At 36.3% G+C, this 72,089-nt stretch overlaps 1 protein-coding gene across 1 annotated transcript; it reads left to right on the forward strand.

The window, feature by feature from the left end:
- The first annotated feature begins 5,253 nt into the window (after positions 1 to 5,253).
- smad6b (SMAD family member 6b) lies at positions 5,254 to 56,635 on the forward strand. Its single transcript, NM_001045051.2, is given in 4 exon segments — positions 5,254 to 6,743; positions 10,879 to 10,935; positions 12,574 to 12,651; positions 55,706 to 56,635. Coding segments are annotated over 4 exon segments (1,461 nt in total). The 5' UTR covers positions 5,254 to 5,959; the 3' UTR covers positions 56,248 to 56,635.
- The last annotated feature ends 15,454 nt before the right edge of the window (positions 56,636 to 72,089 follow it).

Raw genomic sequence — 72,089 nt, forward strand, 5'->3', positions numbered from 1 at the left:
AAAAGTGTTTTACGGTGATCATTACAGTATCGTGCAAGTAACTGTGCAAAAGTTAATCATAATTTCCATGAAAATGACTAAAAAGTTGTTTTTCTGCTAGACATTTCTGCTGAAAACTACAGTTATTTTTGCGCCAATTGTGCATGGTACGTTTTTGGGGTTGGGGGGAATGTTTTAACAACAAATAATTGTATGTTTCTGATATTTTATCTAAACTACTATACTTTGTATATGGATGAATGGATAAGAATATTGTACCATGAGTAAGGCTTTCAAAGATTTTGTGTGAGAAGTGTGAGAATGATTGAACATGGAGTGCAGTGCTGCAATAACAGTTTTCTTTGCCCTGTCGAACGTGTGATTAAGTTACAAAAGAAAATGTATTTGCAACAGGTGCCTCAAATATGGAGCGGCCATGAGGGACTCCATGCTCTCTCTCTTTCTCTCTCTCTCTTTCTATCTCTCTCTCTCTCTCTCTCTCTCTTTCTATCTCTCTAACCTCCATGAACCTGTCAGGGAAATCCGATTCCTGCTTACACACAGGCAAATACTACACTTACTCGCAGAGCAGTGGAAGGAGGAGTGGACAGGTGTATGTGTTTTTGTGTGTGTGTTCTTACACATTAAAATGTCATGATTAATTTTATTTATTTTAGGAGCAAAAAATGTTATCGTACCATTTTTGTGATTTGCATTAAATGCCCAATAAAATGTCATTAAATGGGAGAACAAGAATGATTTAATGACTTATTAAAAACATCCACATTTAAGATCACATTGCATTGCATTGTCATTTTTATTATTTGTATATTTAGCTACTATCCCTCATAGTGGATGTTTTACTTACTTTCAGAAATACGTTTTTAAAATAAAAAAAAGAAATAAATTTGTGTTGTAATCAATCATTATTTCATTATTAGGCTGATTGAATAAACACTGAATGACAGAATGCCGGCAGCTAACACACAGTGCAGCCATAATTTGATGATTGTCATTTTTAATATTTATATATTTAGCTACTATCCTTCAAACTACTAGATTTTACTTCATTTCAGAGATAAGTTTTAAAAAATAAAAAAATAATAAACACTGAATGATAGAATGCCGGCAGCTAGCTCTCTGCAACTCTCATATGGTCGCTCACTAAAGCTAAGCATGGATGGGAGACCAAATGGTAGAGCTAGGTTGCTGAGGCCAGCAGGGGATGCTCAACCTGTGGTCTGTGTGGGATCTAACGCCCCAGTATATTGATGGGGACTCTATACTGTCAGTGACTGCCGTCTTTTGGATGAGACGTTAAAAATCCCAGGATGTCCTTTAAAAAAAAAGAGTAGGGGTTTAACCAAATTTGCCCACTGGGCTCTGTCCATGATGGCCTCCTAACCATGATACTTTGCTTCATCACTCTGTTCCTTCTTCACCAATTAGCTGATATGCAGTCTGGCCCAATAGGGCTGCCGTGGTGTTGTCCCGGTGGATGCTGCACACTGGTGGTGGATGAGGACACACCCCCACAAAAAATGTAAAGCACTTTGATCATCAAGAAAAGCACTATATAAATGTAAGGAATTATTAATTAATTATTATAATATCACACATATTTTGTTCATAGAACAAATATTTAAAGCATTAAACATTTTAATTGCGTTTAATATAATATAACTACATTTAATAAAAAAATATTACTAAAAAAAAAATTCTCATAAATGTAAAAATATTAAAAGTTTTATATTGTGGAATGTTTTTATAATACATTTTAAACTTATTTTTATCAGAAAAGCTGTAGTTTCATAAATGTTGTTTTTAATTGTTAATCAGAAATTTCCTCATTGCTTGAAACATTTTTTTTTTCATTTTATTAATGTTTATTGCATTTAGCAAGTCTAAACTGGTAAATAAATAAGGCAAAGCAGGGTGAGTTTATTTATATAGCTCATTTCATACACAATGGTGATTCAAAGTGCTTTACATTAACAAGAATAAAAGAAACAAGAAAATAAATGATAAAATGATTATAAAATAATTTAAAATTATTAAAACAGGTAAAAACAGATTAAAATGTGTTAAAACGGGTTATAAAAGAATGAAAAAGAAAAGAAAGACATAATTGTGCTGTCGGATGTAGCACAGTGCTCATTCACCAAAGGCACAGCTAAATGTAGATGTGTTTTAAGTCTTGATTTGAGTGTACCTAATGTTGGAGCACATCTGATTATTTTTGGTAGCTGATTCCAGAAGTGGGGGGCATTTAGCTGAAGGTGGATTTACCCTGCTTTGAGTAGAGTCATGGAATTTGTAATTTACTTGATCCTAATTATCTGAGTGATCTGTTAGGTTTGTATTCAGTGAGCATATTTGAAATAAATAATAATTAAATTCAAAAATACAGAAAAAAAGAATACAGAAAAAATACAAAAATGCCCCCATTTAATGTCATAACTGCATTTTACAGTTCTTTTTAAAATTTTAGTCATAAATTTGGAAAATTTTCAGAAATAAAAACAAAATGGATAGTATAGCTTGTTTCAAAAACCATTTCATTTTGAACATAACCAAAACACTTTTTTTTCTCTTCGTCTGCTTAAACCCCTCACTTGAAATGGTTTTGATGTAGGCAAATATTTTGCTGTTTGGGATGCATGGATTCCTTATTGGGTGGTTTGTGTTGGACCTCCTCCCACTCCATTTCATTTCACATCCTCTTGATCGCTTGATAAATAAGGCTGTCAGCGCAAGTCCATTGTTAAGACTGTATTTACATAGCTTCTTGCCGAATAAGCGTGTCAAATACTGTGCTCTGCTTTCTGGCAAGCTGCCGGGAAATTTATTTCATTCACTGTCAATTGTAACAACAGTGGGCACGTCTATTTGCGTTTTGCTTCCTCTTCCAACCAATCCCTGTCTCCGAGGGCAGGTCAGAAATGTTGGGGAACCAATCGGCAGTGTTTATTGCTGAACTTTTGCTACTTTGAGCAAGTTAATACACTGAGAGACATCGCCCCGCCTGCTCTACTCCACAGCCAAAGTCTTTAACCCTTTATGTGCATGAATGAACAAAATGACACTGAAAAGTTTTTCTGATATTTGTAGCCTACATAATATAGGTCATGCATTGTATTATATATATTTGAATATATTTATAAAAAAAAAAAAAATATATATATATATATATATATATATATATATATATATATATATATATATATATGTATATATATATATATATATATATATATATATATATATATATATATATATATATATATATATATATATATTTCTTTCTTTTAAAAATTATATTTGTTTTTACAGTCTTTTTATGTATTTTAATAGAAACATGATTTTCAAAACAATGAAGTCGCCTACATTGAATCTGAAATTGAATTGAACATAAAGGTCAAAGAAAAGGTGCATTGTGTTTGCATGAATGTATTCCATCCCAGGCTACTCAGGACAGGATATTACTATATTTAAGGTCTTTTTGAGGGGGGTTGCATCTCACAGCGTGACCCACTGCTGGAATTCACACCCCAATGAGAGCAGCTCACACCTCATGAGGTCATTCTATGGAATTTCCAACTTCCCATATACTGAAAATTCCTCATGTGCAGGTAACGCATTCTCTGCATCATGCAATAACAAAAACTATTTCAGAATCGGATCCACATGTTTTTGTCAGGTATCTAAATAGATTGCAGTTACAGATGCACATGTAGAAAATAAGTAAAACCGTTTATAAGTATGTTCACAAGCATGAGAAGTAAAGGTAATGCATAGTTTATTAGCGGGAGCTCTATATGTGATATATGATGCACTGTAAAAAAGGCAGGGTTCAATACAATTAATTCATGTTGTCCCAACACAAATTGATTAAGACAACTTAACACTTAGCAAATTTATGTGGATTGAACAAAAAAATTAAGTTGTCCTAATAAAATCTCAATAATTGTGTTATTTCAGCTCATTTTAATTAAGTAGTCTGAACAAGTAAAAAAATGCAATTAATTAATATTACAAATAATATATATATATATATATATATATATATATATATATATATATATATATATATATATATATATATATATATATATATATATATATAAATATATATATATATATATATATATATATATATATATATATATATATATATATATATATATATATATATATATATAAAAAATATATATATAGACAATGTGTGTATAGACAATGAATAGTCAGGAAGAAACAGATTTATTGAAAATTTAAAATTTTTAAACTAAAGTAAAATTGAATATTCTTAGAAAGCTGTTTTTTTCTACAGCAAGTTGCCATTTCATGTTGAGACTATTTTGTCCTAGTGATTTTGTTCTGAGACCATTCTGTAGACCATTTCAATGTGGTCATGCCATTGGCCCATGAACATTTTTGCTTGTTATCAAACTATTTCATGACTGCAATAAGAAGCAATTTAATCATAACTTATTGTTGAAACAGTCATAACATAAAATCATAACATTATTGATTAAAATGTGGCTCTTTTTGGATTCTCGGAAGCTAAATGAAAATTTTAAAACAAGAAACACATTGGGACCGTTGTTTTTGTTTACATCCTTCAAAATGGTCTATATTAACAGTCAATATACTGCAAAGTTTCTCTTTTCAAATTCATATTTTTTCCAGAACATTTCATTGACCATAAAATATACACATAATCGTCATGCATCCGGACCTATAGGTGTCAGTATAAAGCTGAAAACTACTTGAAATAAGATGCCACAAAATAAAAATTAAAACTTTCTGGAGGAATCTATAAAGGGGTTTTTACTATGTAGTATAACTTATTTTTTTGCTCATGCATATTACGTATTATTGTTATTTTGCATTTTTAAGAATAAAAATAAATTGCACAACACTTAACATAAAGTTATGACCGCAGTAAAGTTGCATTAACATCATCATCTTGAAAATGTTTGTTAAATAGCATCAGATTTTTACATTGGTTGTAATTTACGCGAAGTTTTTTTTTCTTTGCTTGGAATAAACAATTATCTTAGTTAGGATATATGAAGAAAAAAGAAATAGATGGATGTTATGCCTTTAAGAGTTAAGAAACTTGAAACCTTGTTTGCGCAACAATCAGTGCAGCTCAGAGCCGCCAAAGTGTCTAGACTAGCACATGATGGTAGTCAGCCAATGGCTCCATCGCTCTCCTCGGGGGCCCTGTGTGTGTGCGTATGTGTGTGTGTATGTGTGTGACAGGGGGAGAAAAAAAGGAAAAAGGGAGAGAAACGGAGAAAGAGAGAGATATCTGGGTTGCAGTTTGACCAGGTCTGAACACGGAACCAGGAGCACATTATAAGTCTACGGATTGTTCCTTTTCTGGCCCCGGCGCGCGCACAAGGATATTTTTGGATCGCAAAAAAGAGAGCGCGCTGGAATTGTGGAAAAACAACCGGAATAGTGAATTCTGCAAGGAATTGTCTGTGGATTTAATTCGCCGAGGAGCAGCTTCATTCATGTCTCCAGACCCGCTGTTGAAGAGTGGATTTGAACGTGTTTCAAAGTCCGAAAACATTTAAGAGCGCGCGACTAGAGTAGATTTTCGCCTGGGGTTTTTTGACATCACATTTATTTGATGTAGTTAAAACCCGTAGTGCATTTTAAATCTGGAAAAAAACATCATCGGACTCTTGGTCCACTTTCCAAACATGGTTCACATGTAGGCTTCTTGACAGCGTTCTTGTAAAATGAATGCGTTTCGCTATGCGGTAGTTTGACGATTTCTGTTTTTAATGCAATATAGCATTGTGCCTTCCAAACTAATGTTGTGGCTTTGCCACCGATATACGGTGCTCGGCTGTGCACGCGCTGCACGGCATTCGGCCAACATTAATGTTGCACGAGCTCAGAAATAGTTTCAAATCGCTGAGATCTGAACGTAAATAACTCATCTAGAGTTTCAAGTTGTCGTATGTTCAGGACGAAACGCTCAGGTCTTGTGCGGCGACTCTGGAGAAGCCGTTTGATTCCAGATAAAGAGGGGGGCGATGGATATGGCAAAAGCGGCGAGGGGTCTCGAGACGATCTGCTTGGCACCAACCCAGAGAAAATTCCCAAGACGGAGTTCAGACCGATGACCCCGAGCGGGTCGCCTAGCGTGGACTATGGGGAAGTGTGTACGAGGAATCCCGCTGAGAGCAGCGGCGGTGGCACCTCAGGGGGCTTTTTGGACCAAGATGGGGGTACGGTATGTACGGTGGGAAGCCCTCGGTCTGTGCAGGACAGCGATTGTAGAACAGTCACTTGCTGTTTATTCAAAGATCGGGACCATCATTCTGGATCTAGAAGTCCGGAGCCAGGCTCGTGCCAGTTTGTGCTGAGGAACATTGGCTCTTCACGGGACCCCGGTCCTCTGGAGAGCCAGGAGTCGAAACCTCGCTCCGTCATGGAGCAGGAGCTCAAGACCGCCACCTATTCACTATTAAAAAGGCTAAAGGAGAAAACCTTGGATACTTTGTTGGAAGCTGTGGAGTCAGGCGGGATGCCGAGCGACTGTGTGATGGTATCGCGGACCGAGCTGCGGTTAGGCGGCCACATGGCTCCTCCACAACTGCTTATCTGTAAGCTTTACCGGTGGTCTGACCTGCAGCACACGGCCCAGCTAAAAGCGCTCTGTGAGTGCAAGAGCTTCGGAGCTCAGGACGGTCCGGTAGTGTGCTGCAATCCATATCATTACAGCCGACTCTGTGGGCCAGGTAAGCGAAGGTCCTGTCGACGATTGTATCTAAAAGTATTTTGCTTTACACCTGCTGTTATGCCAAGGGCTTTCCTTAGGGTTCCCCTAACGGTTGCGTTGAAGCCGTGCTATTGCAGTGATTCATGTACTACAGAATGCCATTGATAAAATGAGTGCAACAGCAAAGAATTAAGAGTTGCTTGTTAGTGTGTGAAGTATTTGTCCTCAGTCAAATGACAGCTTAACGTTTCAGTTAATGAACTACATTAGGCTATAGGCTACCCAACTCCACAGCTCTGTAGTGCCGCTTTATTTTCCAACAATCAAGTTTCTCCAGGAAACTAAATAGCTTAATTGGCAGAAATAAGACAAACATTTCAACTGCATATTAAGCATGACATTTTGATGTATTTATTGCAGGTTTCTGAACTGAGGTTAGATAACATTTGGGACTTTGTCCTAGATTAAATTAGGCACTTTATTAATTATCTGCTACTCAGTGGAGTATGTATTCCTCAAATATGGCCTCAAATAGATTAATTGCTTGATGGTTAGTGCATATTTATTTGTTTTAGAGATGTTAAGGGTCTTGTCTCAAGTAAACACTGTCTGCGTGGCCTAAAAAATCTTAAATCTAACACCAAGTGACTCAAGTCTACTTTTCAAGCATTTCCAAATGTAAGTCATCAGAAATACATTTACTACTACAGTGCTCATAAAAACAATACTTTCTACATTTAAAATACTATTCTGATAAATTCTATCTTAACAAAAATTGTAAAATGAACAGATAGTTTTTCTTTATACACACTTTAAAATCTCACAGATTGATGGGACCATTTAACGACTAGAATTCCTAGCATTCATGTGATAGATTGACAATCCCGTGAGGAGACCATTGACGACCTGAGGCACTTGGCAACCCATAAATCAGTTTTTCCACGATAAATCCTCTCGTATTAAGAGATAATTTTTAATCAAAGGCTTCAAACTGACAATTACACTCTGTGCTCTGTGTTTTATTGGAGTTTCTCAGAGCAGAGACGCTTGAGGGAGACAGCAGCCCCTCTCTCTCCCCTCTGTTCTCTGTAGAGACACACATAGCTCACAGGCGCTCATGCGTGGCCCCATGAAGATGGTATTTCTTTCATGCGATTGAACAACAGAGCCCTCTCAATCTTCAAACTCCATCAATGGTTTTGACGGCTTTTTTCAACTTTAATTTTCACAGGCCACTTTAAAGAGAGAAATCCTATTGTTCGGTTGTTGCCCTATGCACACAAGTCCATTTAATCACCTAAAACAAATTTTGCAATGCATTTGACTAGAATCGTTTACCACAGGGTTTGTTTATCAGTATACTTTTTACATTTGTTTTGTTGTAGCTGTTTATTAGGATGGCAGAATCACTTGAACAAAACCTTAATAATATCAGTTTCAAGTTGCACTTTAAAAGTCCCTTTTTTTCCTAAGGAGAACCCCCTCATGCTATTTAGGTGAAGGAGTGGCAGTAATATACAGTTTGCATACAACTGGCGCCAGACTGACTCGCTGTGTATCTGAGTGACTGAGTTTAGGATCCTGGCAATTACTGCCGCCACTCTTAAAGAGACAGTCCACATTGTGCTTTTCTTTTTTCCCCCATGACCAAAAGGCGAGGTCATTAGTTGTCCAGAGACTTATTTTTCCCTTTTGTGCATTGGAACCTTTAGTGATTCTAGAAGAGATTTACTCTTTTCAAGGTTGAAAAACGTTATTGTACTTATACAAGTAGTTTTAGAATTAATCTTAAATGAAGAAGTCGTCACGACTGGTGTCCATGCCATTAAAAGGTGAATCGTCTCAAAAACAGGCTTGTGTTTTATTACGTTGTGTTAAAGTCCAGAAAGACATTAAAATAAACAATTCGTCACCTTGGAGTTATAAGGTTCTACCTAACTTTTTTTTTCCCCTCAATGATTTACATATTTTTATTCAACATATTTTACTCATATTAACAACATATTAACTCTGAAAACTGGGCCGACACAGTTTTAATTTCAATTTACAGAAGTCACAATTATTAGCCCCCCCCCCCTGTATTTTTTCCCCCATTTTCTGTTTAACGGAAAGAAGATTTTTTCAACACATTTCTAAACATAATAGTTTTAATAACTCATTTCTAATAACTGATTTATTTTATCTTTGTCATGATGACAGTAAATAATATTTTACTAGACATTTTTCAAGACACTTCTATACAGCTTAAAGTGACATTTAAAGGCTTAACTAGGTTAATTGTGTTAACTATAGGCAGGTTAGGGTAATTAGGCAAGTTAATGTATAGCGATAGTTTGTTCTGTTGACTATCGAAAAAATATAGCTTAAAGGGGCTAATAATTTTGACCTTAAAATAATTTTTAGAAAAATTTAAAACTGCTTTTATTCAAGCCAAAATAAATCAAATAATACTTTCTCCAGAAGAAGAAATATTATCAGAAATTACTGTAAAAATGACCTCATATTTATAAAAATAAATATTTAAAAAGAAACAAAAAAGAAATTCAAAGGAGGGCTAATAATTCTGGCCTCCACTGTACTAGAACGTCTATGTCAAGCTGCTTTGACACAATCTACATCGTAAAAGCGATATAGAACTAAAGGTGAATTTAATTGAATTGAATATATTTGTACTATGTTTTTTTTTTTTAAGGTGTATGTTTAAAATAGCTTCTTAAAAACTGTCTAAATAAACCACACGCTTTTATTGTGTACATATACAGTTGAAGTCAGGATTATTAGCCACCTTTTGAATTTTATATTCTTTTTTTTATATTTCCTAAATGATGTTTAACAGAGCAAGGGAATTTTCACAGTATGTCTGATAATATTTTTTCTTCTGGAGAAAGTCTTATTTGTTTTATTTTGACAAGAATAAAAGCAGTTGTTAATTTAAAAAAAAAAACATTTTAGGGTCAAAATTATTAGCCCCTTTAAGCTATATTTTTTCAAAAGTCTACAAAAAAAACATTGTTATACAATAACTTACCTAATTACTTTAACCTGCATAGTTAACACAATTAACCTAGTTAAGCCTTTAAATGTCACTTTAAGCTGTATAGAAGTGTCTTGAAAAATATCTAGTAAAATATTTACTGTCATCATGGCAAAGATAAAATAAATCAGTTATTAGAAATGAGTTATTAAAACTATTATGTTTAGAAATGTATTGAAAAAAAAACAGAAATTAAACGGAAATTGGTGACAAAAAATAAGCAATAATTAACTAATATTAACTAATAATTAACTAACAATTCTGTAAATGTACCACATATTTATTCTGAGCCTACCCAAATGTACTTATTTAGTTATTTAATAAAAAAGTTATATATTGTTAACTTAAAGAAAATCATATAGAATGAAAAAATAAACTAAGCTGCGGTATAAGTGCTGTATAATCTTTGTATAGGTTTTATTTTTATTTGTAATTCTTCCAAAATTGTGAAGTATAATTTGCAACGCTGACCTATAACCAAACTTAGATTTGTTTTTTTCTGCTATCATTTGTTCTGTTTTTAAGCAAAGTATGTGGAAATCCTTATAGAATTCAACTATAGGATGGTGTTCAATTATGTTTAACCAAATCGAAAAGTAGTACAATCACATTGATAGTGCAATGCATTATAATAAAGCATGGACTAACCCTAACACATAGGCAGGGAAATGTTTAATAGGTCACACTTTATTTTGATGGTCTGTTTGTTGAATATAAGCTACATTGCATCTACATGAAAACTAATTCTCATTAGATTAAAAGTAACTGTTAGGTTGGGGTTAGGGTTGGGGTTAGTGTAAGTTGACATGTACTTGCTAAGTGTCTTATAGTCAGTTAATTGTCTGTTGAAGGAGCATATCAACAGATATTAAGCAGACAGTCTACTAATACTCAAATAGACCATCCAAATAAAGTGTGACCATTTACAGTAATTCTGCAGAAATCTGGAGCTTTCTGTGTGTAGACAAGTTTATACAAATCGCCTAGTTTATGTTTTGTCATTTAATATATTGCTCTTCTTGTGACCCAAAAACCAATTTAGCTAGTGCAGATTAAATATATATTTATATTTAATTTCCTTTTCAGTTCCAAATGTAATCATAATGTTGTCATATTTTAGAGTCACCCCCTCCTCCATACTCAAGACTTTCCCCCAGCGAAGAACACAAGCCACTGGGTAAGTTTCGCGCACACACGCAAGCTTTAATTGCTGATTAAATATCTACTCATTTAAGAAGTCTTTGTAAATTATCATGTACATACTCATTCTGAAGCAACAGATGACCGGAGATCATTTACTGACAAACCGAATCAAATAATCTGTGTAACAAAATAACCTGGCCAAAATAAGCCAGTGCCATCAGTTGTCACCCACTGGTTGAATCCCTGGCTTTACGGAGAGCCAAAGGGGAAGCAAAAAGTAGAACAACGTGAAGAATTTTAATGGTGGCAATTAGGCACAGTGACCAACTGAGAGCCAGTGGAGGCTGCAGCCAGTATCCGGCAGGCCCATTTTCAGCATGCCAATCTGGAGCCGGTCTGGGCTCGGCCTTGTCTGTTTTGTGAGTTGCTGGGGCCTGGCACTGGCCTGGGATATCCTCCCGGTACCATAGCTCAACATCGGGCACACTGTTGACAGGGGGTGGGCTGGAGAGAGGAAAGCATCTGGAATTGATGCTGTGGTGGTTTGCAGCTCGGATTGTTAATTGTGATTGCTTTTTTTAGACATTAGCATTTCATAAGGCAGAGTGAGGGTTGATAGCACATTTAGTTGTTTGACTTGATTTCAACTGTTGATACTAGTGACAATTCAAATTTAGGCATTTTGAGAACACTCTAAGAACTAATACGATGGTGATTGCATCTCTTTACATAAATGTGTGTGCTCTGTACCATTTGGTAATGTCTTTAAATCACCAAGACTGCATTATTTGATGAAAAAAAAAATCAGTAATTTTGTTTTAAAAGTTTTTTGTTCTTCAGATGGCAAATCTGAATTTTAAGCAGCTATAAATCTAGCCATTCATCTAACCATGTCATATGATTCAGTAGAAATTATTTGAAAATGCTGATTTGTAATACAGATAATAATAATAATATTAATAATACAGTTGAAATTCAATGTTCGGTTCAATTTCTTGTTTAATTGTTTAATTTCTTCACAGGAAGAGCATTTATTTGGGAAAAACCGCTCTTATTTTTGATAAATTTAATGGAGAATACTTGCTGAATAAAAAACAATGTTTTACATTATTCTGACATTTGATTGGTAATTGTTTTATTTAATATTAGATATTCGTTATTTAACTTCAGACAATGGCATGTTGCTTGACTTTGATTTTTATAACAATCCTAGATTTACTGTATTTATTGGAAATATATATAACTTATATGATATATATATATATATATATATATATATATATATATATATATATATTAAATATAAACTCTTAACAAGATGACATTTTTAAAAAACGTTTTTCACTCATCAATGCTCTTTTTATTTGATGGCAAATAGAAAAAAAATTAATATTGTCCCGACTGCTAAATGTAACAGTTTTCTGTTTTGCTATACAGTTGAAGTCAATATTATTGACCCCCCCCCCCCCCCCCCACCGCCAGTTAATTAATTTTTTTGCCCAATTTCTATTTAATTTATGTTTATTTTTTTCAATTATTTCAATAATTTTTCAATTAAGCCAGTCTTCAGTGTAATATCGATTTATAAAATAGCATACTGATACTTTTAACATTCCTAGATTCAAAATTTCTTATCAACAAACTCTAACCGTGACATTCTTCATCTCTTCAGATCTGTCAGATTCCACACTGTCTTACACTGAAACGGAGGCTGCCAGCTCACCAAACGCCACCCAAGGGGAATTCTCAGGTGAGTTTTCTCATTTAAAAAACAAAAACTTCATCTCTGCAATGCTGTTGTAGTTCATTTTGTTTGGAATCTTGGTGTCAGCTCGGCCTGTGATACCATTGTCAGACTTGTTGCTGTTTTTTTCAGTCCTGGAGAGCTCATGTGGTAACATCTTTGTTCAAACAAAAGCTACGTGCCTGTGATGGTGACCTTGCACCAGATATTTACTTTTCCCCCCTTCTGCAAGAGCGAGCAGTGGGTGTTTTCCATTTTAGCGTGCTGCTAACCTTAAAGTTGGCCAGCACTATTTCGTTGACACAGTTTGTATCCATTTTGAGAGCCAGGAAGAGTTTAAGTACTCAGTAAAAGTCTTAATAAGTGAAGAAAGGTAGGTGTATTGCGGGATCCTACAAATTTTAAAAGTGGACCAGCAATATTTTGTTGATCTGTTTTAAGGACCAGTAAGGGGATAAGTGCTCAGCAGAAGTCTAAAAAGCAAAGAAATGCTGGTGTTTTCCATTAAAGCATGCTACATATCTCAAAGTTGGCCAACATTATTTTTGTTGACATAGTTTTTGTATCCATATTAAAAGGGACAGGAAGGTTAAGTGCTCAGCAAAAGTCTAAATAGCAAAGAAATACTGGTGTTTTCCATTGAAGCATCCTACAGATCATGAAGTTGGCCAAGAATATTTTGTTGATATAGTTTTGCATCAGTCTTAAAGGGCCAGGAAGAGGTTAAGTGCTCAGCAAACTTCTACAAAGTAAAGAATTACTGGTGTTTTCCATTGAAGCATCCTACTAATCTCAAATTTGGCCAACAATATTTTGTTGATATAATTTTTCATCTGTCTTAAAGGGCCAGGAAGGGGTTAAATGCTCAGTAAAAGTCTAAAAAGCAAAGAATTACTGGTGTTTTCCATTGAAGCTTCCTACAAATCTCAAAGCTGGCTAAAAATATTTTGTTGATATAGTTTTGCATCTGTGTTAAAGGGTCAGGAATGGGTTAAGTGCTCAGCAAACATCTAAAAAGCAGAGAATTACTGGTGTTTTCCATTGAAGCTTCCTACAAATCTCAAAATTGGCTAACAATTTTTTGTTGGTTAAATTTTTTTATCCAAAAAAAAGGGCTAGGAAGGGGTTTAAGTGCTTACCAAAAGTCTAAAAAGTAAAGAATTACTGGTGTTTTCCATTGAAGCATCCTACAAATCTCAAGGTTGGCCAACATTATTTTGTATATATTTTTTGTCTGTCTAAAGAGCCATAAAGAGGTTAAGTGTTTAGCAAAAGTCTAAATAGCAAATAAATACTGGTGTTTTTCATTTAAGCGTCCTACAAATCTCAAAGTTGGCCAACAATATTTTGTTGACATTGTTTTGTATCCATCTTAAATGGCCAGGAAGGGGTTAAGTGTTTAGCAAAAGTCTTTAAAGCAAAGAAACATTGATGTTTTTTCATTAAAGCGTCTCACAAATCTTAAAGTTGGCCAAGAATATTTGGTTGACAGTATTGCATGTGTCTTAAAGCGCCATGGAAGGGGTTAAGTGTTCAGCAAAAGTCTAAAAAGCTAAGAAAACATCAAGGCATACCTTCCGTTGTCCTAAGTTCTGCGCGTTCCCATGGAGTGTGTTTGAATAAATGAGCAAACTTTGCAGGTAATTTGGTTTTTATGTTGTGCTTTGCTCCTCCTCATTAAAGGCCATTAGGAGTGGAGAGAGCGCGCTGGAGATAAAGCTCTCATTGTGAGCCCAGCAGAGGTTCAGTGGGCCGTGTTGGCTGGCCATAGAGCCTGCCTCCCCTCCTCTGTTTTCTTTCAGAAATATTTGAGTGGGATCAAACTGTAATAAGATCCAAGCTCGCAGGGACACACACACCGAGTCACGTTATACGCTCCACACACAACGAACACGCACACACAAACGCACATATCAGCTTTTACGGCTCTATCCTGGGCCCCCCTTGTTCCCGTGAAAGGGCCACACTGAGAGCAAATAGGAGAAACGGTTTTGTATCATGGTTTGAAATGAAACACTCCTCTCTTATGTAATGAAATCAACATGCTTCTCTCATAAAAACTGGAACCGCACTGTGCATGTGCAGGATCATGGCCGCAGAGACAGAAAGGCTAAGGCCTTGTTTTGCAGCGCTCGAAATAGCATTCAAAGAGAGCGGGTCAATCCACCCCTTTTCCCAGAAGGAGCTACCTGAGCTTGTGGCTTCATGCACCCTGTCACCACCACTTCACAGGCTGGCGACACTCCTTGCGCAAACAAATGATGTTTCAAATGCTTGCTGAGATTTTTTTTATACTCTGGAATGAGTCTGTGTGAACTATGCCTTGCTTGTAGGTAAATAGTCGGCGCTTTTTAGTCTGCTCAGAGGAACATTTTAGCTAGATGTGTTTATATTGTCAAATACCACCAAGCGGATATACAGTAGTATGCATATGTTTCCATAATTATTGCAAATATTTAGTATTAATGCATTTTTATTTCCACTTTTTTAGCATTTTATCATTTCCATTGTTTTATTAATGCTGTTAAATGTAATTTTGAAAAAAAAAATATGAATGATTAATCTTGTGAATTACAATGTGATGATGCCTAAATTAGCATATTTTAAAATGATCAGTTTTTCCATTACCTAGTGCCCACATATTTTTATACTATCTAATCTTTTGAAAAGTAATAATCATTTGTCATAATTTATATTAATAAATAATAAATAATTTAAAATAAATTAATTGAATAATTTGAATAAAAAGTGTATGATTACAAACATCTCTTTTAAATATTTTAGTAACAGTTCATATTAATGATTAGGAAATTAATTTGTTTTTTTATAAAAGGCCTGGGCAGTTAATCAAACATTTATTTAAATCAACATTCAGAACCTACAATTGATTACATTTTTACAGGTAAAATTTTTCAATTATTTTCCGTACTGTGTGTGGAGTCATGTGACTCCCTTTGTTAAGGCTGATTTATACTTCTGCGTTGAGCGCACACATATCGTCCTGCGCAGCCTTCGCATGGCCGCATACCCGTGCACCTCTCACAAAATAACTACACATCACAATGACAGTAAGCTCTGTGATTGGTTGGTACCATTGGTTTGGTAGGGGTGACTAGCGTGGGCGGTGCAGAGAGGTACAGGAGCAGTCGTTGGGGCAGTACCTTTTCAAAAGGTACATAATTGTACCTGAAGGGTCCATAATGGTACCTCAAAGGTACTTTTTAAGTACATTTGGGCACTAATATCCACCTTTGAGGTACCACTGTGGACTCTTTGGGCACCTTTTGAAAAGGTACTGTCCCAGTGCAGCTCCTGTACCTTTATTTCTAAGAGTGTAGGAAATGATTTTTTTTTAATGTACAATGCTGTGATGACTAAATTAACTGAATTATTTGTTACCTTTATCCAATGCTCATTTAAACTTGTAATTTAATTTAGTATGCTGTAAAAATGTATGTGTTTGAAGTGATTATCTATCAATATTTTCTTGTGTAGATTAGGGAAGAAACGATTCACCTGACTCACGATTTAATACAATTCACGATACTAATCTCACGATTTAAGATTCAGTCACAAATTAATTTTGCAAAATCATTTAAAACAATTTTTTTTTCTTAAATGCTTATTTTTTGCAAAATAATATTTTTTCTGACGAAACTAAATTGCTATTTTTAAAACAACCCCCCCCCCCCCCCCCCCAAAAAAAAAAAACTGTGCAAAGATTTTACATATTTTTAAAAAAAGAAATATCAGCATATCTATGTTTTATGGCATATTCTAAGGTCTTTGCACATTTGCAATGTTCCCTGCTGATGAAAAAACTGTTTCACTGGAGACTGAGATGGCTGGTGTGGAGAGGAAAGCCTTTCCTAAACCAGAGAGCAGTGTGTACAGAGGTGTTCAATAGGCCCTATGATGCAGAGGACTGGCCACTGGCATAAAATACTGATTATAAAATGACTTATATAAATTATAAAGTTTAATCGAGATAGGAGTTGAACATGATTATGATAGTGAATAATTATTATTACTTATATAATTAATTAGTATAAGTATCAGTGTGGTACACTTAAGAAGACATGACAAGGTTAAAAATTAAGTCTAAATAAATACTGATTTTAAGCATCAAAACATTTAAGAGTAAAGTACAGTAATAATCATTTGTCTTTTTTTTATATATATATCATCAAACTGAGACTTTTAAAACAATGTCTATGATTGTTGAAATTCCATTCCACAAGCTCCTACAAATTAAAAAACTTAAACACCGAAATATAGAACTAAATGGACTGGGTCACCTATAGAATTTCAACTCCTTTGTGCTACCTGTAAAGAAGGGGATCTAAAAATCTAAAAGCGTTCATCCATATGGCCGTCCACCCACACTTGAGTCCCTTATGCCTCCCCACCCACATGCAGGAACTTGTAAAGCTCTTAAAAGTGAGTCCAGGGGGCCCGAAGGTGGGATGGGAGCAGAATTGCAGCCCCTGGGTGAGTGTAACTCCTGCTCTGAACATTCATCCACTCTGTCTGACAATAGCAACAGAACACATCTAAACGAGCCCGATGAAAACTCCCCCGCCGCCCAAGGGCGAGATTTTCGAGAATTTTGGCGTCTTGGTTTGAAAGACAGTCAGTCTGTGGATGCTTGGGATCTGAGGCTATTTATGTAATGGATCTTTGATGTCTTGTTGCCTCAGTGAATTTGTTTGAAGCGGCACAGAGCGTCAGAATTTTCAGCTTTAAATCTTATTGAGTTTTCGTAAGCTTTTTCGTTTTTTAGCCCTGGAATCAGTGTGAATATTTGCATTTCTGCGTGTTTGTGTTGGTGTCTGTGATGTCTGCGCTCCTGTGTGTATGGTACATCTCTGTCTGTTTGTGTTGTTTGTATCTGGCTGTCTGTAGTTGGCCGTTTCACCCGCAGTTTCTCCTTTAAAAGCAACCATGTTTGTCAGTTCATGTCTACATTGCGTCAACGCACAGCTATTGATTAAGTGTTCGCTATGTTTTCAAAGCGTGGCTGTCGAAACATGTGGTTGTGATGTGCTACATGTGTGTCTGTAAAAATGTGTGTGTGTCACATTCTGTAGCTGTGACTGGGTTGTAATGCAGCCCACCTGTTTCCTCACTCCTTGTTGTGGCCGTGTGGAGATCAGAATTATGCTCTTTGAAGTAGGTCTCATTGCTTCCTGTATAACTGCATGCATGTGAGTTTGTGTTTCCTCTCTGTATTGGGGTTTTTGTGATCTTTGTGGTTCATCATAAGCCCCTGCATCGGGAGGTGGTCTCCTCATCCTCTGCTTCTGATGCTTAATGATAATGTCAATGATTACGAGGGGTTATTACATTTTCTTTTCACGATTTATGAGCTGTAATTTAAATTCAACTGGCTGCTCTCAGAATGCTGAATAGGATTTTGGATAGAAGTTAAATCTGAAACACATGATTATATTCTGGAGTTCTTTCCTCATTCTGTTGGTTCAAAAAATTATAGTTGAATTAATAGTTTATTTATTATCATTATTAACAATTAATACAGCGTTCAACATATATAAGTAAACCCCTCAGAAATCGAATTTTTAATTCATATTTTAATAGGAAGCTACACAATATTATATTTGTGCATATACATTAGGTCAGTCAGTACTAAACCAAATCTGGAGCTTATCTAATAAATAACTTACGATAGCGGTCCAAAAACTAGTACAGCCAAATTTATATGTTATAGAAAAATATTAAATATTAAATTTAAATGAGGAAAATTTAAGAAAAGCAAAAAAAAAATTTCAATTTTTATTTTGGAATTTTGTAGGTTGTGATTTTTTTTCAATATTTTCTTGAATTTAATTGTATTATCTTTCAATTTCTTAATATGTTTGGTGAATAAAATATTATTTTAATAAATAAACCTGTTTAATAAATCTGTTTTGTTTAAATGCACCAAAATACATTGCCTATGTTCACTGAGAAATGCATACAAGTACATGAAGTAAAATTTTCCAAAAGTGATCTTTATAGGGCTGCACAATATATTGTTTCAGCATTGATATCACAATGTGCACATCCGCAATAGTCACATTGCAGGATCTGTTATGATGAGTTATGATTTTAATTAACTATAGGACAAACTGTTTAGGACACATGGCAATTATGTAGTTAATGCAGAGTTTAACCAAAATGAAGTGAGTTTTTCATTTGCACGTGCTTTTAAGGCCTGACAGCGTTCAAAGTGTTCAGACACAAGAAATTTCACCATTTGTAAATTTATAATTTTCAATTATTTATACAGTAAAGACTTTGTTGTGTTGTTTTACATTTGATTATTCAAATTCAGCACCTGAATGCTATTTGATTTCCCCTAAAAAACATAAAACTGCCAATATTTGTTTATTTGTTATCTTTGGTTTAAATTAGTTAATTTTGACATTTTTATGAACAATTCACTTCCCTACAGAATCAGTCCAATTGTTGAAAATTAACAAATTATTTCTAAACAGCAGTTTAAGTTATCTGGAGAAATTGTTTATATATTGCAATATTTCTATCTATCTATCTATCTATCTATCTATCTATCTATCTATCTATCTATCTATCTATCTATCTATCTATCTATCTATCTATCTATCTATCTATCTATCTATCTATCTATCTATCTATCTATCTATCTATCTATCTATCTATCTATCTATCTATCTATCTATCTATCTATCTATCTATCTATCTATCTATCTATCTATCTATCTATCTATCTATCTATCTATCTATCTATCTATCTATCTATCTATCTATCTATCTATCTATCTATCTATCTATCTATCTATCTATCTATCTATCTATCTATCTATCTATCTATCTATCTATCTATCTATCTATCTATCTATCTATCTATCTATCTATCTATCTATCTATCTATCTATCTATCTATCTATCTATCTATCTATCTATCTATCTATCTATCTATCTATCATCCATCATTAGTGATTAAAAGGAAATGCTAAAGGCAGACATTTTGTTTTTGTTTCATGCCATTTAAATTCAGGTCGCATTAATGTTTATTAGGGGGATATACACAATTATTAATTTTTTTGGCAAATATTTTAAATAATTCTCCATATTTTAATTATGCACATGAAATTGAACAGGATACATAAGACATACAGTGTTAAGCCATTTGTTCTGCCCTTTACATTACAAACCACAGGAGAGGCCAAATTCTTCAGCAGGATATCATTCCTTCTCATACTTCAGCCTCTACATCAAAGTTTCTGCTAGCAAAAAAAGGTCAAGGTGCTTTAGGATTGCCCAGCCCACTCACCAGACATGAACATTGTTGAGCATGTCTGAGGTAATATGAAGGAGGAGGCATTGAAGATGAATCCAAAGAATCTTGATGAACTCTGGGAGTCCTGTAAGAACGCTCTCTTTGCCATTCCAGATGACTTTATTAATAAGTTATTTGAGTCATTGCAGAGATGAATGGATGCAGTCGTCCAAGCTCATGCAGTTATACACTATATTAATTCTTTTTCCACTGCATCATGACTTTATATTCTCTACTTGCACATTATTTCTGTTAAGGCACAAGACTTTTGTCTAAGCAAAATCAGACCTTTCTGTCCTAATTGAATAATTAAAAATCAAGGCATGATCATATTTTATTTTGATAAAATAGGTATAATCAAAAGTCCTTTGCCTTTCGTATAAGCCAAATGATCAACTAGAAGTCAAGTTATTTGTTGTTCCTAAAACTTGGTTTGGCGACAAGACTTTTGTCAGGTAGTGTATATTCCTGTAGTTATTCCAAAATGTTGCACGATTATTGAATATAACTTCTGAGTGCAATTCTGCATCCTTTTTGCAAGTAATTCAGCAATTGAATTGGAATCCAGAAATCTCAGATGAATTGTGAATGACGCACATTCCTGCTGCGGAGCGGTAGAATTGTTTTTCCAGGGATTATTAGTCATTGTAATGAGGGATCTGACAGATGTGGAGTGGAAGGGCCGGCAGGGACGCAAAGACCAGTGGCTGTTTACAAATCATTCTCAGACTAGCCATAGATGTGCTGCAGCTGAGAGATAAACATTATTTGGAATTTGTCACCAGATGTGCTAAAATAAGCAGATTTAATATGCTTTATGAGTGTACATTTCAACATTTGTCACAGTCATGGTGAGAACTCACTGTAAGAAAGACCCCGCATCTCTCTGTGGAACCCTGCGGTTCTATTGTGTTTTGTATGTTGTGTTTATTTTTCCTTGAGGATGAAGGAAAGGCGGTGGGATAGTTGTGCGAGTGGGTTTACGCACGAATGTGCATTCTGGTCTGAGGAGGAGGAAAGGCTCAGTCAGGTAAAGAGGAATGGTTTGCTGGGCTGTAATTTTACTCTGAGTTCAGTTGTGGGGCTTTGTGATGTTTACACTGCCCTTACTGTTTTTGGGGAGTAGACCACAGCCAGGCTGGCGTCCCTATGTGAGGTCTATCTGTGTCTTTAAAAATGGAAAGCAATGCTCATTCAGTTGAGCTGGACTTTACCCAACTGATCAACATTGAGACAAATTGAAGCTAGCAAGTCCATTTTTCCATGAAAAGGGTGTTGAGAACTGGTTTTGGTGTCTTATATGCCTCTGTTCAGCTCAGTAAATCTAAAATATTTCCATGTACTGTTTTCAATTCAAGAGCAAATAAATTGAATAAATTAGGGTATGATTACTTAGCTGGGTTTTCAATGTTTTATGCATCTTGGCTGTTTATTTACATGTAGACTTGGGGCGATATAAGATTCTGACGGTAATTTAACCTTGGATACAAATATCATGGTTTGATGGTATTGTGATCACTGCTCTAAAATATAGATGTTTTTAAATGTTTGGGTGAAAAAACAAAACTTTTTCCCCCTTTGAACGCATAATATTTTATATTAGGAAACATTTTAGAGCAGTAAACATGTCAGGCTAAATGATTCATATGAATCATTAACTTCTGCTGTCTTCATTAGTTTCTAAAACACAGATTTCTTTACAATTTAACAAACCATCTTTGGATATCTTTTCTGCTGGAGATACCATTGTCCTAAAACAACAACAACAAAAACATTAATAAAAACCTTACACATATCTTAGGAACAGTATAGTAGAACAATTTGGTGGTTTTAAAACTTGACTTTTTTTAAACCGCGGTAAACCTTAAAAACGGTTATTGTCTCATGCCTGTTTACATGTCAATGTTTTGGGGTATGGTGGCTGAGAGAGGTCAAATGCGCTGCTAGTTAAGAAAACACATGCAAATAGAAAGACAATTACAAATAACACAAGCATACACAAATTCACCATTTGTAACATGTTTATATATTTACACTTGTTGTGAAAATTTGTCAAATTGATAATTTATCATTAGTTTTATTATATGCATGTGCTTTTTTAACTTCATTTAAGTTTTGTAATGCTACAGCGGTCTACATTGTAAATGTATAAAATGGTGATGTTACGCACATACATATTACATCTTCACACTATATGCATGCATAAATCTCTGGCAGCCAAAATAAAAGTGGCCAAATACGCACATGCACAATGTTATTTTTACTAAATGACATCGCCAGCTACTGGCCTGACAATTGATATCACTTTTTTTAAAGTTGTTTTTGCGAATCTGTGTGAACTGGTTCATTGTTTGGACAGCATTGTTGTGTGTTCAAAACACGAAGAAAAAACATTCATGTTTATCAATGAGTACATTAACAACGACTCCAATAATCCCATTTTATTTTGATTTGGACAATACTCTGATTAAGAGTCTACCATGTAAACAGCGAGGTCATAATCGAACTAAACAGAAATCGAATTAACACATGTGGAGTATGCCGATTTTAGTCACATTATTAAAGTGCAGTACAGACACCTCAAGTAGTAAACACCGCAATCAAACTAAAGCCACCTTTCCACTGCACACAACATTTGGACATGACGGTCGAAATACGCTCCCCTGTGGCAGTCGTGCATGATGGGAGGGAAGCTGTTCTCGCAGTGTCTGAATTGAAGGAGTGCAATAGCAACTAGGCTAGTTGCAGGAGTTCAAATATTTTAACAGATCCGCAGCTCAAATCGAATCAGAATTTTCTGCATACGGAGACGATCGGAACTCCACACAGCTCCCGGACTGCTCTCCTTTGGAAATAAATGACTTCCGGTCTGTCGCTTGTCGTTTGTCGTGTGCAGTGGAAAGGAGGCTTATTACCATCGTGTAGGATTTTCCTTGCATTTTGCGACAGGATAGTCTATATACACATGGCTGTTTGGCACTATTCTCTGCACTTACCAAGTCAGTGAAGGACCACAGACAACAGAGTTTTTTCCTCATATGGTATCAAATTCCATTAAAACAACACTCTTCCAGCAGTTCATACTCGCAGCCAATATCTTGTTTGTCACAGATGGCATGCATGAAATATTCCTGAATGAAAGTGAAAGTGCCAAACTGCAGTTGAAGTTGACAAATTTAAACGAAACACAAAGAGACTCCGGAGTAAATATGGATAGCGCGGTGATGCAATAACATTAATCGATCTATATGCTATAACATGTAAAACAGGATCATGAAAGGATTGTTCAAAAAGCAGCTCAAGTAAACACCTTAATCATATTATTGTCTTATTCAGATTAGGGCAAATAATTTGGTTACTGGTGTCCATGTAAACGTATCCATTGTTGCTTATCCATATCATAGATGGTTTAAAATCAGACTGAGCCCATTATTATCCAAGTATGTGGCAAGATGCTTTTTCATTAAGGTGCCAAAATGTGGCTTGCATCATAAATTATGAAAGGTGTTGAATCTGAACTGAGCTAATCGTGTAATGTTCCTAGCACAAGGAGACATTGGTTGATCACAGTTTTGATAGTACAGCTTCTTTTGTACGTTATCTTAAAAAACATGTACTTTGTTTTGACTGAAAGTCTTACATAACAACATGCTCGTCTTATCCAAAAAAAATTACAAAAATACATTTTGATAACCTGCCAGCATTACATAGATGCCAGTCTATCTGACTTGACATCATTTCTAAAGTGCAAGAAAAGGGCATCTGGAAGTGCAATAATTAAACAAAGTCATCGAAGCATGTGACTGTGTGCCGATTATCACTGATTTGATTGCATCCATAGATTTGAACAGCCTTAAAAAAGCATGTGATGTCTTCCCTCAGCTTGTTAGCTGCTTCACAAATGCCAGAAAATATCTGGACTGCATTTTAAATTCTTTTTGTTGTCAAAGCATAAATATTTTACATTCGTTTGAGCTTTTAAGGGATAGTTACACCAAAAAATTGAAAGTTCTGTCAGTTTTGACTTTATTTAAGGCTTTTTTTTTCTATAGAAAACAATAGAAGACCATTGTCTTATTCTGTCTCCTTAAACAACTGTCCATATTAAACAACTTTCATCATTTTTTGTTTCGAGAGGAAAGTCAGACATTGTGTATATGGGTTTTTTCTAATCTTTTCTTAAATGAGAGAAAACATCACAAAAATGCAGCCAGTTTGCTGTGATAGCCACAAAAATGAGAGTAAACTATTACATTTTCTAAACATTTCCAATAACCACTGAACACTGAAAGATCACAGACTTTAAAAGCCTCTACGCAATATAAAGACTTTAACTACAATGTCTTTTGCCCATCACTGCGGTAAACTAGAATCAGCGGACTGACATCAGCTACATTACGCCATTTACAGCAGATCTACAAATGATGAGTTATATAACTTTAAGAGTCTAAACAACTCTGCACTGGGACCATTTCAGTTTTCCACTCTCTTTTTAAAATCCCATGCCAGTCCATATTACAGAAACAGACAGCAGACCCAAACACACTCTGTCTCGCTGCTGTAACATTGTTTGAAGAAGACAATATTATGATTAAGCTGTTTACATGAAATGCTTTTAGAATATTTGTATTTATGTTCTTTTTTTACATGAAATATACATTAATTACTCGCACATCAGTACTTTCCCACATGATGTCATTCAGTTCTTTCCATAACTTCACATATCAGTATACAGTCAAGGCTGATTTATACTTCTGCATCCAGTTATCAACGTGGCCCACAGCGCATATCTTGCGTGTAGCTGTGCGTTTACACTTCTGCGTGCTGTTTGTGTAGCTCAGCAATAACACTTCTGAAAACCTATCTGGCAGTAGGTTTTTATATTTCTCTGTGTCCAGTGTCTTCGCTGATGTTTCAAAATTTACCTTAATGCATTTCTGAATGCTGTCTTAATGTACAAATAGCTAAAACTTGCTCATTCAGATCAGGAACAAACGGACATGCATGAACTGTAATCACAAGGTAAACACAAAGCAAAAGTTTCCATCTGGAGCTTCTCCACAGGACTCGACACTTCAGACACTTGTTCTATTTGCTTGTTAAGTCGTGACGTATCGGTTTCCAGGTCCAAGCCGCTACTCATTTGAAATGAGAAAATATTCATTTATTTTTAAATTTGTTAAAAATGTATCACTTTCTGGTCATCAGATATTAGGCGTGGATATATATATATATATATATATATATATATATATATATATATATATATATATATTGCAATCGTGATTTTCGAAAGTATCACATCGCTTTGTAAATGTTTATTAGTACCATTAGATGAGTCTCCCCATACAGTTTAATATAGTGTTTGGATCCGGATTGTGTGATGTCACACTTAACAAGCGGATCGGGCTTGCGGCTCTTAGCACTGCCCGCACTCATCACAGCTACCAAGAGGCCAATCACACAGCTTGCACTATGTTTCATTGTGACATGTAGTAACATTTTTAAAAACATTTTATGCGTCAGTGTTGCCTTAAGCCACAGCTAAAGGTATTCAAATGCGCGAAAGCTGCGCCTGACCAAACATGTTTGTACTACTTTCTACGACTTTAGCCGAGATTAAGGTAATAAAAAATCTTTTTTATCAAATGAAATTGTCATTAAAAAAATCATAAATAGTCTTACTCAACAGCATTGGTGGAAAGAGTACTGAAAAATCATACTCAAGTAAAAGTACCATTACTTGCCTAAAAATATAGTGTAATTAGAGTAAAAGTATCTGTTGTAAATATTACTCAAAGTATGAGTAAAAAGTAGCCCTTTTAAAAGTAATCAAGAATAGTGAGTAAGGAGTAGTGAGTATTACGCTGTGAAAAGCTGGTGCATTTACATGTAATTTGTAGATGTGTGTATACGTAAAATTCTGTAGTGCATTTAGTTATTGCCCAGCAGGTACACAACATCATAAGATGCTATTATTAGATTAGATTTAGGTTGTGAAGTCAAGTGACCAAAATCCAACGTCGAGCCAACATCTTAAACCAACGTCAAATTGATGTCAAATACTGACATTTATTCATCAGGTATGGCAACCAAAATCCAACGTGTGATAGACATTGTGGTAACTTCAACACAACGTCAAGCTGTAACATCATTAGATGTTGATATTTGGTTGGTTTTAGGTTGGACATGGTTCTCCATGTTGTTAGGGTACAATGTCAATTTGACATCATGTTGACGTCTTGTGCTTGTTGGCTGTCATCATACAGCAAACATCTGTCATCTTGTCATCAGGGATATGCATCTAAACAGTCTCTGAGTCAATGCGTTTAAAGATTTTGGACATCTTCTTGGACACTTTTAGTGCTTCCAAACAGTTTGCTGCATTTATAAAGCGCCCATATCTTGAGGTAGTTCATTATGATGCGATTTACCTTCTATGTGCGATATGAATGGACAGAAATTACACGACTGAACTTTCTAATCCCCTTAGACAAGAAAAAATAAAGTAGTGACTGCAGGTTGAAGGAAAGTAGTGGAGTAAAAGTACAGATACAGCACTAAAAATGTACTCAAGGGAGAGTAAAAGTACACTTTTTAAAACTACTCACTAAATTACAATTCCTGAGAAAAAATACTCAATTACAGTTATTTGAGTATTTGTAATTAGTTACGTTACACCCCTACTCAACAGTAATAGGATGATTATGCATGTACGTGTGATAAATTTGGAATACTACGTTACTACTTTTTTATGTGTTTAGCCAGATTAAAGTAATGAAAAATCTCGGTTTACAATACATTGTAAATTCTTAATCCAAGAATCTTAATCATGTTTATATTGGAATATTGTTATCTATGTGAACATCGATACTGCACTTTAATAATGTGGCTAAAATAGGATTACTCCACATCTTAATTAGATTTTTTTGTGTTTACTTTAAGTATATTGTTGTTCATGTAAACATACTGAGTGTTTCTATGTCAGTGAAAAATGAACCAGAGTGGGGTGGACAGTGCAGGGGCCACCGTTTTTGCCCTCTCCCTTCACCTCGACGAGCCTCTATATCTCTCCCCCTCTCACTCTTTCCCTCCTTTTATCTTTTTTTTCTCCCTCTCCCCTCTTCTCGTTGCCTGGCACGGGGCCTCAGGTTTCCACCGCAGCCCCAGAGCCTGCCCACACTCCCCCAGGGCCCCAAGTGCTCCAGGATACGGGATGTGGAAATAATGTGACTGGAGTACTTCCACCCTGCCTCCAGAAAATCAGGTTCTGCGGATTGTTTATTTGAGGGGAAGGAGGCCTCAGCCAAACATCCTGTTTTAAAAAGCTTGCCTGGGTTTTGTAGCACAGGGGCTGCTCCACTACCCCTTTGACGGCAGGGGGAAGCTAAGGAATGTTGAAGAGAAGCCCAGCGGCTTGGAGGTGATGGGTTAGGATGTGCGTTTGTGTATGTGTGTGGTATTCACAAAAGGTTTTTTTTACATAACATATGCTGTACGGTATCATCATGGCTATAACATACAGCGTGTGTTCCTGTCCTGAATGACCGACTTCCTCTTCCCCTTACATAACACATGTAAACAAGGCAAACAAACGCTCATCAGCTGAATTAGTCGCCCAGCTCTATTGTATCCCACAACAGATTCAGAAACTGACATGCATATTTGTTTACCATCTTGTTGTTTACGTCTCGCTCGGTCTGCACCTTGTTTTTGCCTTTGTCAGTAGGATTGTGTGTGTGAGCGCAAGGAGCTTGAAGATCTTTCGTTCTCTATGTTGTTTAACTGGTGTAAATATTTAATTTAATGTTAGGCTGTGCTTGCACCACTGTAAAACCCAACAAGTTAAGGTAACTCAAACCATTTGAGAAAACCGATTGAACAAACCATTTAAGTTCAAAAACTAATCATAATGAGTACTGTGAACTTAATCCATTTGAGTAAACAAAGCATTTTGAGCACAGTAAAACCCAATAAATGAAGAGAACTCAAACCAACTGAGTACTGTAAAACCCATTAAGTTAAGGCAACTCAAACCATTTGAGGAAACCGATTGCAACAAACCATTTGAGTTAAAAAAGTTAATCTATATGAGTACTTTGAACTTACTTTATTTAAGTTGAAGTAATGAGGTATTTAATTCACTCATTAACTTCAACACTGAGTTCAAAACTCTTTTCAAATGAGAAGAAATAACTTTCAGCTAATTTTGAGGTAACTACACTTATTTCATTTGATAAAGTTGACTTTTGGGTTTTACAGTGTGACTTTTATTTATCCTAGAATTGTTTCTACCCTATTATTGCAGGTATTAATACAGGGTGTCTGCATGGTCTTAAAAAGTCTTAAATTGTCTTAAATTTCAAAAACTATATTTTTGACCTTAAAAAGTCTTAAATTCACTGACATAATGTGTTATAGGTCTTAAATCATTTTAAACAGGTCTTAATTTTGCTTTTCCCAAGTAAAGCTACTTAATCGGGTCGACATCTATTCAGTCACCAACACTACACCTCAATAAACCCTTATTCTTTATATTTGAGATTTTTTATTGCAAAAAGACACAATTCACAATATTTTATAGACATTTTAACAGCAAATTCCCCATTAAATTCCCATTAAATTCCCTAATAAGGCAAAAAAATTTAAATTTATATAATTCTTCATGATAATACTGGGTCATTAGAAAAAAAAAATCCTTAGTGTTTAACCTTGTATAAGGTATTTATGATTATGATCTCAAAAAGTCTTAAATTTGACTTGGTGGCTGCATTCACACTGCATGGTTTAACTGACCCAATTCTTTCTTGTGGCAAAGATCGGATATGGCCCAGGTACATGTAAGCAGAAAAAAAATCTCATGGATTCCGGTTTAGTCAAATCAGATTCAGACCTTTCAGATCTTTCAGATTCATATATGGACATTTATCCGAAATGAATTGGATCTGTGTCCTCGTGTTTGCAGTGTAAAAGGGTAGATTGGTTTTTCACCTGTCAATGCGAAAGTCTGAAAGTCTTTATTTCGCAAACCTTAAATCTCGTACACAAGCACTAAAAACTTTATATATTGGCATGTAGCACAAGTATTTAAGCATGATTAATGAGAGAAAGTGCAATATCTGCCCTGTAAACAATATAAACTAATATAAAACTATTGCATATATCACATAAATCAATCCATGGAAATGACATTAAGATGCCTACTGGTTTAAAAAAAAAGCCTAGATTAAAAGAAGATGGCCAGATAAGAACTTTTCTGTCATATCTATAGTAAAAAAAACTTTTTAAAAAAATTAAAAATATGAAACCCTGTGAACAGGTTAAATACAGGAATGGAGAAAAGGGTGCTATTTTATTATCAGCTGTTATTCAGTGCCTGCTCTTTTTTCTTGCTTATTGCGCCTTTTGCCTTGTGCCATGTAAATATAGTTCATACTATCGGATATGAGTTACTTTTAAAAGATGATGTAAGCAAGTCTTGAAATAAATCGCATACAGCCACAAAACTGGAATTGATGATCTTTAGTATAAATGCAGCCATTGAAAGCTGCAGAAACTCTGTAATATAGGCCAGTCATTTATATTTCTGTTTTATATATTACTTTTTGTTGTTATATTTATAATGCGTTATTATAGTACTTTATTTTTTGATTAGTTTAGTTATTAGGACTTTCACAGTAGCATGCTTATTTAATATTTGTCACAGTGTATCCATTTTTAAAAGACCTACTAAGAAAGAGCTTGAGTAAAACATTCAAACCATTTGTACAGGTAATCATTTCCTCACTTCCCCCACCCTCGTGCAGTAATGAGTGAGTGATGGAGTCGTGCGTTGCACTCTGGGAAGGCTGGGGCAGCCCATCTCTCTTCTCCCTCCACCCCGCACGCCGCTGCGCCTGCCTGCCTCCTCCAATAGAGCCATTCATTCAGCCCGGGCCACGGGGTTAGGGAAACAAATAAAGAGGCAGCCATGCCATTAAAAATGTATGGAATGTCCAACTGTTAGTTTAGTGTTTTAGTGAGCCTCCTCTCAAGGCTGCGGAAGGGGGAACAATACTTCGTTGAGCGACCGTCACCATTAAAGCTTTTGCTTTCGGTGTCAGCTGGCCTGCGCCCAGAGGGGAGCTGGCGAAAAAAGGTGGCATTGCTAGATGCAAAGGCCGTTTTTAGTTTCGACTAGTTTCTGATCCCTGGTAATTATACACTTCCAATGCTGGCATTGGATGGACAAGTGGTGATTTAGGTGGTCTGTTTGATTGCCTTGCTAAAATAAAGTGAAGAATGTTTTCCCCCTTCCTCCCCAGACGAACATTGACAGTTGTGCAGGGACCTATAGCTGTCAGTATTTTTAAAACTGGGAGAGCCAACGCATTCCTCTGGCCTGCAGAATGCACTGTGTGGATTAACTGCAGGGGCCCATGGAGTCCCACATCCTCACTTTAACCTTCATTGAGGCAGGACATTCACTGCATGATTTCAGGAAAGTACCAACTCGCATAATATGAGGAGACTGCATGCAATGTAAATCCAAAGTTACCCATTTGTAGTATGTGCACACACTATACGATTTGTCAAGCTGTGACTTGACATCTCACACTATACATGTGTGAAATAAACAAATAGTACCCTATGGACCCAAAAATCTTGGCTGTTTCAGAAAATGAAACATGCTTTTGATAGATAAATGCTCTGCCTTGCTAATAATGCACATATCTTTGTGCAGAAACGCGCGGAATTCAGATGGAGGGCAGCAAGTGATTGTTCTACACAGGAATCACTACCAGAACATGAAAATATTTCTGTTTTATGTTGTTTATAATTGTTTAAATCTGCCACAAAAAAAATGCCGGACAGATTTTATAGACTTCCAAAAGTTTTGCTCATAAAAGGGGGAAAAGTTTAAGAAACTGACTGAAAAACGGAAGAAAAGCCAGCATTTTATAAACATTTTTTCAATACATCCATGTGCACAAACTTTTTTTGAACGCGATAATTCGTTTGAAAGCACAAAAAAAAAAATTAGATACAGGCCTAACTATGTGTATGTTAATGTTTTATATAAAAATGAGATACAAACACCACCACACTTAATCCATAATCATAATCCAGAAGAATATAAATAACATACCCTACGTTGTAATCGCTTCAATGAAATCTCCGTCTTGTTTTGCAATAATCCATGTCTTTACTAGTGTTTTGGCAGAATAAACAATCATAACGTGAACGTCTATATGCGCAGCAGCGTTGAATGTTTGTTGATGGTAAGATCATTACGTTTTTTCTCCCTTACGAAAGTAAATAAACAATAATATAGACTATGCGTCCATGCTTTTATATGCTTTCATCTGTTATTTCGTGATGTCTGGAAGATATCCGCTTGAGGAAAAACAATAAAGTAATTTATAATACACATGTAAGCATAGTAAAGTGTATAATGTGTACAACTCTTTGTTAATGAATGCTACAGAGTACTGTAATATAGTAAACAGATAAATTGTAATAAATAACGTTAGTTTAAACTGTGGTGTATTGTGATTTTGTATAATTATAGCAAAGAAAACTGAAGCCTTTTGAATAATTACTACATTACTATATCATTACTACAGTTTGTAACATTTATTACCACAGTTATAATAAGTATATATAATTTAAACTGTTGTAGTAAATACACACACACACACACACACACATATATATATATATATGTAATTACTACAACAGTTTAAATCATGTAATTATCTATAGTATGCTTCCAATGACTATAGTATTTACTGTAGTATTTTTCTAGTAAAGTAGCTTATACAGTAAGAGAAGACACAGGAGAAATAGTGTGTGGAACATGATGCGGCACTGGTCTTGGAATAATTCCTTCACAGTTATAGTCACACAAAGCTAATACTTTCAATTTTGTGTTTTCTAGTTACAGCATGAGTAATTTTCTGATGTAACGTTATTTTCACACTGGTTTCGTTTAGCATTTTCCGACATTTTAATGTGAAATTTCTCCGTTTTGTTTTCCTGTTTCTTCCTTCCTTCCTTTCTTTCTTTCCATAAGTTTGGCCAAGCAGCGATAATGTTCTCTTGTTTTAGAAATGGGCGCTACGATCAAAAAGGTTGAAGGCAGTGCACACATGTCAAGCTAACTCTTATTGGCACTGGTGTATTTTCAGATTTTTCCAAAGCTCCACGAGTAGAGTTGTGTTTTTCCCCCTTGAATTTGAAGCTCAAAATTATGGAAATATTATTCAGACTAACCAATTTTGGAAATACATGTGTGTTGTAGGGATTTTAACTCGCAAGTGGAGATTTTTATTATTATTATTGTAGTAAAGAAAGTGATTTGACATATTTGTAGATTTTCATTTACTAGAATGAGTTCTGTATATACAGTACATTTGACAGATGTGATGTTCAGTTTATTCTTGTTTTATTAGTAGAAAATAATTAAGAGTTAATAATATCACATATTTAAAAATGTATAATAATAAACTGTAATTTTTATCGTAATATATGGTATATAAAGATTTATGGAAGGCACCAATATCTGTAAAAAAATAGCAATTAGATATTTTCCCCAAATCTGTGTGAAAATAAAACATATAAACACTCCTCATATAGCCTGTGGTGCTTTTTTAGGTGCTGGTTGACCGACAGCTGCGACAGTTCTTACAAATGACCTGTTTTTGCTCGGTGTTTGTGAGTTTGAAACCAAAATATTCCCACATTACCGACGTGGTGTTTTTCTTTAGAAATTAATTAGTCTATTAATGATTCTGAAGCGGCAGACGCCATCATCCCACTTGTCCGCACTTTCCTATTTGTTTGTTTTTTAGTGTGGACGTTCCTCATAGTTCAGTTGCGCAACTCTGATTGTGCAGAACGAAAGTGTGCTCACATAATTGGCTAGTAAGACTATAACACACAGATGGCAGTCACGCATTTGCTCTTGGTGGTGGAAATTAAGTAATATGTATTTCTTATCGCAGCCTCTTGCGATTTAGCTAATCGCAACGTTTCAAATCGCGATTCAATTTCGATTAATTGCACAGCCTTAGCACCCGTTAAGATCATTCTGTAGCCCCAATATAATAATGTTAATAATTATTATAATAATCATCAATATAATCATTTTATATCGTCATATTTTGCCACATTTCTTCAAGACAATAGTTTTACCTGTTTGTCATATATTTTAATAAAAGATAAGACTTTGTAATGTTTATTAAGATATATAGTTTAATAAGTGCAGGTAACTGAATATGTTTGTTGCTTTATTTTAACATGAATATGTCAGTTATAGTGAAGGATTGTTATGTTATCAATATTTTTGCATTTTATTTTTTCAAAAATTATACATACAGTTGAAGTCAGAGTTATTAACCACCCCCCCCCCCATTTTATTTATTTTTTCCTTTTTTAAATATTTCCCAAATTATGTTAAAAAGAGCAAGAAATTTATATATAAAAAAAAAAAAAATATATATATATATATATATATATATATATATATATATATATATATATATATATATATTATTATTTTTTTTTTCATAGTCTACCGAACAAACCACTGTTATACAATGACTTACCCAATTAGCCTGCCTAGTTAACCTAGTTAAGCCTTTAACTGTCATTTTAAGCTGTATAGAAGTGTCTTGAAAAATATCTAGTAAAATATTATTTACTGTCATCATGGGAAAGATAAAATAAATCCGTTATTAGAAATGAGTTTTTAAAACTACAAGGGGGCTAATATTTCTGCATTCAACTGTATTTGCAGACACCTAAGTAGAACGTCTCATCTTTGGCCCCTAATGTGTATATAATGTATTATTGAATCATATTAGATAACATTCATTACATCACTATTCCTCTATTCATTTTCCAGTGGCACTTGTGTCATTTAAGTATTTTTTTGACTACTACACTCTTGACAAAATCATTTCAAACAATAATTGCAAAACTCTGGTGTCTAAAGAAGAAGCCGTCTGCTTTTCTTAACATTTAAGAGTCCTTGATCCTCACGCTAATGACTGCAAAACAGATAAGGCAAAGAGAGATATTGCTAGAGAGACAGACAGAGTCAGGCCTGGCGATCAAACTGCAATCACTCACTCTTTCACTCACTTAGCCGCAGCACATTCTCTAATGTGATTAGTGGTATGACAAAGCACACTGTACCTGTTTTAGTTTGCCCTGTTGGTCAATCTAAGCACAGAACAAAAGACTCCCTCAGAGACACAAAACGGGATTTGTGAGCACTGGAGAGCTAGAGGAACACTAAGTTGATCCGCTCTAACTGGACATATTTGCTCTGTGTCCAGAGTCTGGTCTCTCTTTCTAAATGCAATTACAGCCCTCAATAGGGAGTTTATGCCATACCTCAGTGGCCCTTAGTGAGGTCTTTGAAAACCCACAGCAAACAAGCCTATTCACTTCTGCTTATTGTTGGGCATTTTGTGAAGTTTAGAGGTATTTTGGGTAAACACGTCTGGGGAAGTGTATGTTAAAGATGGTATTGTGTGCCTCAAGGCTGTGTCATTGGTTCTTGGCGATTTTAGTCTCTTGGTCTTGTCTTTTTCCCAATCCAGGCTCATTCTGATTACAAACCCCTATAAACATTTCTGGAGCGCTAGAAATATGTCCCAGGAGGTACTTTCTTGCAGGTTTTGTTTTCGCAAATTCGCCAGGGTCCGCTATTTATGCTTTTTGATATCTTAAATTTCCCTTGCAAGTGCCGTTCATGCCTGCTGTTCTTGCGTAAATCCAGCAGAGACCGATATTGACTGACTGACTGACTAATCGACTTACCCATCCTTCTCCTTCCCTGAACCCAACCAACAGTGTTTTCAAAAGCAATCCAGAAAAAGAAAAGCCCCAGATTTTTACCACTTTTTCAGATTTTACCACATTATCATCCTGTTATTTACTTGTTTATTTTATTTTTTGGCTTTTGTTTTTGTCTTACCTACTTTCTGGAACCATTCTTCACCTGACTCGAACCCCATAGTCATTGTCAAGTCCTCTCTGCATTCGTTTTAAAGATGAAATGCAGCGATACGTACTACTGGCTACATAATTCACAATCTCCCGAAATGTATATAGGGGTATGTTTTTTTTAGAATGAGCTTATGTTGGCCATTTAAAGACGGGAATTTTTATAATATATAAAATTAATTGTAATTACAGAGAATTTTTTTGTTCATTTTTAAAAGGGCATAATACAATTCTTTTTGTGGGTTATTTCATGAATTTTAGTGATACATGATGTTCAAAATGTCACAAGCAGTTTCTGTTAAAGTGTACAGTATGGCGTGCCTCTAGGCCAAAGATGCCCAAAGTAGGGCCCGCAGGCCAAAATTGGCCCATTGTAACCTTCGGTTTGGTCCACCATCCAAACTGAGAGGAAAGTGAGAATAATGAAGGGGATTGGGGCATATGCCCTTAACACAGAGATCATCATTTTTTATTTGGCGCAACCTTTTTTGTTAGTATTATTGCTGAGCTTTACAAAAAGCAAACTGAAATTAAATGTTTCAATCGAATGTTGTAAATAAATCTGATTTTTTAAAAAAATTTAAGTACTGTCACTCGACAGATGGAGGACTATGTAGGAGCACATTAAGGCAAAAATGACTATAATTCTGTTATAAATTTGATTTTTACTGTTATAAGTTCATTAAAATGTAAAATGTAAAAATGTAACTGTAAAATGTAAAAGAATACTGTATTAGTTAATACAAAGCAATAGTTTTGAATCATTTTTTAAAATATTATTAAATATTACGAAGTTACCCATGGCAACTATAACCTTATAGCCTAAATCAAGTTTGGTTTTTTGCCCTTCATAAGAAAAAGTTTGGGCACCCCTGCTCTAGGCTATGTTTTTGGTGCTTGGCTATATCCATTGCTTAATTTCTTAGTCTGTTTTGCTTTGTCTTTTTATTACCTGACAGCCTTTCCTAATTTAAGATTCCTATATGGTTTTTTTTTCTTTTGTCTGAAGATTATATTTCAGTAAGGGACATTTTTGAAGATGTTTTAAATTATAATCAAATGTATTATGTACATTCTAATATTATATTTTACTTTGAAAATCAACCACAAGCAACCCTATTCACTTCTGCGTATTGTCGGTTATTTTGGGTGGATTTTGGTGATATTATGAGGTAAAAAGGTCAGGGGGAGTGTCTGTTTAAGTGTTGTGTGTCTCAAGGCTATGTCATTGGCACATGTCTATTTCATTCTTTTAGTCAGCCTTGCTTAGTCTTTTTCCTTCCTGACAACCGTTCCTCATGTAAGCTTTCTTGAACTGTGTAGATTTATTAGCACTTGGCAAAAATATTTACTTATTTTTATATATATTTTTAAATGGTTTTTTATTGAACATTTTTGATTTTGAATTACATACAACAAAGCCCAAAATCCACCCAAAATAAAAATAAAAAACAGTAACAGTGCATTAATACCGTAGGTACCAAATCAGGATCTAATACAGTATCTCTCATATTTAACCAAAATTGTACCGTTTTCTTACTGGCACCATTTGTTTTGGCTGTGGTGTATTCCAAACTAATAATGTCCAGTAGGTAGAGCCTCTAAGACAGATCAGCAGGAGTAGATGGATTCAGCCATATTTCCAGGATAATATTTAATTATTTAATAATTATATTTCATAAAACTCATGCTCTAACTTTAAAATTCGCTCACTTCAGATCGCCAGTAAATTAATTGAGAATGTAATGTGAAAATTTAGTACATCATCAACCCCTTGAGCCTTAAACTGTCTTTCCATTCATGCTGACAGGCCTGTTACCTCACACAAAGTATTAGAAGTGCTTGCTTGTGCATTTTTAATGGGGAAACATAAACAGCTTTGTTTTTGAAGGCAGCTGTGTAGCTACTGCACACGTGCATGGCTTCAAGCATTGTGACTGAAACAGAAGGCGAAGACGGCAAGGCTGTCAGCATGCATTGACTTGAGTGTTTATGATCCATTGGGCCGATCAATAGCATGCCATCATCTGAGCTGAGTATGTGTCCATCACCTTACAGATGAGCTGTATCCAAATACACAGCTTTCACCTTAAATTAACCTGAGCACTGAGGACTGTCTCAATCACTGAAACCGTACCTGCTGTGTATCATTCAGCTGCCATAGCACATTTCACTTTATTGTATGCCAAATATCTTTTGTGACAGCAATATATTTGCGGTGATCAAACTCTGGTTTTCTGATAAGTTACACTTAATATATCATCATTACATGAATAATGAATGATGTGTATTTTCATATCTTCATTTCTTGAATAACAATGATGGCATCGGGTTTGGGATAGTTGATGGGATTGAAATTTGGCTTTTTTAAGCCCTGCTGTGTTGTCAGTAGGTTCATTCATTTTTTAGTTTGTGTTCTATATTGAATAGTGCCGAAAATAGAGCTTTTTGTCTTTAAATATTTGTTGAAATTCTCAGACTGCCTTGTGATAATCTTGAGTTTAAAAATCCTAAACCATTCTATGTGTAACCCACCGTTCTTACTGCACCCAACTCACGCTGGGCTGGCACAAAACTAGTGATTCTTTGCATGGTAGTTGCTTGCTCTAACAAGGATGCTAAAGACCATGTGTGTCACTTGAGCACCTTTAAAGGTCATAGGAGTGAGGTTTACCTGCATAGCACTTTGCTAGCTGTCCTTCGTTACACTCACCCCATAAACCTCACTTCTATCCCGGACGAGCTCCCAAGTGTAAACCACCAGTCCTAATGCACCCAACCCACTCTAAGCTGGGATCGAACCGGTGATTCTTTTCATGGGAGTCAGTTGCTTTAACAAGGAGTCTAAAGACCATGGCCTCTAGAGTCTGTCACTAGAGCACCTTTAGACGTAATAGGAGTGAGGTTTACCTGCATAGCACTTTGCTAGCTGTCCTTTGTTACATACACCCCATAAGCCTCACTCCCATCTTGAACGAGCCCCCAAGTGTAAACCACTGGTCCTACTGCACCCAACCTGCTCTGAGCTGGGATCAAACCAGCGATTCTTTGCATGGTAGTTGCTTGCTCTAACAAGGAGGCTAAAGACCATGTGTGTCACTAGAGCACCTTTAGAGGTCAGAGGAGTAAGGTGTACCTGCATAGCAATTCGCTAGCTGGCCTCCATTACACTATACAAAGACTTATTTCACAATAATTTTTAATAGAAACTATACTGTATGTAAAATATAGATATTGCACATTATAATAATAGCAATATAATAAACTAAAATTGTATTAGCTATGTATGATTTTTTTATTGTTTTGCATTTTCTGTTTTGATCTACAGAAAATATTAGTCAATTTTACTGTCATAATAATGGGATGTTTAGAGGATGGTTAGTGGCTAAAAGTTCTGCCAACTAGAATGTGCCTGTATTATAATATCCTTTAGATCAGGGGTCATCAATCCTGGTCCTGGAGGACCGGTATCCCTGCAGGGTTTAGCTCCAACTTGTCTCAACACACTTGCCTGGGTGTTTCAAGTGTACCTAGTTAGACCTTGATTAGCTTGTTCAGCTGTGTTTGATTAGGGTTGGAGCTAAAATCTGCAGGACACCGGCCCTCCAGAAGCAAGTTTGGTGACCACTGCTTTAGATAAAAGTAATAAGTGAAAGATTTCATAGTTCATCATATCTTTATTGTTCAAGTAATGGATATTTTCATGGCCTCTTAGATACCGTGCAGAATCACCTTTAATCTGAATTACTGCTAAGCTTGAAAGCGTTAAACATTGTCAATGAAACTCAAAACATTACTCAATCCCTTGTAGCCCTATGGAAGCAGTAGAAGCAGTTGTGATGGGTGATTTGAATTAAAAAATTTCTAAAACAATACATTGTCTGGTATTTATTGCAATAAAGATATACTTGACAATAATTAATTTGTATTTGTATGTAAAAGCTATTACATTCATGCTGTAATCTAAAAGTTGTTAAAAGAAGATAGAAGAGGTTAAACTGATCAAACATGAAAACTATAAACGCATGATTGTAGTGATATTTGTGTCCTTCAAGCCATCCTTGGTATTTTACATAAGGAATGTATATTAATAATTGAAAAACCTTTATTACTGAATAGAAATAGTATGATTTCTTACTCTTTCTGTGATATGAAACAACATCTGGACACTAAAAGATGCTATTTCAAACACTGATATATTAAAGTGTATACCTAGTAAATGTTTGTCAGTAAATCTCTTTGTAAACAGCTCATACACTTGCTAAACTATCAGACGTGAAGCCTGAAGCCAAATGATCAATAAAGTTGTGAACTGGTTGTAGATGTTCTCTATTTATGAGAGTTTGTCCTCCACACTACCCTGTCTGTTCTCATAGTAAAGGAATTTGCTTTGGATCCCCCCGTCCTTCTGGCGGGGGCTCACCCGTGGAGATCAGTACACAGATCTGTGGGTCTTCACACCGCTGGACCCGGCTGTGGAAATCAGTGCTGTGGCCCAGAGATCTGACCTGGGTCGACCGCATATACTCCTTCATTTGTTGCTCTGGGCTCAGATGGCCCATGTGTTAAAATGTCAACACTAGTGAGTGTTAAGGAATCTGGAGAGGCAGTGGCCGGCAGTGAATCTGACTAACTAAGCTGTGCTTTATATGGCTCTGAGGTGTGAATCTTACGCACATTTAACCAAGTCGTCATTAACACTATTGAGCCATAGCAAAGGGATTAATATATACGCTTGCCATTTGCAGCACAATAAAATGCTGTTTCTTTAATAAAATGCTGTAATTTTATCAGACGCAGAAGAGAAGATCCATTGTAATTTGTTGACTTTAATATATTAAAATATATATTTTATTATATATACGCAATATGTTTTTATAAAGGAATATCATGTAAATAAGCTATTTTGATCTTCACAATGAATATACAAATGAGAAATAAAAAAGTTTAAGTAAATATAGTTTATTACTTTCTCATACTAAAATACAACAAGTCATTTTTGCAGCTAGAGGGTGCATATTCAATACAAACAAAGCTGTAGTTTGATGATGTTGTGACTGAGTGTGGAATCATGTGAGTTGTTGTCTTCATTATATCTGATGGGATTCAAGCAGAAATCGTGTTCTTGATTAAATTGAAGTATTTAAGATCTATTATCTAGGACAGGGGTCACCAATCTCGCTCCTGGAGGTCCGGTGCCATGCAGGGATTTAGCTCCAACTTGCCTCAACACACCTGCCTGGGTGTATACCCAGTAAGACCTTGATTGGTTTGTTCAGGTATGTTTGATTAGGGTTGGAGCTAAAATCTGCAGGACACCGGACCTCCAGGAACAAGTTTGGTGATCCCTGATCTAGGATATATTAAGGAAAGTAAGGGGCTGATTACACTGAACGTGCTTTTTGCATCAAGAAACGCCTTTTTTGAATGATTTACTAATGGCCGTGAGCGTTTTGCGTGCTGCTTATGCGCCCTGCATGCCTCGTGTTTTAACTGCCCTCTGCGCCTCACGTTTTTACATTCTGCTGCACCTCACGTTTTAACCGCCTGCAGCGCCTTGAATTTTTGCCATTGGATGCTGTGTGCTTGCAGTTGAAAAAAAGTCAACTCTGTACGGGAAAAGCACGTTATGTCAGTCGCGTCTTTTTCATTCTCCAATTAAACTAAGGGTGCTTTCATACCTACACTTTTGTTTCGGAACCTGTCTATTTTGCCCAGTTAGCGCAGTTCATTTGGCATATGTGAAACCACCAATCACTCTCGGATCCGCGGCAAATCAATCGCTTCAAGATTGCTTGAATGAGGTGATTTTGGCTTTATTGAAACGAACTCTGGAGCGTATCGATTGCAGTGAGAAAGCAAACGATCCAAGCGCGGTTATATCACTGTGTTTATGGATTTGTAATAGGCATACGGCTATATGAAGAGAGAATTATGAGTAGGGCGGGAAGTTTCGCGAGTCTCCGGATGGCCGCAAATGAGTGATAATCTCCTGGTAATCTCGCGTCTCTCTCCCGGTCCTCAAATTGGCTACGTCGCGCACCCTTCTCACCCCTCCCCACCGCATCTCTCCTCACTCTTCAGACACGTCGCGCGCACCTTGTCAAATACCACCAAACCACCACCTCTCCTGGCGGGTTTTCAGTTGGGGCGACAAAAGTGTGTTGTCAAGACGACTTTGGTGACTTTTGAGGATGGAGAAGAGACTTGCTGTATGACTTAACAAATCCTGAATTTCAAAATATTATTAAATATTAAATTTATACCAATATCAACAGCGAAATTCGATCACAATATACAGCTGATTTAGTCGTTACCTAGCAACATAAACATCACACCACACTTTTTTTTTCTTGTCAACAAAAAACGCAGTGTAGTGCGCCTCACGTTTTTAAAATGTATCGGCCCCTAAGGCTGAAACCGTTTTTGGTGTTTCCCCATTTTCTATACAACCAAACTGGAATTTGAGACTGTTTGACGTCATTAGAGATTCAATGACACTGTCATTGTTATTGTAGTTATAACTGATGTCTTTACTGAATTTGAACATTCTTCGAAACATTTGACTTAACGTAAGTCCATTGTCTAGCAAAATATATGAACACTGTTCTAGTGGTTTTTAATAAAACTTTTTTTTAAGTCTTACATATTGTGCATTTAACAACAGCTCATAACTTCAGCTCTACTTTAAATGAGAACGATTAGATTTCTAAAATTCATGGACAAAGCGCAGACACTGAAGACCACTCAACTCAGGCTCATTATGGATACATACTACTGTATATGTTTTTGGAGAGCACAAAATACATTCCATGAGGTACGTTTTATTGCAGTTTTTGTTGTCACAATTCCACCAGAGGCCGCTGTGTACACTTTTTGAGATCTCAAATTTCTTATCTGAGTGCTACTCGTGCTTGCTCATCTCACATAAGTGTACCAGAGGCCGCTGTCAACTTTACTGACTGACCCACCATTCGCACCAACTACCTCGTTCTCATTCTCAACTTTTTTTTGTGTTGTTTCAACTCATTTTAAATGATTAGTTTGAACAAACAGCAAATGTTTTTTGAGTGAAGACCTGGTCTTTCCATGGTCTTTAGTCCATGTTTTGAGCATCTGTGTTTATGCAAACCCTGAATATATACTTTAAAGGGCTGACATTCACACACAAAAGTTTCACCACTGCACAGCTCAGCAATGGAAAGCAGCAGCCTGAGAAAATACTAAAATCTCTAAAAATTAATGAAGTGAAGGGAAAGAAAAGGAGAACGGGTCAAAGAGAAAGAAACCCATCTGTGTGAGAGCGCTGCCCCAGTTAGTACGTCTGGCTGATAAAGCAGTCTTTGATGGCAGAGATAGCGCAGACGCCAGCCTAAATGTGGCCCGTTAGTGTGTTGTAAGTCGCCCTGTAGTGATAGTCGTCTAAAAAATCAGAGCCGTACCAAAGAGGGAGGGGAGGGGAAGCATGGCAGCAGTTGTTTGTTATGTTTCACTTTCCCCGCCCCCCTCCCTTCTCTCGGTCCGTAATTTCAGCTTCTTCCCTTCTCTGACCCCGGCGAAAAAGAAAAATGCCCGGGCCTGTCAAGAGTGGCGTCAAAAGATGAATTCTGTCCACCATAAAACTTTGTTCTGTTTCTTCTGCTCGCATAAACACTCTCTGTCTTTACCCCCTCCGCCTGTCAGCGCAATGGTACAGTCTAATAGCTGGAGGGAATCTAATCCTTGGCACAGGATAAGAGACTCAGACTCCCCCTTCATTCCCTCTCGCAGTTCAGTTCAATTCAAGAAAGCTTCGCTGCCATGAATGTTAGGATCATATTATTTCCAAAGCAACAGTGTCTCTCTCTCTCTCTCTCTCTCTCTCTCTCTCTCTCTCTCTCTCTCTTTCCCTCTCTGGTTAAAGGGTCTGGCAGGAGCTTCTGCAGAGGAATGAGTTCATCTTTTCAGAATTCCCTGGATTAGAGGGGATGAAAAAGACAGGGATGTGGGCCTGTAGTTTTGGTGGGAAGAGATGACAAGCTGCTGTTTTTCCTCTTTGCACTGGAGCTCTGTGGACGTGTGTTGAGCCCGAGGCAGTTCTTTTTCTTGTCTTTTTCTCCTCCCTGCGTGGCGCTTTTAAAAGCATTAGTGGATAATCACATAGTATTGCTATTGAAATCAAACCCCCTTTTGTGTACTTAGAGTTAATTACCTCCAACTCACCCTAAATGAATTTTTTTTTGGTGTGTCTTGGAGGGTGGAGTGTGCTTGTGCGTGTGTGTGTGTGTGTGCTGATTCTCCAAATTTCTTTTTCAGGCATTTCTTAGTTTGTTCATATGCAACTGTGAAAGGGTAATGCGAGAGATTGTTTGAAACATAATATGATCAATGAATGATCCACATTTGTCCATGCATAATTCATATTCCACCAATTCCTCAGCCGAAGGTCTAAATACAGAAAAAGGACTGCAGCATGCTGTAATTCATCATTTAGTAATTTATCATTTTACACATTTTGTTTTTCAATATTATTAAGTGTTAAATTTGATTATATTTAACATTTGTATAGATATTTATATAGATATATAGTAGGGCTGGGCAATTAATTGAAAAGTAATCAAAATCGACATTCAAAATCTATAGACGATAACATTTTTCCAGGTCAATATTTTTGCTTACTTTCTGTACCGTGTGGAGTCATGTGACCCCCTCTGTTAAGACTGATTTATACTTTGAAAATGTAGCTACACATCATGACGCCGTTTAGCACAAGTTCTGTGATTGATCGGTTTTGTAGCGGTGACGAGCAAGGGTGGTCCTGAGAGCCGCGAGCCCATTAGAGCATGTGTTTACAGTGTCGAATCCCGTTGTTTTATGTTTACTTTATGATTAAAGTTGTTGTACATCCGCCGGTTCAGTCCTCTAAATGAGCTAGTTTTAGCTTCTTGTACATTAAAGTAGCATTCAAAAACACAGAGGCAAAAATACATGAATTAATAAATAAAATACAGTAATTGTTCATGAATCATTATCAAGTTAAAATGTTCAATTAATCAAGATTTAGATTTTAGGCCAAATTGCCCAACCTTAACATATAGATATAGATATGTATAATTTTTTATATTAAAGTAAAAAGCAATAATATTTAAAAATTTGGTTGCAATCTTGGGGTGACAAGGTGGCACAGTGAGTGGCACGATTCAAGCCTCGGCTGGGTCAGTTGGTATTTTATGTGTGGAGTTTGCATGTTTTCCCCGTGTTTAAAGACATGCTGTATAGGTGAATTGGGTAAGCTAAATTGTCCGTAGTGTATGTTGTAGTGTATGTAAATGAGTGTGTATGGGTGTTTTCTATTGATTGGTTGCAGCTAGAAGGGCATCCGATGCGTAAAACATATGCTGGATATGATGTCAGTTCATTCCGCTGTGGCGACCCCAGATTAATAAAGGGACTAAGACGAAATGAAAAAGAATGAATGAATGAATGAATAAATGAATGAATAGTTGCAATCTTAAAATGTATCGTTTTATTTTCAGATTTTTTTAAAATCATACTAGTCACATGATCTTTTAGAAATTGATCTAATCTGAAAAATTTTATGTTAAATTATTTATTAAAAATAGCAGATTTATTTTTTTAAAAAGTAAGTGATCATCTTTACGAATGATTCATTGAGTTTTTGAAGTTCGTGATTGTGTTTTCATGCAGATATTTAAAAAACTGCTTGTAATTTTACAGATATAAATAATTTCTATTTAAAATATCTTTTTTTGGGGGGACAACTTAATTGTTTTTTCTTCAGTCCACTTAAATGCGTAAAAACTATGAAATTAGCTTAATCCATTTGTGTTGGGAAACATGAAGGACTTGTGTGGAACCCAGCATTTTTTACAGTGTATCATCTTTAGTTTAGAAACAGGTCAGACATCAACACGAAGCAGCTGACAACATGTGTCTCCAAAGAGATTGACACTGGTGGAGTCGGTTTTAAGAATTTAATAACAATAATAACACACACTACCTATCTAATGGGTAAACGGAGTTGTTGAAAGGTGCTTGGGTGAAATTAATGCAGAGCAGCGTGACTGAAATTTGGGTGCAATCTTAAAATGTATAAGTATATTTTCAAATAGTTTTAAAATAATACTAGTCACATAGTCTTTTAGAAATGAATCTAATCTGAATAAATTAATTATCTATTTATTATTGATGCCTAAAACGTTTTTATTTTTCTGAATTCAGTGACAAAGAGAAATTTGGAATATAAATCTCTGTTTGCTTCTTAAAAAAACCTAAACATTTGTTATGTAATAATATATATTAATAACTGTGCTATGTAAGCTTCTTTTAATAAAGTTTGTTTATTTAAGCACACTCACACACATGGTCAAAGTCTATTTATAATAATGCTATTAAATGTATAAAATATTTCTAACTCTGTTATAAAATGTTTCATAATAATGAATTATTTTTTTATTTATATTTAAAACATATATTTCAAACACAAACTAAAATAACATAGCTCTTTAGTGTACAACTGGCTTCACAATTTCAACAGAACTTAGCAGTACAAAAAAAAAAAACATTCATGTAATGTTATATTAATAATACAAAACCATCGTCTAGCCACATTTTGACCCATTGTAAACTATTTAATATGCACATGACTGTAACTGCGCATCACTTGAACTGGCGTGTCGTTGCTTAACAACCATAAGCATCCAAACTCCGCCTAACTTTGTGCCTAATAACACCCCTTAATAATATGCTGCTCCTCGTCTTGACTTGCCTAAAACACATCCCACTCTGCGTTTTCACATTACTCCACGTTTTCTCATTGCACGTGTAAATAACGCAAAACAATCCTGCCCACTGATAGCCACACATTGCATACAGCGCAATACCGGCCTGTCCAACGCAGACTGTTTTCTTCTTTGATGTGAATATGAATGTCTGGCTTGGGAACGGCCTGAGAATTGCATGTTTACCTTACTGATTGAGTAGCACGTCCACCAGAGCATTATGTACAAGCTATGAGTTTCAAAGGAAATACCTTTGAGGCTGTCTAGCTGTGCGTGCGTGTGCGTTTTGTTCATTTCCAGCTTTGTAAAAGTAACTGGTATTTGTCTGAGAGCAAATGGAGACTAAATAAAAGACTTTAGCCTCCTGACAAAGTAACCTTTAGTCTCACGGCCTCCTTAAGCTCTGGCTTTGTAAGTCAACAAGGCCCTTGCTGTTGTTTGATCTCAGCTGCCCATGTTTGCTTTCCCTTGAGCAATTTACTACTCTAATATAATCTTTTCCTTGAGCAACTGTTGCGTTTTCAGACTTTTTTTTTTTTTTTTTTGCACCTGTGGGCAGCATGCAGAATGAATTGCTTTTCTGTAAATTGAACACATATTTAGTTTAGAAAAGTTGTGTAAATTACTTAAGTTGTGTTAATTACACAAACTAATTAAATGAATTGAATTTTCACAAGTAAATACAATTGATTAAACATTATATTTTAAAGTTTATAGTTTGAATCTACTTAAGCAGCTATATCATAGTAGTGGTGTACAATATTCAAGGTGTCTGCGGCATCTTAAATTTACTGAAAGAATGTCCTGGAGGTCTTAATTCATTTTAAATGGGTCTTAAGTTTCTCATGTCCCTGTACATTTATTTATATTTAGTTGATTATAATTTTTATATATATAATATATAAAATATAATTTTTTTGTTGGAATAAATGCTTGTTTTGACACATTATTTAAATATTATTTAATAATAATTATTTACACATTATTTAATAATAATAATAATAATAATAATAATAATAATGATAATAATAATTATTATTATTATTATTAATATTATTATTGTATATATTATTATATATTAAATACTTTTCTGCTGGCCCAACCAGATCATTAGAAAAAAAAAAATTTAGCATTTTGTCCTGGTTAAGCCTGACATTTCATTCCTAATGTCTTGAAAAGGTCTTTAAAAGTCTTAAATATTTATGAAACCTGCAGAAACCCTGAATATTGACAAAAAACGTAATCACACTTTTTTTTATTAAAAGAATTAAATCATTTTTGCTGAGTGTGTTTCTGAGTTGATACCTTTGATGGTTTAAGCCTGTTATAGATTTAAAATAACCACTGGTTGATGGTTCAAGCCCCTGTTTTAACGAATGAATCGTTCAGACGTCACAATGCGTTCAATGTGTGTCGGCATACTGCCTTCTTAGGCGCAAGTCATTTATTAAATAAAGAAGAGTTACGTAGAAGAAGAGTTATGCAGCTTCTCCTATACCACAGCAAGTTACGATTTTACTTTTGATATTTGGCAGCAGTAATCAGGAAGTGAAGATTTTTTTTCTCTTTGATTTGTTGGATAGAAACAATGTTTTGTTCGCACATCTTTTATGTGATATTTCAGTTTTTCGCATGAATTTGATAAGCATTTTTGGATGGAAATATTGCTAATGAATAACTTAATCATTGTCTAGTAGGTAGTGGCAAGTCCCTGTTTAAAGATTAACTGAAAAATTATTTTAAATGATTTGTTCAAAAACGGCAGGCGACGTGGATGTTCAAAATGGCTGATTCATATAGAAACAATACAAAATGACTTCCTTTGTGTATAAATCAATGGGGAGTAGGATGTGGCAAGTCTCAGTCTTAATGAGTGATTCACTGTATAATTAATTCAAATGGTTCATTCAAAGTAGCGTATTTATTTATTTAAAAAAAAGTGAGTGATCGTCTAATGAATAAATCGTTGAACGGTTCCATTCGTGAATGCGTTTGCACGCTGATATTAAAAAAATTGTCGTGCTTGTGTAGTATGTCAGATCTAAATCATATCTATTAAAATACTAAGTGCATTGCAACAGCATTATATTAGGATTCTTCAAACACTGAATACTTGTGCTAGATCAAAAATGTGTTTTGTTTGTTGCATAGTGATTTTTTAAACACCCAATAATGTAAAAAAATAATCTTATTTTTACAGATTATAAAATCCACACACCCCCCATCTAATTACATATAATAATTAGGGGGTTTTGTTTTAAGTACAAAACAACTGTTACTCAACACATGGTTTGTTCAAACTAATTATTAAATGATTATATTATTATAAAATGAGTTAAACTAGTACATTTTTATGTTTGTTAAGGCACAACTTAATTGTTTTATGTTCAATCCACTTAAATGCGTAAAAACTATGAAATTAGCTTAATCCATTTGTGTTGGGAAACATGTAGGAATTGTGTGAAACCCAGCATTTTTTTTACAGTGCATCATGTTTAGTTTAGAAGTGGGTCAGACGTCAACCTGAAGGCGTTAACAACGTGTCTCCAAAGAGATTGACACTGGTGGAGTCGGTTTTTAGAATATAATAACAATAATAACACACACTACCTATCTAATGGGTAAACGGAGCTGTTGAAAGGTGCTGGGGTTAAATGAACGCAGAGCGGCGTAATTGCTCCCAGCTTTTGTCTTCCAGCCTGTCCGCAACAAAAAACACTGAAGGGAGAACACAGTTAGCACTTAGTCTGGCATCATTATCTCTCCTCCAAGTGATGAGCCCAAAGCGCTTAAGTGTTGTTAACTAAACCGTTGCTGAGTCATTAAGGTACATGAGTTTAGATGTCCACCGCCTTTGAACTTACACCTACTCGCTGCAGTTGATAGCCTAAATGAGGTTTATTATACTAAAGTAGCGTCATTGGTTGCGATTATAGCCGCGCTGCCGTCCGTCTGTCTGTCTTCGGTCTGAGTAAGGCTGTATTTGCAGCTCTGGCGGCTTGTCAGAGGCTCTTCACTGACTCATGACTGAGGCCTCCAGGGAAGGGGAGACAGGAACTCTGTATCCTGCTTGTTGTGGCGCTTGCTGATGTGCATTTTCCAGCTTCTACCTGAGCACAAGCACGCACACACACACACAAACAAGCTGCAAATGCTGTGCTCATTTCATGTGAAAGTTCTGGATTTGATTCAGGAAATGAAACACACAGGTGAATGACCTGTCGAAGGGGAGGAGGATGATAGATGTTGTATATAATGAGTATTTACTGTGGAATTTTGTTAGAAAGATGGTTTTCAGCCTGTATAAGCTGCAGTGCATCAGTATTTCTTTTTAGTTTGTTTATTATTAGTGTATGTTATATTGTTGTTGAAGAAAATATATTAATTACAACTTAAATGGGTACATTTGTATATATTTGCGTTTAAAGGAAATGTTTGTACAAGTACAAACATTTAGTACAAGTAGAAAGTTAGAAATGTAGTGTATAAAGGTATGTATATTTTAAGTATAAATACAATATAATGTCAAAATATATAGTAATTATGTATAGTTAATGTTAGTTTAGGTATTTACTAACATTAACAAATATTGCACTGTACATTTATTACAGTAATTATTTATTTTTGTTAATGTTAATCAAAATATAGTTGTTCATTCTTAGTTCATTAACTCGCAGTGCATTACTAATGTTAACAAACATGGATTTTGACTTTAATAATTAGTAAATGTTAAACTAGGATTAGTAAATGCTGTGCAAATATTGTTTATTATTAGTTCATGTTAGTAAATACATTAACTAGTGATTATTGTACTTATTGTAAATTGTATGTGATGTATAGTACTTATTGTAAAGTGTGACTAATATATTTAGCTCAAAACACACGCACTCGCAGTCATTTAAAAAATGTATATTTATTGTTTGTCAATTTAAATATTAATAAGCTCATTTAGAGGCAGGAACCGGCAGATGTGCAACAACTTTAAACATAAGGTAAACACACAACAATGGCATTTCACACTGTAAACACATGATCTAATGATCTCTTGGCTCTCAGCACTGCCCTTGCTCGTAACCGCTACCAAACTGACCAATCACAGAGCTTGCGCTAAACGTCGTTGTGACGTGTATTTTTTTTAGATTTGCACGGGGGTCACGTGACTAAACACTCGGAAGGTAAAGTAATTGAAAAAAGTTGGAAAAATTTGATTGATTATAGGTTCTGAATGTCGATTTCGATTACTTTTTTATTAATTGCCCAACCCTACCATGTCTCCTGTACAGTACAGAATGCATTCAGCTTGCCAAATTTACATAAATCCTTGATTGCTAGAAGTGTTACTCTGAAATGCTGTACTGTGTACTGTCGAGCACTGTCAAAGGCACCTGCGGTAACACCCAAAAGGCAGAGGAAGATGCTTGTCATCACACAAAAAGCTGAACTTCTGGACATGCTAAAGAAAGGTAAAAGTTACGCTGCCTTAGGGCGCCATTACAGGAAAAAAATGAAGATCAAATGGTTTTGATCTTTAGTTTCATTCTATAATACTGGACTTATTTTTCTACAAAGATTTGAACTTTGAGAGTATTTAAACAAGAGTGTGAAAATGTTAATGCCTGTCTGAGAAAAGTGGATAAAGTGTGTTAGTGAGGGGTTTTACCGCCTTCACAGATTTCGCCTATCGCGGGTTATTTTTAGAATGTAACTCCTGCGGTTAATGAGGGACCACTGTATATGTAAATGATTTATGCTAACCCTGCCAGTTCAGTTAAAAAAATATTAAAACATAACTTTAAAAAATAGTAAATTTTTAGCTTAAAATATTTTGTTTGTTCGATTGTAGTTTAATTAAAATTCTAAAAGGTTTTTTATTGGTTTAAGATTTAGACGCTTTACCTGACAAAATATGTTCATGCAAAATATGTTCATGTTCATGTTCAAAAAAAAAAAAGCTGTCGTAATTGCAGAATCTACTAGTCACTATCGACTGATTAAATCAAATACGATTTTAAAAACAAATTCTTGTGTAGCTTATCATGGAACTACGTCTCTGTGTAGTAAACTCGGCTCCATCTGAACACATGTGCTGGAAGTTTACTAGAGCTGGCTTTACTGACAACATGCACATGAAAATTGACCTAAAATTAGGGATGTCAAAATCCAATCACGTGATAGGAAATCGGGCCTATCATGCAGTTTCAGACTCAATCAAATCTGACATTACCTCCCGATCAGAACTCGAATATATATATAAATTCCCATTATTTTTTTACACATCTATAGTTATGCGGTGGCACAGAGTTAGATCTCTTTCAAGACTTCATACAGAAACAGCAACGCGGCATGACATCACTTTGTTGCAGAGACGCTATTGGTTAAATACTGGCAGCACAGAAGCAGCTTGAAGCGGAAAGTGCGAGTATGTCTGTTGCCTGGAGGTTTTATAAAGTTGATGATGACAACATTGCCATAGTAAACTGTGAGATATGTATACTGGGGATTGCCTGTTGGGTATTTCAAGTTGAGGAGCTATTTCTATTTATATTAGATTTTTTTATATTTGGTGTTGCGCTAAAGTCCAAAAGTGTAGAATTGCTACCTCACAGAAGTGCTCTGTTTGTTAATAGAGATGTTCAATGTTAAAATAAGGTGAATTAAATTAAAATAAGGAACATCCTGGATCTGTTTCTTAGCTCTTTTTTATTCTTTTTATGTTGTGTAGAAGTATCTGATCGGGTTTGGGTATCAGAAGATCCTCAAAATCAAATGACTCGGATTTGCATTTGAGGGAAAAAAAACCTGATCAGGACATCCCTACTTAAAACAATCACCCAGCCCAAACAACTTTGTTCCAAAGATATCTTAGGCAGAACTTTCTAGCCAGGATAAAAAGGAAGAGTAAATCTAACAAACAAAGATGGCACTGATTGGTTTTGCATTCTGAGAATTTAATGAGTTTGCCCGATCTGTTCTCTTCCTTCCCCGTCTCCTTTCCCACTGACACACACTCACACGGCATCGCTGAGACGAGAACAGCCAAAACACACACTTCTCTCTCAAACACAAACATTGGCTGATGTTCTCTTCAGCTCTAATACACTTAAAACACATGAACACACACGCACAACACCCTCAGGAAAAGGGCCGGTCTCTGGGCTGAGCATTGTTCGCTCCCAAGCTAAACATTAAAAAGATTATTAACCTTTAATCTTTGCACCCCTGTTTAAACCCACAGAACAGCCAGCGCAGACTCAACCACCCCTGTTCTGTGTCTCTTTCCTCTCTCGCTCGTGTAAAAAATGGGGGGCATTAATCAAACCCCGGCATATGTAGAAGTGTACAGCCATGTGAACCTTCCTGCTGCATTGTTTCTGTTCTGCATCTCATTGATTTAGGTAGAAGTTCAAATTCAGCGCTCATTAGGCCGCATAGCTGGAAGCAAGTCTTCCTGTATTGTTTCTGTTGACTTAACATGGAGCTAATGACTACTTAGCATGGATACTTTACCAAAAAAGGGAGGTGTTTTTGGATGTAGGTGCATTGGTTTTATTAGCAGAAAAAAAAACACATTGCAAGCTTAAAGAGGATGTAAGGAATTTGGTAATGTTAACATGCTGGGGCCCAGTGTGAGGAACCATTTCAGTGGAGAAGGGTTTAAAGTTGGTCCTGATTCTACCACATATCCAAACAGCCATGCTTTAAATGGACAGCAGATTTCATGTATTGTAATTTGTTGGGTTTTCTTTGTGTGGTTGCATTGGTTGTCTTATTTGATTGATTTTTTTAGGCTTCTATAAAATAATTTTATTGTTTAGTTGACTTTTTGTGGTTTCAAACTTGTGAGGTTTGAAGAGTCTATATGCACCTGTTCTTTATACAATGGCAAAATGTATTTATTTTGATTGGTCTTGCATACCTGGAATCAAATTATACAATATATTGTGTGTTATTCACTGTCAGATTATGCAGTTTTAACTCTAGATTTCTTATACATGATCGATTTTCTAATAACATACACCACAGCAATAATTGATCAATAATTGGTGCTTTTCCCAAACAATGACGTAACTCATGGCTGAACTATCATAGTACAATGCATGGTTTGGGAAAAAAACGATGTAGTGACAAGTGTTTCCCAAAACCATAGTTGCTTTGTCGCAGATCAATCATTTGAACCACGTTAGTTAGAACGTAAAACGCCCATAATGATGCTTTAAAGGACGTGCTCTAAACTTTTTTGAGAAAACCCCATCATTTTATCTGCAAATATATACGCATTTACAAAAAAATCCAATATTAGTTTAGGTAAAAACATGCACTCGTTTTCTATATTAATTGAAATATATGTAAATGGTACATATAGGGCCTATGTTTCCTTTACAAATATTATTTGAGAATTATTCCATATTCTATTATAAAACATAAAACCGCTTAGCTAACATGTAACATCATATATAAATCATATAAATCATTAATGGTTGTAATTTACAGCAGGCTATTTATTAAGAAAAAATCTATCTTAACAAATTAATAATAATGATTAATTAATATTAAAAATATTATTATTATTAAGTAGGATTTTGTCATTTTTTTTTTGTTATTTTATTTATTTATTTATTTATTTAAGTACAATGTGAAATTCAAACCACTGCAGAAATGTTTTAACCAACAGGCCCATGTTATTAAGCCTTTAGTACAGATACATTTCTAAATTAACAACCTATAAATTAAAAGCATTAATGTTCGCTATATATTTTTGTTTTCACAAACTTTGAAGACGTAACATAAATTCAGCTTTTAAATAATAGGCCACTTATCGCCTTGTCATGAGCCATGGCTGCATTTTAAATGGCGTCAATGTTTTAAAGTGCACTGCGAAGGGAGCGCAATTGTCAATATGAGGATCGCTAAAACTAAACTGTAAGAATACATTGACAGCAAATTACACCTAAGAGAGATTTATTATTATTATTATTATTATTTAAATCATTCCAAGTTTAAACGCTCTAAATGGATAGGCGTAAAGGGGATAACTGGGAATAAAAAAGAACCAGGAACTATGCTTCTAACTACAGCACTAGAAGTGTGCGAATGTTCGTTTGAACGATGGATTTGGGAAACGCCAAATTTATGAACTATGTTTGTAATGATGTTACTTGAGACATTTGTTGGCTTACGATGGTTTTCGGAAACGAACCCCAGGTAGATTATTAATTAGACAGCTATCAGGATGTTCAGAGTGTCATGTTCACAGGTGAAGTTTTAAAGGATTAGTTCAGGCAAATATTCAAATGATGTAATTAATTACTCAACCTTAATTCGTTTAAAAGCCTTTGTTCGTCTTCAAAACGCAAATGAAGATAATTTAGATAAAATCAGACAGCTCTCTTAATCTTCATAGACAGCAACCTTCTAGAGACATTCAAAGGCCAGAAAAGGAACCAAAAATATTATCGAAACAGTCCATGATCATATAAAGCTCCAAGAACACTGTAAATTAGACTATGAATATATAGTAAATATGTCAGATACCATTAGAGACTCTCATATTTCACCAAAAATATGTTAATTTGGGTTATAAAGATCAATGAATAAATTGTTGAGGGAACTAACACTTTAAACTCAAGATTTCAGTGACTCTTATTCATTGATACTGTCATACTATTTATGGTCTCAAAATACTGCTCTGCAAAAGAGCTAACTAATATAAAGCATTACCTTGGTCATTTTATGGTGCAGTTTAGTGGTTAATGCTGTTTTTGGAGCTTCACAGCCTTGCTTGTAAACTGTTGTTATATAGAGAAAAAGTTTCTTAAAATCTTCTCTTTTGTGTTCTACCATAAATCTAATAGCATGCAGGTTTGGATTGACATGACGTTGAGTAAACGATGACAGAAGGCTAATTTTGTGGTTAGCTATTTCCTGAATGACCCTGAGAGTCACAAGAAAATGTGAAGGAGCCACAGACCCTGGCTCTTGCAATCTCCCTGCCAATAGCCTCTCAGGAGCAAATTAATGGCATCAGTCAGCATGCACGTTAATCTGAGCTGATAGCGTGAAGCCTGGGGGGTCAGGAGGTCAAAGGCTTGCACTAAGTTGTCAGGGAGCTGAAAGCTGTCCCCAGGCCCACAGCGGGAGGAGACGCTCCCTCTCCACCCAAACCATCGCCACCATCACCCACCCACAGGAATGTGGAGGAGAATGGAGACGGGGGAGGGAGCTGTCGCCGGATATGAGCTCATGGCTTTTACATATCCCCCCCTTCCACACATACTCTCTTTCCAGATCAAGACTTGAACGCAATACGTGGCACTGCTAAGTGGAATCATTTTAGGGGATAATTCACCAAGGAAAATGCATTCTGTAGTTATTTACTCTTCTTTCATGTGTTCAAAACCTATTTGAGTTCTTTCTTCGGTGGAACACAAATTAAGATACTTTGAAGAATGTTGAAAACCTGTAAGCATTGATTTCCATAGTGTTTGTTTTCAACTTTCTGCAAAATATCTTCTTTTTATGTTCAGCAAAAAAAAAGAAACGGGTTTGGAACCACTTGATGGTGAGTAAGTAGTGGCTAAATTTTTGTTTTGGGGTGAGCTGTCTCATTAAGTGTGTGCGGCTAAGACACAATCAGGGTCTTTGGAAGCACATGATTGAGCCATTAAAGTAATAATGATCATTTTGATTTAGATTTTGGTTGTTTTGCTTAATTTTTAGGGCATATATACTTGACTTAAACAGGTTTTTTAACGTCATAATATTTCTTCCGCTCATTCTATCCATTTCTCAGCTTTTCAGTGTGTTAGTAAATATTTGAATGAACTAAGTTTTGAAGTAGTGCCCTCTTGAGGCCACACATAACAGTGCAGCCTTCAACTCCACATAACAAACCATCTCTCTGTCTATTTCAGTGTTATGGGACAAATGAGTGACAGCTGTGTTCTCTCTCTTCCTGTTTCAGATGCCAGTCTGTCACCTGACGCCCCCAAGCAGAGTCACTGGTGTAACGTGGCGTACTGGGAGCATCGGACACGGGTGGGCCGCCTCTATACGGTGTACCAGCCTGCCGTCAGCATTTTCTATGACCTACCTCAAGGTACGGGCTTCTGCCTTGGCCAGCTGAGCCTGGACCAGCGCAGCAGCACCGTGCAGCGGACGCGTGGCAAGATCGGCTACGGCTTGCTCCTGAGCAAAGAGCCGGATGGAGTCTGGGCTTACAACCGCAGCCAGCACCCCATCTTCGTCAACTCTCCGACTCTGGATGTCCCAGGGAGTCGAAGCCTGGTGGTGCGCAAGGTGATGCCTGGATACTCCATTAAAGTGTTTGACTATGAACGCTCGTCCATGCTCAGGCAAGGAGCCGAGTCGGAGCTGCTAGACGGACCCTATGACCCGAACAGTGTGCGCATCAGTTTCGCGAAGGGCTGGGGCCCTTGTTACTCCCGCCAGTTCATCACTTCGTGCCCCTGTTGGCTGGAGATCCTCCTCAACAACCACAGATAACACATGGATAAACACATGGACTCGCTCATGCCGAGAGACTCCACAAACAATCCCAAATATCATCTACTTAGATTTAATATAAAGTTTTATATATTATAAGAAATATATATTATACTTGTAAATACTGGAGTCATTTTTACGATGTAATTATTTATGTATGGTGCAATGTGTACATGGACAAGAGGAAAAAAAACGGGAAATGCACTTTGGCTTATATATTATATATATAAATATCTATAAAGATAAAGAATCTTTCAATACCAATTTGAAAAATTATACAGCAAAAATAGGAAGAGCCTGGTTTTGGTGTATAGTTTTCATATACTATTAATATCCAGATGAAAAGCTAACACCATTCACACATTGATAATAAAGTATTCGCATAATACTGCTTTGCCTTTTTGTCTCTCTTACTCATTTATAAACAAAGCCTGATTCTAATGATTACATTTTATATGGTGAAGAATAAGGAGCGGCACGGTGGCTCAGTGGTTAGTACTGTCTCCTCACAGCAAGACCGCTGAGTGTATGAGTGTGAATGGGTGTTTCCCAATACTGGCATATGCTGGAATAGTTGGTGGTTCATTCTGCAGTGCAACCTCTGAAATAGAGACTAAAGCTGGTTTATACTTCTGCGTCTAGTGATCAGAGTGACCCACGGCGCATGCCTTGCGTGTAGCCGTGCATTTATATTTCTGCAAGCTGTTTGTGTCACTCTGCAATAGACTCTTTTCACATTTCCGGGTTTCTCAGTAGCAGAAGTCGTCATAGTTGGGAAACTTAGTGAACGGGAGAATACAACAAATATTTTAAAAAATCTTATTTACTCAGATAATAAAAGAAAAACTCTATGATGATGTTATAAAGATGTACAGAAAAAAGAAAAAAAATTGTGTGAGCATGATGACGGCAACCAGAGGAGAGAACAACATCAGATTTACTCTCAGCCTCATAGACGCTGCATTAGAAACGCCTCGCACAAGCGGTAATTTGGTTTTTATCATTTGAAACAAAGATGATATACTTCATACATAAATTCATATGTGTTCATACTTTTTTTTTAAAATCAAAATATTAAAAACTGTCAAGGATTAAGGATGCTGATGACCATTAAACACATCCTTACAGGCTTGTGAAAAGTGTCCATAACACTTTCGAAACTCCTAAGTTCCTCTATATCGATTTTCTTCACGGTTTTGTTTTTTTGTGAACCCTACCTTAATGTGAAAGTAACTAAAACCTGCTCATTCAGAGGCGGGAACTTTAATCATAACGTAAATACAAAACAAAAGTTTCCATCAGGAGCTCCTTTACAGGACTCGACGCTTGTAAACACTCGCGGCTCTCAACACTGCCCATACTCGTTACAGCTACCAAGCCGACTAATCACATAGCTTGTGATATGCGATGTTGCAACGTGTAGTTACAAGTTAATAGGTGCGCGTCACCATCGGCGTTAGCCACGGCGAGGGCCATATGCGTGCGCTTGACGCTGAAGTATAAATCAGCCTTAAGCCGAAAGAAAATGAATGATGGAGAATAAATACTGCCTGGTCCACTCTTGGGCCTTGTTTTTTTACAAACACCTGGAGTTTTCATCTCTTTTGTCCACTTTTATCAACATATATGGTTTTCCTTATAGGAAAATATATGCATACAAGGGCTTTTTCAGTCTAATATTGAGAAAAAAGCATGCAACTTAAGAGCGAACACAAAAAAAAAGGTTTCATAACCATGCGATTTTAGTGAACATTTCAAAGAACATTTTGTGTGTGTCATTGTATGTCTGTGTGCGCACTATTTAAATACATCTAAAATTAACAGCAAAAAAATGGCAGCTGTGTTTGCTAGAAATATACCAATTAACAAAACTATTAACAATTTTCTACATTTAACAGTATTTCATTTATTTATAGGGTTATACACCAGGGATTTGAAGTACTAACGCTACACATCATACCTTTATCACACAGACAAAAACACAACCATAAGCAGGAGGAGATGAGAAAATCATTGGATGAACTAATCTCATCACAAACATTTCCCACAAGCAGAGAAACATACTAATATATAAAAGACACTCAGTGTCATTTACACAACTACTAAACTTCATTATGGTAACACTTAATAAAATTATTGCAATAGCATTATTTATTAACACTTGATTTAGCATAAAATTATATAACATAAAAGATGTGCATAAAAAGTGCATAGCTTAAGTAAAAAACGAAAAGGTACCATAGTAAAGTCAACAAAAATACATTAAAACAATCGTACAGGGAATTCTGGGAAAGTAAATTTACAGCTATTATGTGCATTCATTAAAGAAACTTACTGATAAACCAGCACAATCTCACAGCAATTTGAAATCTCTTGATTTAGTGGCTAATTAATATGAATCCATACAATATTATTTAACTTAATATGATTTGCTCAACCCCGAATGACAGTTGGGTTTAAGGGTGGGGTTGGCCGCCACGCTTTCTTTTTAAAATCGCACATTTGCGTACAACTAAACTCGTACATATTCATACAAATTAGCCACTAAACTGACAAAACATGAAATAATTATGTTTCCTCATGAGATCAGGCTGGTTAAACAGCTTACATATTTTACTATTGAAATTAAAGTACATTTTTTACAGTGTGTGTATGTGTGTGCACTGGTTTTGGTGGTTTGCAAGGACAAAAATTTGTAATGACATAGCTATAATCGGGTCAAGATATTACATTACCTTGTAAATCAAAATGCTTAAAAAACTTACTTAATGGTGTTATGAGATTCCAAATTTGCCACAGGTATTCTGTGAAGTTGGGGTTAGGGGTAGGAAAGGAATAGAATAAGCCGTTTTCACAGTATAGAATACATTACGGTTATGTAGAGTCCTCATAAACCATCAATACTAATGCTCTGTGTGTGTGTAGCTTAGATTATATATTATTACCTTAATCCAATATTAGGTTTTATGCTTTGTAACATCGTCAGTTGCAAATTTACACTATGGCCTAACCAAATGAATAATTCTAGGAAGCCCCAAAAAGCATGAAATCTGAAATTCGCCATGAAATTTAACTTCAAAAATGTCCTGATTAACTGTGATTTTTGTCATGCTGGTTTCATTTACTTCTTGCTGTAAACCTGCTCCATTCCATGTGGTCTAGACATGGCGTGGTGCACAACCTGCCGCTGAAACAAACCTTTGGAGGAGAAAAAAATGCATGAATTTTCAAACCGGGGCTTTGGGCATTGGCTGCCATTTTGAAAAATTGTTCAAACCTCTGGAATTAACATTTTAAAACCGAGGGAGGCCATTCTGGTGCTGCAAAGTTATTTCAGGCATCGTTATCCATTTTCATAGCCAAGCTCACATCTATGTTGCTTGGGAAGGAAGTTAAAGCCAGGGTTCCTTGAGGTCCTTGAGAGCCTTGCTGGCCGATGTTAAAGAGAGAGGAGTTTTTTTTTTTATTCATAAAGAGAAGATGATGTATCCTCAAGCATGGCTTCCTCTCAGCTCCGTCCCTGCAGCTCCTCTCCGACTAGCCTCCGCAGTGGCCGTGGTCAGTGGTTTATGGGCCCAGCTGCGCTTCTTTCTTCTGCAGGGAGAGGAGGTGGTGGCTCCCGTCCCAGTGCATTGATATATCTCCATGAATGCACATGGCAAAACCAAGACCTTTAAAAGAAAGTATGTGCAGGCCAGTAAACTGCATCCAAGGTGGATGTGGTAGGGCTGGCGTCCTTTCTAATTGTGGGTGTTGGTTGTCAATGTAGATGGGGGAAAAGAGGAGGGGGCAATAGACTGAAGTCCCTGATATGGTCAAGCTTTTTTGTTTTCATGGTTTAGGGATAAAGACTCCTGAAAAGTGGTTTACTGTCATTACAACTCCCACTGACCCCTATGGTTTCAACTTGATAAAACAAATAATCGCACAACGTAAAAATGACAGCGCTTAAAGCATCTAATCATAGCAACGTGGGTATGTTTGCATGAGCTCTGCAATTTGTCACTCCAATTCACACCATGTTTATTTACGTGGCACTCTAGATTGCTTTAAATCAACAGCTTCACACTGGAAAAACTGCGTTGGCGTGGCTTTTGGTTTAAATTGCAGTTCAATTTCTGCCTTAAAGTAGATTTCCAGTGTGTTGGATTGAACAGAGGGAATAAAAGTTAATTTATGTCAATGAAGGTCAGAGCCTGCTTTTGTTACTTTGGGGTTTTGAATTGTTTCTAGTAAAAATATCAAAAAATTCTTAAAATAAGAAGCATTTTCTAGACCAGCAAAATATATTGTTTTGTTTTCAGAAATAATAAGTCAAAATTAAGTGTTTTTCCTTAAAAAAATTAAAATATTTGGGGTAAGCAAGACATCTTGTTTTTCATTTTGGCATAAGTTTTTTTAGCTTGTTTTAAGCAAAAACACTTAATTTGGACACATTATTTCTTAAAACAAAACAACATTTTTGCTTGTCTAGAAGATGCTCCTTGATTTAAAATATTTTTAGATTATTAGATTAGAAACAAGACAAAAAAAAATCTTAGAGAATAGAAGAATTTCGCACAATGTACCTGTCTATTTTTTACTTGGAGGGCTGTTCATTCTGTATTAACCAACCCGGGCTCATTGTGGAAACGTAGCCCCGCGGATGTTTCTGCGGACCGCGATTTACGTCCCGGGAGGAACGTATTCGAGTGTTTTTTGTTTTCGCGGATAGGAGAGGCCGCTGTGCGCGCTTTTTTTGCGTCTCAGGCGCCTCTCGGGAGCGTTCGCGCCCTCGCCGTTCTCGCGCGAAAAGCCGCCGGATCGAAAAAAAAAAAAAAGCAAAAGCCCTCGTCTTCGATTTCGATCGCGTTTTCGGATCCCGCCGCATTCTAGCCCTTATTTTTCGGATTCCGTTTTTCGTCTTACCTGATTTACGGAACCTGCTGTTCCCCGGACTCGATCCCGGTCGTCGTCCACCGCGGCCGGCTCCTCCTCCGGGGCCTCCGCTCCGCCGACGCAACGCTGTGAGCTAAGCGGACAAACTGATTGCATCGGGAAAGCCCTCCACTCGGAGGCGAGCCGTCGGCCGGCGAGCGCGAAGAGGAGGGGCGGAGCGGCGCCACACCGGCCCGCAGCGTTCTCTCGAAAAAAACCAAACGCGGCCTTTACGTACCTCCGGCCACGTAAATCGCGGTCTCCAGAAACGTCCGCGGGGCTACGTTTCCAGAATGAGCTTGGGTTGGTATTAACCTTTGAGAAATCTTGTCATCCTATTAGTATGCAAACACATTTTGTAGGTCACAATGTAATGTGATGGATCTCTGACAACGGAGGTGCAGATCTAAATCCAGGTTTACTAACAAAAATGGTCAGGCAAGCAACGGTCAACAGGGTAAAACATGTACATACAGGTCCAAAGTCATGGTCATAAGCAGGCGGATGGTCAAAAGGAAGGCAGCAGACAGAAATAAACAATAAAACAAAGTGAGGATCAAACACAGCAAGACATAATAAAAGGAAACAGTTCACAGTACAGTTTAACAAGCCTCAGCCTAAAGTTGTGCGTGTGTGCTTTGTATATAGTCCCTGTAATCAGTTTAGTTCATAATGATTCTCTGGCTGTGTGTGTGTGTGTGTGTGTGTGTGTGTGTGTGCGTGCGTGCGTGCGTGCGTGCGTGCGTGCGTGCGTGCGTGCGTGTGTGTGTGTGTGTATGTATGTAATCAATGGAAACTGAAACAGTTGCGTGTGGGCGGTGCATGACTGGATATGTAGTTCTTTTTCTGGCAGATTTGTAGTTCTGTTTTGTGACTGTGACACACAACTCACCAGACAGCAGCTGTCTGTGCTTGTTGTGGCTTTCTTGTTGCTGTCGTTATATTATTCTAGCATTTTGATCACGGTTTTATCATTATTTTATGTCTTCAGGACAGTCGTTCTGAAATATGACCCATATTTTAGTTTGGAAGTCATACATTTATTCATTTTACTTTGACTTAGTTCCTTATTCATCAGGGGTCGCCACAGCGAAAGGAACAACCAACCATTGCAGCATATGTTTTATGCTGCAGATGCCCTTCTAGCCACAACCCAGCACTGGGAAACAGTTTGGTATTTTAAATCATAATTGCTCTAGGTTATTACCAAAGACTATAGAACACAATACTTAAAGGGACTTTGTTTAATCCACAGTTCATCTTGAGAGGTCTTATCGAAACAAACACTGCTATTTTTATACATAATAACTCATTGTACATTGTGATAAAGCCTGATACACTGGACAGTTGAGTAAGATTGCTTTCTCACCACAAGCGGTCTGTTCCAAAGTTTGATTCCAAGAAGGCCGAGACCACCTTGTACAGCCGCTCTGAGAGAGATTGGCATGCTGAAACAATCTGAGCCAACAGAGAAATCATGCCAGTTGCAAAAGAACCCTAAATACAAGTCAAAAATTATTAGCCATCCTGTGATTTTTCTTTTCTTTAATACTCTAATACTTCCTAAATGATGTTTAACAGAGCAAGGAGTTTTTTACAATATTTCCTATAATATTTTATTTTTTTCTGGGAGAAAGTCTTATTTGTTTTATTTCGGCTTGCCTAATTACCCTAACTTACCCTAAGTAACTTAGTAATGTCTTTAAATTGCACTTAACGCTGAATGCTAGTATCTTGAAAAATATTTAATAAAATATCATGTACTCTCATTTTGGCAAAGATAAAAGAAATCCGCTATTACAAATGAGGTAATAAAAGTATTGCACTTATAAATGTGTTGATCTTTCAGTTACACAGAAATTGGGCAAAAAAATAAACAAGGTGGCTAATAATTCAGGAGGGCTAATAATCCTGTATATTGGAGTCTTCACTGAGGGTATATCTAGTCCATGGGGGGGGACAGTGTGACAGTGAACTTTAAAGTTTCACAGTGCCGTAAACAAAAATGCGCAACACTGGAGGTATTGCAAAAAGCAGCTTTGCCATCTCACACAGAGAGTAAAGCTCTTTCTCCCTGTGCGCCGTCTGCCGCCAGCCCCGTGCCGAGTTCAAACAGCCCAGAGGAGTGGCTCCTCTAGCTGCAACTGGGGGCCATTATCCTGCTCCTTTGTGTCTGCTTTATGGGAAGAGGGCCCGGATCACCACTCGGGGAGGAACTGGCAGACTGTTATACTGGGCAGGGCTAGAGCCTGAGACACATAGTACACAGATTACACAAGGCACCTCAGCGGGTACAAAAGGGGGCCTAATTAGACCAGGCCTGGGTGAGGTCCAGAGAAATGGTGAGAGAGAGAATATACCAGGCCTGGGAACGAGCTCTGCTCCTCAGCAGCTCCAGGCTGGAGTGAGTAAGAGAGGGACGAATGGGGGCGAAAAAAAAGAAGGAGGGGAAACGGAAAAGCCATGTAAGCAGCTTTGCGAGTGTGCCGCTACCTCAGGGATGGTATTGATTAACAGGGTTTCAGAGCGCTCTTGCTGCCAAAGATGTCTTAAGCTGCAATGAGCTTGTGAGGGCCAGCAAGCACGCCATTTTGTTTGCGCTGTAAATGGACTATTTAGTGCCTGAGTGCATTGCAAAACTTTTAAATGTCCTTTTTCCCCATATGAGTTTACGTTTGAGCTCATTTTTAGGTAAAGGGATAGTACACCCAAAAAATAAACATTTCCCATCACTCAAGTGGTTCTAAACCACTTTAAACCACATTTTTGTTCTTCGAGACATTCTGAGGAATGTTGAGAAAAGCAGCCATTGGCTTCCATAGTATGACAAAAACAAGTCTTCCATTGTGTTCAACAGAGAAGAGAAACTAAAACAGTTTTGGAGCAAATGTAAAATGAGTAAATTAAGTATGATGTTTTGGTTGAACAATCCAATGGGGTTTCTGCAGTAATGCCATAGAAAAAACTGTGGAAATCGTGGAACCATTGATGCCACATTGTGTGCCACAGCCAACTCCCCCTGCAGCCCAAGACTGCTTACTCACTAAAGTTAAGCAGGGCTGAGCCTGGTCAGTATCTAGATGGGAGACCAAATGGGAAAGCTTTGTGTTGGAAGTGGTGTTAGTGAGGCCAGCAGGGGGTGCTTAACCTGTGGTCTGTATGAGTCCAAATGCCCCAGTATAGTGAAGGAGACACTATACTGCCCTGACTCTCTGTGATCAATTATTCAAATCCTATGGCACTTCTCATAAAAGGCGGGGCAGTGGGGCAGTAGGTAGTGCTGTCACCTCACAGCAAGAAGGTCGCTGGGTCGCTGGTTTGAACCTCAGCTAAGTTGGCGTTTCTTTGTGGAGTTTGCATGTTCTCCCTGCCTTCGCGTGAGTTTCCTCCGGGTGCTGCGGTTTCCCCTACAGTCCAAAGACATGTGGTACAGGTGAATTGGGTAGGGTAAATTGTCCGTAATGTATGAGTGTGTGTGTGAATGTGTGTGTGGATGTTTCCCAGAGATGGGTTGCGGCTGGTAGGGCATCTGCTGTGTAAAAAACTTGCTGGATAAGTTGGCAGTTCATTCCGCTGTGGCGACCCCGGATTAATAAAGGGACTAAGCCGACAAGAAAATGAATGAATGAATGACTTCTCATAAAGATCCCTCCATCGGCCCTTAACCATTATGGCCTCCCAATCATCCCCATCCATTGAATTGACCCTTTCACTGTTTGTTCACTCCTACTATAGCTGGTGTGTGTTGAGCACACTGGCGCTGTTGCCCTGTGGCTGCCGTTGCATCATCCAAATGGATGCGAGAGGGGTCTGGATGCAGACCTGGTGCAATGAAATCTGAGCTGCATCCAATGCTTTTTAATGCGCTCACCTAACACCACCCCTAACCTTACCCATCACAGGGATGTCATTCACTCCGTTGAGTGCATTATGTCTGACATTGCATCGCTGAGTGATGCAATCTCAGCTTGCATCATAAAGGCTGCATCCATATACTATTGGTGGATGCTGCACACTGGTGGTGGTGTGGAGAGACCCCCTCATGATTGTGAAGCGCTTTTGGGTGTATTACCATTATTACCATAAATATACACGTTACATTAAATTTGCATTGCATTACATCCATGCCTGTAAAGAGTTAAAAGTTAAGTTTTACAACTTTATTACAATGTTCCTTCTCTTTAGAAGAATTTTTAGATCCTTACTTTTTATGAGTGCAAAAGAAGTTATTTAATTATGTAAACAAATACTAAAAGAAACCAAATATTGCTCATCAAATTTTCCAACTGTCAATACAAAAATCTATATATTCCTACTGAATGTCAATTATTGCATTAAGTGCATCTATTTAATTTCTATAGATTATCGTCTATAGATTGTTAAAATGAATATCTCTGAAATGTAATATTGTGGATTTTGCTTTGCCACTTTTGGGAAATAATCCTTATATTTGCCTTTAGTTTTTCTCTTCTACATAAAGACCTGTGTTGATATGACTTGATGTCTTGTGTTTTTCTTATAGAGTAGCTGGACATAATGTATGTAATTAAAATATACAATAAGCTATAACGTGAGTAAGCTAAGTCATGTGAGTCATTAAACATGACTATCAAGATCATCAGCGATCTTAACTCCTTGGATCGCTGGAAAGCATGCACTATAGCTTACGGACTACAAATGCGCTATTTTATGGACTGACGCATTGACGGCGGCTATTCTGACCGCTCTGGCGGATATGGCAGCTCTGGAGGATCTGGCAGCTCTGACAGTGACTGAGGATCTGGCAGCTCTGGCAGCAACAGCTCTGGTGGTGGCAGCAGCTTTGGCAACTCAGGTTGTGGTGGCCATTCTTGTTGTCTATTGGTCGCCCACAGTGCGTCTGTCCATAAAATGACGGATTTGTAGTCCGTAAGCTATAGTGCATGTTTTCCAGCAATCTAAGGAGTTAAGATCGCTGGTGATCGTGACAATAACACTGCTAAAATACATGGCTACTAATTAAAAAACATACATTTTTTTAACTGGCATTGATAGTTCCATAGGGAACCTTAAAAATCGCAGAATAGCTTCCATTGCACAAAAGATTATTTAATGTATAGTGAAAAAACTTTTTCAAAGGTTCTTCACACTAACAAAATATTATTTCTACTGAAAAGTGTTCACTGAAAGGTTCTTTGGGCAACTAAAGTGGTTCTTCTATGACAACACTGTGAAAATCTTTATTTGGAACCAAAGAATTTAATAGATTGCTGGTATTATGTGATAGTCTTGGGTTCTTATTTTAGAGTGCATGTGTCTGGAAAAAAACACAAGTTTAGCACAAGATGAAGTAATATTTTGCCCAGTTTTCTACAACAAAAATTAACTGTTGAACCGACAAACTTACAGCAAACTTTGTCATGAGTTTGGAGTGCACTATATAAAACACAAAGACAAAGAACCACAAGATTTTAATTTACCTATAAATCTAACAACTAGATTTTCCAGCATTATTCCATACTGACATAATGTAATTCCAAAGTCTCAAATTTGTTTTTGAGTGTTTGTACATGGTCCTGAGTATCCAGAGTTTGCTTCTGCCTACTTTTTTAAAGCATAGTTTGGAGGCTTTGTGATTATGATATAGTTCTTGCCAAACCCTCAATGAATTCCATAGGCCGCAGAGTTCAGGATGCTCTCCATCTTTGAGTCTGCTCCTTTGTTGCATACAGGATAATTACTGCTATAATCTAAAATAAAAATGGCTTGTTTTTGTCGCATATTATGAATTGAAAACTGAACTGAAGTCTTTTGCTTGTAGCACAAAGTCTGGTTTATTCTAGAAGACACCTTTTGAACAAATCAACCACTGTTAAGTAATACGTTTTATACTACAGAGTTTTATATTACAAAGTTAAGTTTATAGAAAACTTAACTTTTGTGCCTCTTCTCCAGGTACAGATGGTGGCATTACATTTTAAAGCTATGTGCAATGCTGACATGCATATCGTTTTAGGGACATTCTATCAGAAATGCAATTTCACTTATAAAAACATGAAACCTGACCCTCATGCTTGTTGTCCTCAAAAAATGAAAAAATAAAAAAACATACAAAAAACAAACATAAAACCATAACAACTCAATGATAGAACACATCTTCGATCACTGTCAGCTTCTCCTCCATCAAATGATGCCACTTCTGAATCATAGCCTTAAAGGTGTGCAATGTGGACAATGGTCAATTTATTTGTATTATATATTTGTTACATTTATTTGTAGAATTTATTTATAATTTCATGTTTTTAATCAATTGATGTGAAAGATGACAACTTAAAGTTGCTATTTCTGAAGTTTTTTTTCTAAATAACAGTTTTTAGCATAACAAAACTAATAACGCCATTTTCATTTGGGCTGAGGACGAGGACAATGACAGGGTTTGTACATTTGTAAAGTGTTTTTAATAAACAACAAAAATCTGAGAACCAAATGAATGTCATATTCCTTTACAGAACAACTCACAGAAATCAACCATCAGTCCTTATAGAAAATTTTGGAGATGAAATACTTTTTTTCCACTGTATTTATGTTTTCATTTCAGGGATAGATAATGTATGTTTCTGGCAGAATGTCCCTCTATATGTCTAAAGTATTATTTTATAAAAGATTCCACAGCAAAGCTGAAACAACACAATTATTGGGTTACAACACAATTTCTTCATGTTGTACCTACACACATTTTTCGTGTGAAACTCAGCCTTTTTTTTTTTTTTTTACAGTATATGTTGCTTTACTTTGACTTAACTGAGGTATCATGTATGTTTCTAAGGTTTTCTATTCATTTTGAAAACTCAGTTGAAATAAACGCTGACAAATAAATTAATTGACTCGTTGGTATTTTGGCAAATCTGACCAAACTTTGATGCGCTGGTAGAAACTATAATGGATAATTCACCTAAAAAATGTTTTGATCTTAATTTTTTTTTATATTAATTTATTTATTTGACTACCAGCCAAGATGTAGATCTTTTTAAACTATTATTTTAAGTAAAATATTAAAGAAGATTAGCCCTTGTTGTCTTTGCTGAGTCCTAAAGTCTTAGTCAAAGGCTAACATCACCTTTAAAGTCACAAAAATCTTCATACAATTAAAACAAAGTTATTAGCAAAGTTGCTTGTGGGTATAAGTTAATTATCAGCAACATTTGGGAACATTTTGAGTGAACTATTGCTTTAAAGAGATACATTATGATCCAACTGAAAGCATAAAATGACTACATTTTGGGGGAACTCTTGCTTTTTATAATTTCTACGAACTGAATGTCACTTTATACCTTTATTTTTCCAAGATCGCAACACTTTTGATGTGTTGAGAAAATTCCAGATTTGAAATGCTATCAAGGGGTCAGGTTTATTCTTGTAAAATCACTGTTACACCACTCCCAGGTAATTCCCTGGGCTGTTATCAGCGTGTTTGATGATACAGCACTGGAATGTGTTCAGATGCTGTTTTATGGCATGCTGTCACATCCTGTGAATCACTCACACTTTACACAGCCACGATAAAGCTTCAACTTAACAAAATTATCTTGCGTATACTCATGTGTCCTAATTCATACACCATATTGTCATCATATACCATCCTAAATAATATTTCATTAAAAAATAGTCCAAAATAGCACAATGGTTCAGTGGTTAGCACTGTCGTCTCGCAGCAAGAAGGTTGCTGGTTCAAGTACGGGTTGGAGCTGACATTTCTGTTTGGAGTTTGCATGTTCTTCCCGTGTTGGTGTGGGTTTCCTCCAGGGGCTCCAGTTTCCCCCACAGTCCAAATACATTTGGTATAAGTGAATTGTGTCAATTAAACTGCCCATAGTGTGAGTGTGTGTGTGAATGTGAGAGTGGGTGTTTCCCAGCACTGGGTTGCAGCTGGAAGATCATCCGCTGCCTAAAACATATACTGGATAAGTTGGCGGTTCATCCCGCTGTGGCAACCCCTCATAAATAAGTGACTAAGCTGAAGGAAAATTAATACATTAATAAAATAGTAGTGTCAAAATAAGTAAGGCCAAAATGTTTAGCCCCTTTAAGCTTCATATATTTTTAGATTGTTTACAGAACAAACCATCATTATACAATAACTTCACTAAAACCCTAACCTGCCTAGTTAACCTAATTAACCTAGTTAAGCCTTTAAATGTCACTTTATACAGAAATTGAGGAAAATAATAAACAGGGGGGTAATAATTCAGGGGGGCTAATAATTCTGACCTAAACTGAGATTTTCTGGGGCCCTAAGCGGCCGCTTATCACACTTTTTACTTAAATCCAGCCCCTAAGACATGACTGCATAAAAAAAACATATATGAGAAATTAACATGCTGTACGCTGAAAAAAAATCATAATTCATTTGGTTTACAAAAATTTTGAAGGTAAGTGGTTGCAAACAATATTAAGGGCTGTATTTTAGGACAAATAAAGTTGAACATTGCTAAATTTAATTTGTTTGCTTGTAAATTCAGCCCTTATAAATAGTTTGGAAGCACAATACCTTTAAAAAATTGTAAATCCAGGGAATACTTTTTCAGTGTACCTCATTACCAACACAGTAAGAAAATAAACGTGTATGTAAAAATGTAGATGTGACAAGATGATTGGCATGTAACCAAGCAACAGAAGAGTCTGTAAATAATTTCGTCCAAAGCTTGCTCATACCCTTCTGTTACACACTCAGAAGTACATTTTTCCATGCAAAAATAATGCTGTAGACTTTTAGGATGTAATATATAGGTGAATTAAGATACACCACGTGTTTAGCTCTGACGAACAGGCTGTGGAGGAGCAGTTAGCAGCAGCTGCCTGATTAGCGTACTGCACAGTAGTGGCTGCTGCAGTTGGTGACCTGATCCAGCCCGGCACATCTGGAGCTGGCACAAACACACTGGCGTAATAGCACATTTGAAGGCGGGCGAGAGAGGAAGATTACATGGAGTGCCTGATCAACTTCCTGCTCGCTCTCTCTCATGAGCGAGGCCTACGGAAGTTTTCGCACCTTGGCTTTGGGCGCTCTAATTACAGAACTTCACTGACAGCAGTTAAGAAGGACATGTTCGCACACGCTTTCACGCTTGATGGTTCGGGGATGTACAGAGCACGAGATGAGACCACACTCGGGGTATTAGAGAAGACAATGGTGGAGATGTTCCCTCCCTTTATGAAATGTAAGATTGGATTAGCATGCCTTGGTGTGGCTGAAGCGCATCATTCACACCACTGATTATAGAGCATTAGAAAATGCCATCTTCCTGTGTATTGTTCTCTCTGAGGCTGTATTTACACCTGGTATGTAGATGCATTTTGCTAGATCCGATCTGATTAAACGAGGTCCAAAAAGTTTTGAGCTTCCCCACTTCACTGAGGTGGTTGAAAATGTATTCGACTAGAGGTGCCTAAACTTTGTCTTATGAAGGGCCAAAAACCAAGCTTGACTGAGGGCTCATTACATTAAAGTTTCTATTAGTAACCTTTATCTAACAGTAAACCTCTGTAAAACTCTGTAAACATCACAAAATGATGGACAGATCTGAGCTTTCAAGTAAAGAAACTAACCATCAGTATTCAAATACATATTACAACATTTCAAATTGTAAAGTTGAATGAATATATTACCCACCAGGGGCGTTGCTAGACATAAAGCTCTGCTGGGTCACAGGTCCCCCTCAAAATAAATAAAATAAATTATATTTAGTGTAAAAAAAAAAAAAAAAAAAAAATATATATATATATATATATATATATATATATATATATATATATATATATATATATATATATATATATATATATATATATATCGTGATGAGTGATGATTTAAGATAATTTTAAGATAATTTAACATTTATGCAAACATTTTTTTGCATGAATATACATTTTATTTAAATTAAATTCTCTAGACAATTCAATAGAATACAAAAAAATATGTTTTATAGAATTATCTGTTTTGTGTTGTCTTAGACCAAGACTCATGGCCAAGAATTAGGTTTATTTAGTCTTACCTCCCTGACTCATCATCCCTCCGTTTTTCTTCATGCAAAAAATCTATCAGGAGTCATGCTTAGTCTAACTTTGTTGACTTGCAACACTCACTGCGTGCCGGTACCTCCACATAAATGACTGTTATGCCAGTTTTACAATGCATAAGCGGCACGGCTGTTTTTTGGCTTGCATGTTCACATCCGGGACAACGAGAGCAGAGCAGGATGTCAGCGTCAAGCAGGAGCGATGCGTGAGGCACGTGGGTATGTTTTTTTTCTGCGCACATGCTCAGTTTTTTTTTTTTTTTAACTACATTGCTTTCATCAGCGTTGGTTTGGTTGCACATGGAGAATAACGCATTTATTCTGGGATTACCACTCTTAATAAATACACTTGTATGTAAAGTAAATCAAAGCACTCAAGGCACTGGTGATTTTTACTGGGGTTCGTGCCCCAGCAAATGGGGTCTAGCTGTTACCCCCTGTGCTATAAACTCTTTCAGATAGAGAGCTAATAGCTGGGATTCACCAGAAAAGAAACCAAAAAGCCACTCGAGTGACATCCTTAAATCCCTTAAATCCTTAAATCTCCCCACTGCTGCTAGCCACCACACTCATTTTTGCATGTGTTGTTATTCTGAACTGAAGTGACAAGCGCATGTGTGTGGATTCCTTAACCTTTTAAAATGGACCCTGGCATCTCTCGTAACTAGACAACCATCAATCGGTACTGCAGCTCCGATGCAAGTTTATGGAAATGAGTTAATAGTGTTGCAGCGTTTGGGTGCGCTGTGCCCTCCATTGGAAATGAAAATATTGATACAGATTTTATCGCCCATCTTACTACAAAACATTGCTTTAAATTATATTTAAATATTTGCTCACCGATTTCTTGTGCATTGCCTGATACCTGTT

This window comes from Danio rerio, chromosome 18 (genome assembly GCF_049306965.1).
Source record: "Danio rerio strain Tuebingen ecotype United States chromosome 18, GRCz12tu, whole genome shotgun sequence".
Lineage (NCBI taxonomy): Eukaryota > Metazoa > Chordata > Actinopteri > Cypriniformes > Danionidae > Danio > Danio rerio.